The sequence below is a fragment of the Acartia tonsa genome, chromosome 10 (assembly GCF_053477335.1).
Source record: "Acartia tonsa isolate MP-2025a chromosome 10, ASM5347733v1, whole genome shotgun sequence".
In the NCBI taxonomy this organism is placed as follows: Eukaryota; Metazoa; Arthropoda; class Copepoda; order Calanoida; family Acartiidae; genus Acartia; species Acartia tonsa.
Window position 1 is genome coordinate 2,253,469 of NC_137269.1, and position 72,089 is coordinate 2,325,557.

At 32.0% G+C, this 72,089-nt stretch overlaps 2 protein-coding genes and 2 long non-coding RNA genes across 5 annotated transcripts in view; 2 read left to right on the forward strand and 2 right to left on the reverse strand.

Annotated features, from left to right (window-relative positions):
* Positions 1-22,638: 22,638 nt before the first annotated feature.
* Positions 22,639-53,932, reverse strand: LOC145330886 (uncharacterized). Its single transcript, XM_080175556.1, has 14 exons — positions 53,859-53,932; positions 50,750-50,809; positions 49,748-50,182; positions 49,057-49,117; positions 47,568-47,671; positions 45,662-45,749; positions 45,013-45,131; positions 44,093-44,153; positions 27,789-27,907; positions 26,241-26,345; positions 25,202-25,268; positions 24,725-24,828; positions 24,074-24,257; positions 22,639-22,904 (listed from the first exon to the last, which is right to left on the reverse strand). Exons 2-14 carry the CDS (start codon positions 50,758-50,760, stop codon positions 22,761-22,763), a joined length of 1,602 nt encoding a protein of 533 aa, XP_080031682.1. The 5' UTR covers positions 50,761-50,809; positions 53,859-53,932; the 3' UTR covers positions 22,639-22,760.
* On the forward strand, positions 33,838-36,085 carry LOC145330020 (uncharacterized). The gene is made up of 3 exons (XR_013883210.1): positions 33,838-33,968; positions 34,428-34,510; positions 35,888-36,085. It is a non-coding gene; the product is annotated as an uncharacterized LOC145330020 (long non-coding RNA).
* Positions 36,406-38,385, forward strand: LOC145330332 (uncharacterized). Its single transcript, XM_080174966.1, has 4 exons — positions 36,406-36,492; positions 36,830-36,966; positions 37,646-37,735; positions 38,267-38,385. Exons 2-4 carry the CDS (start codon positions 36,855-36,857, stop codon positions 38,383-38,385), a joined length of 321 nt encoding a protein of 106 aa, XP_080031092.1. The 5' UTR covers positions 36,406-36,492; positions 36,830-36,854.
* A 9,228-nt stretch (positions 53,933-63,160) lies between the features above and the next one.
* LOC145330887 (uncharacterized) overlaps positions 63,161-72,089 on the reverse strand; it is a 14,963-nt gene continuing 6,034 nt past the window's right edge. For both annotated transcript variants that reach the window (XR_013883567.1, XR_013883568.1), the window contains 5 exons: positions 67,718-68,003; positions 66,837-66,906; positions 66,220-66,272; positions 65,069-65,142; positions 63,161-64,321 (listed from right to left, as the gene is read on the reverse strand). This is a non-coding gene — a long non-coding RNA (uncharacterized LOC145330887). The remainder of the gene's footprint in view (positions 64,322-65,068; positions 65,143-66,219; positions 66,273-66,836; positions 66,907-67,717; positions 68,004-72,089) is intronic.

Here is a 72,089-nt window from a genome sequence, read left to right on the forward strand (position 1 = left end):
ATACTAGCGGACATGCAAAGAAATAGAATGCTGGTAAATAATTTCAATCCACATATTGATTTGATTAATTTATCATATTGATTTACAATTTTCTATACTTGTAAATTATTGACAAAATTGGCTTTTATAATTTGTAAAATTAAACCACGGGTTTTATATTAAACAAACATACTTGATCAAATTAAATGGTTTAATTAATTTTATCAACATTTTTAACAAGTATGACAACATCCATAAGTAACGAAGCATATAAAAAAATGGACAAATTTAAAGAGCAGTTAAGAGTCCATAAATCAAGAATAAATTTGCTGTTAAAAATCACGAAACCATTCATAAGTGTTTTTATATGCTTGAATGACATGGGAGAAAAACTCATTACCCCAATTTAGAAGATTGGGTGGGGAGGTTACCCCACACTCCCTCTAGACTTGAAAAAAGCACCTAATGGATAATTAAAACTAAATCAAAACAAAAAAATCTCCCACCGTTCCTTTACTGTTTTCTTCAATATATTTACAATAATTACAATCAAATGCCATGTTGAGGTCTAACTAACAAAATATTATCTGTAATATATAAATACATATATATATATAGGGTATACGTCATAGATTTATTGACAGTGGAAAATTTGTCGTCAATTTAGCGTGCTAATATGGATCCAATTTATTTGTAAGTTCGTTTATTAAGTATGAGGGTAGGGTTTGGGATTATGTTAGCCAGCTACAAGTATCCATTTATCAGGGAAACATGAAAATCTGGTGCAACATCCAAATAATAATTATTCGATTAATATTGTATTAAAAAATGAATAGATATTAGTCATAAGAATTATGAAATATATACTGTCGTGCACAGCAATGAATACCTAGGGGATGTAATACCTAGGAGGGGTAAAAATAAGGGGAAGGCAGTTTTTACACACCAATTTAAAAAAAATTTAATTAGAATTTTTGGTTCGTTAACAGTATTAAAAATTTTGCTTACAATTAAATGATCTATTGAAATCCCATAAAGTATTAATAGGTCTTATTTCCGTTAATTTCTTAACCAAATAAGGCCTTCTGTTTTACAGAAGAATTACATACGTTCTATTTAGTATTAGGCCATTTATTGTTGAATTAAGAATGGTTTTGTGCTACTTAACAGCCCCTAAATGATTGGGTATACTATAAAAAGGTTAGGTACGATATAAAAGCCTTTTTATATATATTTTGGCTATTTAACGTTGAGAAACACTGCTTGCAGATTCTATAAGCTATGGGCTAAGCCACAATTGAATCCTTATAATACAATAAAAGGATTTCTGTCTTTGCGTTTGTCTGTCTGTACCGAAGTATCTCGCTAACTGCTGAATTAATTTGGTTCAACTTTACAGTGTAGCTTCACATAGCTTCTAGGAGGGTTTACAACTATTTTTATTTTAGGTTACCACCACCCTTTACAGAGAAACTTCACATAGCCTCTAGGAAGGTTTACAACTATTTTGGAAAAGGTTACCACCACCCTCCCAAAAAATAACCCTCCCCCACAAGTTTTTTACAAAAATTAAATTTAAAGTAGGGTCGTTTGACTTTCCCCTATTCAAGGGCCACTAGAAGCCTCTAGGGGCGTTGCCGCTAGTATTATAAAACAGAATGATGAAATTTAAGGAAAACGCTGCATAAATCGAGGTTGCAACGTTTGGAAATTTGACAACAAACCTTGTATTGGATTCCTTTGACCTTTATTTCATTTTCTATTTGTCTGGATGTATCTACAGGGATATAAAGGGATAAGTCAATGGCCGAAAAATTGATGTTTATTTTCAATAATGATTCACAAAATTACTCCTTCTGTAGATTACAATTTGTGATTAAAACGTTTGGACACTCAACTTATTCTAAATTCATTTTAAGTCCCCTAAGTTGTTAAGCCAACGAGTAAGAAAACATTTTTTATAAAACTTTAGGTCTAGTGTAATAAACAGCCCAATGTCCCTTTACTCCCTGGGCTATCAATCATAGAAAAAATAAATTTAATTTTTATTTAAAAGTATAAAAAAATTTGAAAGGTAATTGGCAGTTTAACTCACATTGCATTTGAACCACAGATAAACATTTTAATTTTATTTTTAGATTAGGTTAGTTTAAGTAAAGGTGATAATTAGCAAATAGGAGATAATCATTTTCTTACTTTTTAAGAAAGATTAAGCAATAATTCTTTATCTTTATATTTTTTTTTATTTTTCCTCTCTCTCTCTCTCTCTCTCCCCCCCTCCCCTATCTCATAGTAAAAGGAACAAGGTAAAGATTCTGAGAAAAACTGCAAGTTGGCCGAACAAAGTTTTTTGTACCAAAACATTCTGCGGAATCCCCTAAATCATCGCTGGCACAAACAAAAACCCCTCTTTTTGTTAGAAATCATTTGTAAATTATTTATTACTGTACCCCTAACAACTAGGGGCTCTGCATTCAAAATAGGTTCAATGGGGGGTAGAAAAATAGCCAAAAAATTACCGATATCTATGAGAATCTTCCCTAAAAAGGAAAACTTCATAATTTCATAACCAAAAAATTTGGGGGGGGGGGGGGGGTAGTAATTTTAGGACTTTAAACTGAAAAACATTTTTTATCGAATAATTGGATTTATAAATTAAAAGATGATTAACCGCGGTTTGATTTTGAAAATATAATATCGTCTGTCTGTCAGTCTGTCTGAAGCAAAAGATTGTAATTTAATTAAAAACGAATGGGCCGATAAAGTTGACTTCTAATTTTCACACTCCCCTATCCCACATAAAAAAGAACAAGGATGACAACATCCACAAAAGCGAAGCTCTGAAACGGTAGGACAAACGAACATTAACACTAGTATAGTGTCAGAACTGAATAATCAGAATATAAATGTATAAAAGTCGAACGAAACAAAATTGTAAGTAAATCTGCTGAATAACTGCTTAAATACAGGATATTGTTTAAGGACATACTTAGATTTTTAGGACTTGATTATAGAGATGATTCGCTTATAACAATGTACTTTGTTTTCCTAGGATTTAGTATTCCAAAAATCAGATCAATCGGATAATTTTATCACATAAAAATTTGATGTTAAAAGAGTTAAAAAGCAACATGTTCAAAATGGACGTACTGACTTTCTGATAACAAATGTAGAGTTGCTTCGCTTTCTAACTCGTACCTAACTCCTATAGGAATCATCATGTAAAGTTTGAAATTGATAGGACAATTCTAACATGCCTAAATTAACGGAAAGAGCTATCCATTACGTATAGACGCACGGACGGACGTAGGGACGTACGGACCGACCCTAATTATAGAAAAGCTAAGCTTTTAAAAATGTGGGAATATTTTTTGAGTTTACCTACCCTCCCTAAAAATAGAAAAACGTGAACAAGACATATAGCAAGCGTTTCCAAACAGTAGAATAAATAAACAAACAGACGATGGTGATTAACAAAACTATCCCTGTTTACATCAAAACTGTTGGTTCAAAAGTGTGGTTACTACTTATTTGGAATTAACCAATCAAGTTAAAATAAAAGTACCCACAAATTTTTATAAAAAAAACTTTAGGTACGATTACAATTGACATTCAATCTACTAAATCTATCAGAGGTGGATTCTTAAAAAAAATTGCCTCACTAATCGCTTAGTGGGACAAAATTGTTTTCGTGAAAAATCCTCCAAAATCACATAAAAAATCTACAAAAAATTAAATAAAATCTTAAGTTAATAACCCTTCTATGATTTGTTTAATTTTTGTAGATTTTTAATGTGATTTTGGTGGATTTTTCACGAAAACAATTTTGCCCCACTAAGCGATTAGTGGGGAATTTTTTTTAAAGAATCCACCTCAGTTGTCGATCCCTGAAATTAAAATATGTCAACATGCAATAGTAGAATTAAGGCTAGAAAAATAACATAATTAAACAATTACTTTATAATTAAATTAATCCTTTTTTTTATATCACAGCAACTCTGTAACTAAGTAATATTTTACAGACCGTTAATAAATGTTAAATAATGCAGTGAGGCAGGAAACATTGGGCTGTTTATTACACTAGTCCCCAAAGTTTTATAATACCGTTTTCTTATTCACAGGCTTATAACTTTGGTGAATATTATTGAATTTTGATTGGTTGGCTATTTAAGTTGAGTGTCCAAACGTTTCAATTAATGATTGTAATCTACAGAAGGGGTAATTTGTTTATCATCGTTGGGGATGCACATTAATATAACGAACGTTGTCTATTCCCTTTAGTTCCATGTAAACAATGACATATGACTTAATAATAGGATTAATTAGGATAATTTAATAGTATTTAATTCAAAACGTTTAATATTACAATTACACTAATAAGGCGAAATCACAACATCATAGAACTCAAAATATGAGTCTTGGGAAAGAAGTATAGCCTAAAACCATTCCAAAAATCAAATTCTAACGGACAAGCAAACAAATCTTAAGAATAATAATAATGATAATTAGTTAAAAATGGACATTTTGACATTCGGGTAACGATTGTCGAGTTGCTAGGCTTTCTAAATTGTACCTTACTCTTACCGGAAACAATATACAAAGTTTAAAAATCATAAGATAATTATATCATGCCTATCCGTGACGTACGAACGGCATTACCCTAATTGTAGGAAAGCTTAGATTTAGAGATTTACAAATCGAAAACAGTGATTTTTTATAATGTTGTAGCGGCCGGAGTTTGTCAGCCGCTTCCCGAGTCCGGGTATTACGGCTGTGTGAACAGACGTGGACAAGTGTAGTTATAGAGAAGCTGTGCTTCTCTATATATCACCAAATAACAAACAGAATATAATTTGGGATGTTGATTTATTCAGAGCTCACAAGATACTAATTTATAATACAACAAATGGTCAATGCATAGATTGGAATATTTAATACTAAAACTAGAGGTTAAAGATATACATACAACAATCATAATGGGCAATCTTTATCCCCATCCCTGAAAGGGATGGGCAGAAGCAAGATAAATCAGATTAAACACAATAGGGTTGTCAAACTATAAATACTTTAATACAGGGGGGGTTCAAATGGCCCCACCTCCTACTTAGGGGAGATCTCTCGGACCGCCCGCAAGTTGGGAGCGAAGTTACTATACAATTAGGGGCTTCTGGGTGGCGAATACCACAATAATACCCTTTAAAACCTAGACTTCACTGTTGTAAACGTTTTAAAATAATAATATTTCGTCTAAATTGTGTTATTATTCTACTGTACAATAGTCTAAATTATTATTTTTTTATGGCTGCGCTATTTCCAACACATAATATAAATAGCCTTGTTTAAAAATCACAAGTTAACGTTTTTCTAATGTAAAAACATTGTTATTATAAAGACTCGATATTTTCGACTAAAGCTGAGATTATCAATAAAGGATTAAAGTCGTTCTCATAATGTTACTGGTTATCCTTATAAAAAGTAGCACAATGTTTGTGTGTCTATCTTTCTTTTTGTAACGAAGGATCTTGCTGACCACTGAACCGATATGGTTCTCCTTTACATTGTAGCTTCTAATAGGTTCTAGGAAGGTTTATAACTATTTTGGAGGAGGGTAATACCTTACTCCGGGAGAAATCGTCCCCCAAAAAAACCTGACAATTTTTCTATACTCATTATTTTTGATAATAAAATTTGAAAGGGGGAAGGGTCGACTTAGCCCTTTGTATTGTATTTATTGAAAAATCACTAGTTTTTACCACCCAATCATAATATAATAAAAAATACAACTTTTGGGAAAGAGGGAAATGGACTAGCAGACAACCAACCAAACAAAAATAGATATATCTGGCGTAATCGTTGTCACCCTCTGGATTAATAATATCCTGTAATTGAAAGAATTCGCCATATCATGTTTACAACAAATATTTCATGCAATCCCGAGCAGTTTTAGTCCTCTTGAAGTTCGTTCCTTAAAAAGGTTTAATTTTATTACTTATTGGTTGTCAATCCTTAATAACAAGAAATATAATGTAATATTACGTGAGTCCAACAACCCCCACCCCACTCCCTACCCCTTTTAATTTTAGTTTTAAAAAGAAAAAAGTAAATAAAGGGGGGTTTCTAGGGGTGATTTCTCTTGGGAAAATGTACTCTCCCCCAAATTAGTTATAACCTTCACCAGGACCTCTGGAAATGTAAAACTCACAACCGTGGCTCAACACATAGTGTATCTGATTGTCGTCGGGAAGATGATAGGTTTGGATCTTAGTCCAACAACGTGTCATAAATAAAAACGTTAAAAATGGTTCTTACTGCTGCTATGCCAGATGCACAACATTAATAGGTAGGTGGGATGCCTTGGCCCAAAACAGGCGCAACTCATTACTATGCACAGTTAGGACTTCTTAGACAAAGGTCGTACAATTAAAGGGTTAGTTGTCTGATGGGTGTTAATAGCCTAGGCTATTGAGCGTGTTAAACTGCAATTCCAAAATTTAGAGAAAGTTTAAAGGTGATGTGGAGAGGACTTGTAACTAATCCGTACCACGCCCCTAGAGTCAATAGTCAATGTACAATGTAAAGTTGAATCATGTCAGGTCTTCAGTTAGCAAAACCCTTTATAACAAAAAGACAGACAGACAAACATCCAATTACTTTTATCTAAGGATATAACAGATTTATGTTTGTAAATTACAATATAAAATATATATATTTTAAGTAATAGACCTATGATTTTCTTCAGTATTGAATAAATTCTTTTACTAAATCTTATATTTATTACTATAAGTTATTTCTTTTGAGTATCGAACTAACAATACCATAGCTTAAATTATTGAAAAATACCAGCTAAATTGCAGGGTAACAAGTTAAAATTTGCTAAAATTTGCTAATACTTTTAAAACATCCAACTCATATAACCAAGGTTAACCTTAAGTATTGAAAATTACCACCTACTTTAGTAAACATTTGAACCAGAAAAAAGTATTTTAAGTATTATCCTAAAGTATTTTTTTTGATTTTTTAAGTATCCAACCCATGTAACCATGACCAAAATACTATTTTTTTTTAAGTATCAGACCCATGTAAGCATAGTTAACCTTGATTTTTAAAATACTATTTTTTAAGTATCGGACTCATGTAACCATGGTTAACCTTGAGTATTGAAAATTATCAGCTGCATCGCATGCTCATTAGTCAACTATTTTTAAGGAATCAAATCAGAATACATAGTTTTTAAAGTATCCTTTTCATGATTTCATTTTTTAAGAATTGAACCCATGTAACCATGGTTAACTTTGAGTATTAAAAATTACCAGCTGCATCACATGTTGATTAGTCATTTCCTAGGAATGGAACCAGAATACAGAGTTTTTTATGTATCCTAATCTTGAACTAAACTACAGGGTTTTTTAAGTAGCGTCCTCTTGTAACTATTCATATTTTTAAGTATACAGCTCATGTAACCATGGTTAACCTTGAGTATTACAAATTACCAGCTGCATCGCAGGATCATTAGTCAACTATTTTTAGGAATCGATCCAGAATACAGAGTTTTTTAAGTTCCCTTGTAACTATTTTAATTTTTTAAGTACCAGACTCATGTAACCATGGTTAACCTTGAGTATTGAAAATTACCAGCTGCATCGCATGATCATTAGTCAACTATTTTTTATGCAGTCACTTTTTATTTATTTATGACATTATCAATATAGACCTCTCAGAACTTGGTTCCACATTTTATTGATAAAAAATATTTTTTTCCCGTATCGCTACTGTACCGATTAATATCCGGTGAATTAGAACCGGTTCTCAGCCATACTGAAAAATTATGTCTAGCTTCGTATTATATCCAGTTTTCTACGAATATTAGGATGTGCAATTGTAAGATTAAACCCAGTTTTTTCAGCCTGTGCCTTTGTAATTTTTTTTTTTTTTTACTGGTTTTAATCATATAATTGTACATTTTATATTCATGGAAAGCTGTTTATAATACGATAGGAGAAATAACTATTATTGAGAAAAAGGTCTTAAACTTTTCCACCTTTATTTTAATATAGCGTTCCCCTTTGCAACGTAGCCTCTCAAGGGTCCTAGGAAGGATTTTAACTATTTTGGGGGAGGGTACTACCACCCTGCCCAGAAAAAAAGCCCAACCACCCAAAAAAATAATTTTGAAATTGAAAATGTGGGGAGGGCCACTTTCCCCTCACCCCCACCTAATGGCCTCTGGTTTTTTTTCTAGCTAGTATATGTTACATCAATATGTGTTTTTGTCATTTAGACTAAAGAGGGTGCTTTTTCACCGTAATAGCTATATAACAAATAACTTATTTTTAAAAACTTAAGTTTGTTAAGTGGCTACGCTCCTAGTGGCCTCTAGGGGTATTTCTCCGTCACATTTTTTTTTATTTTAGTTCTAAATAGAAAATAAAAAAAATAGGGAGGGGGAGAGGAAGTACCCTCCCCCAATTTAGTTATTAACTTTCCCAGGACCTATGAGAAGCTACATTGCAAAGGTGAACAACATATGTTCAGCGGTTAGCGAGATCCTTTAGTACAGACAGACAGACAAATATACGTCATGTAACGTTTATATATCGGTTCAGCGGTTAGCGAGATCCTTTGGTACAGACAGACATACATAACCTCTAGGAAAAAATTTAACATTGCATGGTGTTTATCATTCTAAAAAAAAATTCTCTAATACTTTTTAAAAAGTGAAAGTAAGAAAATTATAACTTATTGCGTATTGAACAGGGCTGCAGGTATAAGTCAATTACCGATAAATTAATGTACATCCTCAATAATAAGCCTTCTGTAGATTACAATTAGTGGTTACAACGTTTGGACACTCAACTAAATAAACCAACCAATCAAAATTCAATAAAAGTCCCAAAAGTTGTTAAGCCAACGAATAAGAAAACGATATTATAAATGTCTCCTTTTCTCTGGTAATTTGTAAAGGTTATTGAAATGGAAAACAATATGTTGACTAAATATATGGCATATGCTGGTATTTGTAATAATCGATATATAATTACTTGGATGTTGCACCAGATTTTCATGTACTCTAATAACGTGATGCTCCAAGCTGGCTAAAACAGCGATATCCCCCATCCAATTCCTTTACACTTTACTGGATGAAAGAACTACCAATTAATGAGGTCCATATTAATTTTTGCCTGTCAATATATCCACGTATTCTATATCCATTTTTTTAATATCATACTATTATTTATGGAATTTAGGTCAATACTATTACATATTTCAGGAATAAGAAAGGTACAACATTGATTTTAATAAACAAAATTACCCCATCTGTTGTAAATTTAGATTAATAATAGAAAAGTTTGGACACTGCAAATTTATACAACAATATCATATAAAAGGGGTAGTTGCACGAAATGCATTTGAACTTAAATTTAGTGAACCACATATTTTTTCCTGTACTATAGTTTAAAATACATCTAAATATATGGAATATATTTGAAAGAATTTTATTTTTTACAATGTACTTTTTGAAATATGATGACTTAAAAATCATACTGTTGAGATATATGCAACTTATAACTGGCATATTTTCACAAAAATATCATAGTGACTGATTTAGCGATTGTCAAATGGTTTTCTATCTATTAATTGTAGTACAAAATTATGTATGTTTGATAGTATACTTATAAATTATGCTTGGAATAATTATTCTTAAACGCACTTCATGCAACTATCCCTTTAATTAAAGTACCCAAAGCGTTGAAGCCATTGAATAAAATAACGTGTTTGGGGTCTAGTATGATTTACAGTCCAATGTCCCCTCCCTTCCCTGAAAAGTATAACGCATACCAAATTGTATATAAAAAGTTTGGATATCAATTCTGCAATTTACATCAATTTATCATATCATTACTACAGCTAGGTGTCTAGGTGTGTATGTATGTAGTGATCGTTGCTCAACACCTAACGCAAACGCTCGTCGCCGGGGAGGTGATAGGTTCGAATCTCGGGCCGACACCGCGTCATAACTAAAGACGTTAAAAATAATTCAAACTGCTGTTATGTCAGGTGCGTTACATAAATAGTAAGAGTAAGGGGAATACCTTGGCCCATAAACAGGCGAAACTCACTACCATGCACAGTTAGGACTTCTCAGACAAAGGTCGTGCAATTAAAGAGTTGGTTGTCTAATGGATGTTACTCAACCTAATATCCTTGGGTGTTTGAGTATCGCATCCCATTACACGTGGATGATGCTCTGGATTCTCTAGATGATCACTTAAATCGAAGGAGAATCCCGCCCTCACGAGGTAATGAAAATGTATGTAGCGAAGATATGGTTCACATAGGTCTTGTGAAGTTTTTGGGACTGGGTGCCTAGAAAAACTACCCCTCTAAAGATTTTTTTTTAAAATTTTCGTTAACAAATAATAAAATCATAAGTGGAGGGTCGACCCTCCACCCCCTTCCCTGAATTTAGCCAAGTCCCCCTAAAGGCCCTTAGGGGCTAAGCCGCCAGTTAATAACATATAATTAAGAAATCATGGATAATCAGGTCTATAAGTAACCCAGCAAAACAGCTTAACAAAATGGACAAATAGAAAATCAAATAGAAAGATAAAGAGGAAGATTAATAGAAAAATAGATATACAGCAGGGCTCGGCAGCCAGCCACGCACCAGTCGCGACTTAGCCTCAAGTTTCAACCCGTTTGGATGCTCTGAAAGACTTATGGAAATAAGGGATTGCCATATTTGGGTCAGGTTTAGACTTCTAACTGATTATCAAAATTGTAAATTTATTGATATCATTAAGGCTTATAGGCTGATAGATATCTGATAGATAGAAAAATAGATACAAAGATATATAGATAGATAGATAGATAGATAGATAGATAGATAGATAGATAGATAGATAGATAGATAGATAGATAGATAGATAGATAGATAGATAGATAGATAGATAGATAGATAGATAGATAGATAGATAGATAGATAGATAGATAGATAGATAGATAGATAGATAGATAGATAGATAGATAGATAGATAGATAGATAGATAGATAGATAGATAGATAGATAGATAGATAGATAGATAGATAGATAGATAGATAGATAGATAGATAGATAGATAGATAGATAGATAGATAGATAGATAGATAGATAGATAGATAGATAGATAGATAGATAGATAGATAGATAGATAGATAGATAGATAGATAGATAGATAGATAGATAGATAGATAGATAGATAGATAGATAGATAGATAGATAGATAGATAGATAGATATATAGATAGATAGATAGATAGATAGATAGATAGATAGATAGATAGATAGATAGATAGATAGATAGATAGATATAAATGGAAAGATAAATATATTTGCATAAAAATTCATTTACTATTTAGGTCATTTCATTTCATCAATGCTAAACTACAAAACTGCAAACAAAACAAAAATGTGCAAATTAAAAATTTTGCTTAAAAAAAATGTAAACAAGGTTGATAACATCCATAAGCAGAAAAGAAAAAAATATAGAATAGATTGACAAATACATAGACAGTAAATTATCAAGCAAATGTATAAAATTCAAACTAACGTTTGTATATTAATATATAAAAACAAAAATCGCTAAGAATGATTCGAAGATATTCATAAATACGTAAAAAAAAAAAATTTTAAATAGCTAAAAAGCTGTTTTAAAGCAGTCATACTGCCATGGATGTTATTTACTTAAATAAGCTCCATATTACTATAATGTTTGCATGATAAATCATAGTTTTAGCTTTAATAGCAGCTAGATTAATACCATTTCCCCCAAATCGTTACGGACGGACAGATAAAGTGAATTAAAGAGTAGAAAATAATGGGATTTCTTATGTTTTTTTGTTTATTGCTAATCTAAGTGATTTTTTTAGTTTTTCTTTCAATATATCATTATTATATCGAATAATATCTCAATTTTAGAGAAGCTTCAAGTAGGTTTCACTTGGTTTAAGACTTTTCATTTTTGCATTTGAGTTTTTGAATGGTTTAAGGCTATTTTATTTTACTTTAAAATACAATACGTTGCTTTTTTGAAATAACACTGCAAGCTTGATTTCATGCACTTTCTTATATAATAGTAAAAATAGTTATAAGAATAAGAATTACAGTAAAATTTTAATCATAGATTAAGCAACTATGATGTTATATTACAGTTATATATAACTCTAGGAATAGCCTTATTTAAAAAATTGAATATTCTTATTTCCTTTATGGGGCTAGATGTTTTTACCCAACTGCCAATCTCTTCATAAATAGCAAACAAGTATATAAAAAAAAACATCTGTAATACCCAATAATAAAAATATTATTAGCGAATTTCAGCAATTTATACTGTTAAGAACTGAAAATATGAAAATAAGAGAGGTTAGTTTTTTGTTTGTTTGTTTATTACTTAAGGTCAGGTGATATTGTAATTGGTATTAGGTAGTCCCAATGGGTTTAGGGCATAACAGGTTTACCCCGCAGGGGACTGATATAGGGAACAAATATCCACCTCTCCTCTTTTTTTCTCTTTATTTCAAAAATAGGCGTGGGGAGGTTGGAGGTTAGATCTTCTAATGTACATGGCTTTTCTCTCAAAAGTAGCCTAAAACCTGATGCGGATGAAGTGTTTTAATTGTTAAAACAGTTCTTTTTTGGGAGAGCTTATGTTTCAATACCCCTAAATATTAATTAAAATAGCAACAATGTTATAACACCTATTTCCGTTGGTAAGTTTGGATTTTTAAGTAGATTTGATTCAAAGCTGCAACTTTCAGGGCATTTATGCCAAATTTATGCCAAGAAAAATTATTTAAATAAGCATATAAATATTCAAAAGTAGCGTAAATTATTTTCATTTTAAGTGGGAGGAAGGGAACATTGGACTACTCAATATACGAAAGATTTCTCATTTGTTGGGTTAACAACTTTGGGGACTTTTATTGAATTTTAATTCGTTGGTTTATCAGGTTGTTATCTACTAACTGTAATCTACATAAGGGGTAATATTTTGTATCATTATTGGGGATATGCATCAATTTATCGGCCATTGTCCTATCCCTTTAAGACCCTAAATTTCATCTGTTTTTTTCTAAGCAGAGTAAAAACTTAAAAATGGGATGAAATCAGAATGTTTGTTTATTTCTTTAATTAAAAAAATGAAATAAATTAATTTTTTTTGGGGTGGGGATAAGACAATTGCCCATACAAAAATGCCCCTCTTGTAGATTACAATTAGTGGTTGAAACGTTTGGACACTGAACTTTATAATCCAACCTATCAAAATTTAATAGAAGTCCCTAAAGTTGCTAAGCCAACGAATATGAAAACGATATTATAAAACTTTGAGGACAAGTGGAATGAACAGCCTAATGTCCTCTCTCTCCCTGCTTCAGCTTAAGATTTTGATAACTACTGAACCAATTGAGTTCATCGTTTTATTGGAGCTTTATACAGGATCCGGGATGGTTTAGGGCTATTTTTCTCTGCGTTCTCTAATATTCGAATATAGAGCTCCTAGATGCTGGGAGCGCAGCCACCAGTTATAAATAAATTTGTATTATTTTGCTGTATAAAATAGCCCAAGGTTGCCATTGGAGAATTTTATATTTTTCAAGAATTTTCTCAAATATTTGTGAATTGCAAAAATATTCGTTAAATCATGATTCAATATCTTTAAAAAAAATGATTTTTAAAAGCGAAGCTTTTCTATAATTAGGGTCGGTCCGTACGTCCGTCCGTCCGTCCGAGATAGTTAGCTTTTATTTGTTAATTTAGGCATGTTAGAATTGTCTTATCGATTTCAAATTTTGCATGGCGATTCTTGTAGTAGTTAAGTACGATTTAGAAAGCGTAGCAACTCTATAATCGTTACCAGAATGTCCGTACGTCCATTTTAAACATGTTCATTTTTTTACTTTTTTTAATAAAAATTTTTTATGTGATAAAATCATCCGATTGATCTGATTTTTTGATTACTGATTCTTATTACAATAAGGTACAATATTATAAGCGAAGCATCTCTATAATCAAGTATTAAAATGGCAGTATGTCCTTAAACAGAATTCTGTATTTAAGAAGTTTTGCAACAAATTTACTTATAATTTTGTCAAACCTTATATTTTCATATTTTGTATATTCAGTTCTGACACTCAACAAAAGGTAATGTCCGTCTGTCATATCGTTTCAGAGCTTCGCTTTTATAAATGTTGTCATCCTTGTTATTAAAACAACGAAGCTGCTCATTAATTCTGTAAATTTTATCCATTGTCGCATCGAAATATTCGCCGATAGTAATATGAAAAAATTATAAGAATAATTACGGTTCGAAACATGATTTCTCAGTTTAACTGGATTAGAACCGGTTCTGAGCTAGAAGAAATATCATTGGAATATTGTCTATAATTTGCAGTAAAAAACTTGTCCTCTCATGGCTTTCAAGATCGAGGAGAAATATTTTTAAAAAGAAAATTAGTGCTGCTATCTATATTAAAAATTTATTGTGTACCAAAAATCTTCGAAAGAATTTGTAAAATGCTCTAAATTAAACTTTGATTTTAAACTTAAGTTAAACGAAAATATATTAACTATAAATTTGTGGAAATGTTTGTTCTTGTTGATTTATAAAACAGAAAGTTTTAATTAAAATTATCGGACTTACGTTCATAAAGTACTTTCATAACAAAGTATTTTAATCAATATATTTTTAAACCTTCAATCTATTAATCTATCTATCGATATTGCTATTAAACAGTGTAGATGTAATCTATCTATTAATCTACCTATCTATATATATATATCTATCTAACTATCTATCTATTTTTCAATCTATCGATTTTTGATCCAATCTATCTAACTACTAATCTATTTATCAATCTATCTACCTATATATATATATTTATCTATCTATCTCTTTATCAATCGATCTACCTGTCTATCTATTTATCTATGTACCACTCTATCAATCTATTAATATTAAATTGACTACAATACTGTCTGAAAAGTTATATTCAATTATGACGTCACTATAATTCTAATAACTATTAGAATATGTATTACTCCTATATATTCTCAAAGCGAAGCTTGTATTCATTTACTAAATGTATTTATGTCCATACATTAATCTTAGATAGCCCCCATAAATAACATAAGACATTATTTACAAAAACTCGCATTGAATTCAGTACTAAGATTATTTTATGATATAACTAAAGCGTTTGACTTAATCTCCTGCTCTTATCCTATTATTAACATTTAGAAGCGAAATATTCTAAAATTTGGTCTAAATTAAAAGTTTGTTTATTTTAATCATGATGAAATAGTATTAATGGATTAATTATTAATTGGATCTTACACCAGATTATCATGTACTCTAATAATGTGAAACTTATAGCTGGCTAAACGTCCCCTCTCCTCCAATTTGATGAACGAATATGATATCCATGTTAGCAAGATACATTTTCTCACAATTTTCCCCTGATATAATATCTACGTATATTTTGCATTCATTTTAATATTCAATATTGGTTGGTTGGTTCAATCTTTTGTACCAATAATGTAAACCAACAGATACGGGATGTAAATCAATGTATCGTCTATTTTCTTATTCATTAGTTATTTATTATTGCATTACAATAATGGCTTATATAAAACTTTTGTTTAAAATCAATTAGTTGAAAAACTGTTCAAATCATATCAAAAGCTGCATTAAAGACAAAAACAATTTTTTTATATTAAAAAAAACATATAAAACGTTGCGTTTTTTTCTATATTGCTAATTAGATAGATATACAATAAAGATAATATTGGTATAATTATTGATATTTTAGTGTACATAAACAAAAAAAATATAATATACTTACTTTAAGTATATTAATTAAATAGTTACTAAAGGTAAAAAATGCAAAAAAAAAGGTCACTTAATCACTTTACAAAATAGTTTATAAATCATTTTGAAATAACTATTAGTTGGTAAACCAACAGGCTGAATATTAGTGTATATATGAAATATTGGATACTTTTTTGTCAGCTTTCGCTACCAACCTCTACTTAATAAAGGCAAATCAAAACTTATACCAACAACTTCATTCCTCTTGGGTGACAACACGTTCCAGATAATTTTAAAAAACAGCTAAATTATTGGTATGTTTAAAATTCATAAGACAACTACATCGATAAGTAGCGTAGCAAAAAGAATTTTTAGCCAAACAAATCATTAGAATATTTCTCAATTCTAATAAAAAAAATTTGACAGTAATTGTTAATAAAACCAATTTTTTTTTTATTTTTTTAAATACCGTTAACAAACAAGGAATTAACAGTAATTTATGTAGTGCATTTATAATGATTCATTTTATCACATGCTTTTTGCTATTTTAAGATTTAAAAAATGTGTCCTTTTTAAGGAAAGTCTAAGCCTCAATTCTCTTTAGTTGTGGAAAACAGTGGAGTGTTTTTAAAATACAACAAAAATTTACAGATTTTTCTTCATAGAATTGCTTTATATGCATGATATTATTTTAAGACATATTTTCTTCTGTAAATATGCTTCTGTTTTATGACATATCGTCATTTTGTTTCATTTTTAATAATTAACACAATTTAAAAAAAACGCAGATTTAATATTATATACATTTGCCTTATTCTTATTCTTTTTTTTGGAATATTTTAAATCGATGGGACGGTTCTAACATGCCTAAACTTACTTTAAGAACGGAAGAACCTTACATTTTCAAAATTTCATATGTACGTTTTTTATATTTTGTTTTATATGAACACTACAATAAGGACTTACAACACCTCTCCCCATACCCTTTACTTTTACCTTCACGTTTCCCTTCCCTTTTGCCCACCTTTCCCAAGGGAGAAACCACTCTATACTTATTGCAGTTTCATTAGTCAATTATTCTATATTCAGTCCAAAAAATAAACAGTCTTTTTAAACTGGTAATTTTAGTGTGATTTTAGCATAAATGAGACTAAAGAGCATTTTTTGGACTTGAAAGGGGTGTAAGAAAAAATAAGTTATTATTTCCGTTAACTTAATATGATAATTAAAATCATAATATTAAGACATTAAATTATTAATATTAGAATCGTGCTAATTCGTTCCAATTCCCCTTGATTAAAACCGGTTTGAGTCATGATATAGTGAAATGGAGAATTTTTTTTCACAAATGATAAAATAACAATCATGCATTAACACCTTTTTGTTTGCATGAGCCAATCGCATTTCGGGGCTAACAAAACTGGAAATGGGTAAAAATGGAAAATTGATAACCCTATTTATTCTGTGTTTATTCACCTTTTTCTGTATGTCTTGGAAACCGATTAATATCCGCCTAATTACAGCCGATTCTCAGTCATGATGAAAAATCATGTACAGCATTGTATTACAGACAATTTTCCAAGAATGTTAAAATAAAAAACAAAAAGTTTCAACCAGTTTTATTAGTCCAGGATTTCGGCCACTTAAGGCTAAAAAATGATTTTTCATTTTAATATCCGCGGAGGGCTATAATTAACTACTCTGCTATTGGCGATAAAATAAACTCTCGCTGTGTTGGTATTTCTGCGGTAGTTGCAACACACCCTATGAAACAAGGGGATTAAAAAAAGGGAAAAATTAAAAACCAGGTGTACTACTTTACAGGGGAGCGAACCCGGTATTAGTGTCGGACTGATTATGACGTAACAAAAAAAATTAGCCAATGAGATGCCACTATGAATTTAACCATTGGTCAATAATGTCCTCTCATTGGCTAATTTTTTTTGTTACGTCATAATCAGTCCGACACTAATACCGGGTTCCAGGGGAGCATGTATCTATCTATCCATATAAGGGGAGTATAAACTATTAGGATAGTTGTATTATCCTAGATTGTCAATTAGACACAATAATTCGTCAACATTAAAAAAGAATTCTCTAGCAGACGATATTTGTTTATACTTAGTTTATCAGGGAGGGGGGGGGGGGGACATTGGGCCGTTAATTAAACAAGTCCCCAACGTTTTATGCCATTATTTCTTATTCGTTGGCTCAAAAAGTTTGGGGACTTTTATTGAATTTTGATTGGTTGGTTAATGTTAAGTGGCCAAACTTTTAACCTCTAATTGTAATCTATAGATGAGGAATATCATCATTGGGGATGTACATGAATTCATCGTCCATTATCTTAATATGGTCAGATTGTTACTTTGTTTTGTTTGTGTTGGCCCAATTAAGGAATTGAGGATCTAACCTTTTATTTTTATTATTATCTATCTATCTATGTAAAGGAGGAAAGTATAAAAATTGTTAAATCAAAGCCTCGATGGTAATAAACTACCTGCCTTCATTTAAAAAATTGATATGTTAGAAAAAGAGGGCAATCCTTTCTTTTTATAAAGTTATGTTTTCGTATTTGCTTTTTTTTAGAAAATGTCAAACGGCTGAATAAATTTAAAAAACTATTCCTTGGTAGGCTTTAAGCTAGTTTTCGATGAAGCATGGCCTCGGGAAATATTAACTCCTATTTTTGTGTTTTGGAAAAGAAATAAAAAAACTGGAACATTTCTAAACTTGAAGAAAATTGATGAATGATAGGTTTAACTATTTAAGTTTTATTGAATATTTTATTTAATATTTCTTGGTACTTAGACTTCAACATGACATTTGATAACAACAATTAATGGGTCATGGAAAGAAAACGAAGTTGTGGGTTTTATCGCATTTTCACAGTAAGTTTTGAACGGTTATTTTAGGTTAGGTTAGGTAAGTGTTAATTTTTGCCTCTCAGGGTTAAAAACTTCCGCAGTGGCTAGAAATAGGAGAAAATCTACTGTGAACCCGAAACTTCGTTTTCTTTCCATGATTCCAATTGATAAATAACACCCGGATATTGTGGCAGGGGAATTGTCGTCTATTTAGATTGCTAATATAGTCATCAGCTATTGGACAATGAGATTCACCATGGTAAGGGGAGGGAGTGGTATGTCTTTTTATATGAGAATGCGTAAATGTGGTGTAATATCCAAATATCCATTATTTTACCATATTTTTAAATGGATTCAAGTGTTAAATAAATACGAAACGATTCATTATACTTTTTCCTGTATTATTAAACAATTTAGCTTCTATAGATAATATATTTATTTTGCTAATATTCTTAAAATAAATTGGGCTTTCTCTGTCTTGGAAAATGCAATACACGTTGGACAAAAAATACAGCTATTTATTAATACCATAAATACTATCTATCTATTTATAATACCATAAATACTATCTATCTATCAATTTAACTATCAAATTAATCAAATATCTCAAAAATATTAAGGATTTCCCAAAATTTTACACTTTAAATTGTCTACTTTCTTCGTCCCTAGCTTTAGGGCAATATTTCTATGGGGTGATGTCGCTTCCTTTCCTCTTATTAGCTTTAACAAGTTGTCCCTGAATCAATGAAAGCTTCCCTGTAAATTGGAAAACGTTTGGTTTGGTCGTTATAAGAGATGTAAGTAGACATACATTCAGCCATCCTATAACTTTAGTATGTTAGCTGGCTTTCTAAATTTCATAAAGAAGGCTTTGTAAAATTATATCTTATTTTGTTCAAAAATGAAAAAATATTGATTTTAATATAATTTGGATGAAATCAGGTTTCGTGAAAAAAAAATTTAATGCGTTTATGGGCCAAAGCGCCACCTCCCCCACCCTCCCAAAGTATTAAGTAAAGTACTAAACAAAGTAACAGTAGGAACCATTTCATATTTTCAGTTGAAGATTTTATTTTTACCCTACCTTTCAAATTATGTTCGGTTGTTTTTATATATTACAGTGTAAAAGTATATATATATTTTTTCTAAATTCTATGTTCTTTAGGGAGGGTGCTAATAGTTTTAACTTTTACATGGACCCATGAGAAGCTTTACCATAGAGAGAACCATATCAGTTCAGCAGAACACACACATCCTGTTACTTTTATATAAGAATTAACAGTGAAAATGCCCATAAGTAGCGCAACAATGACAAGTCATCGATACATGAAAATAAAAAGGTACAAAAACAAATTCTGAAATTTGAAAGACAAAATTTTAAAGTTTAAAATTAGACCACTTTCTTTAATTTCACAGAATGGAAGACCTACGAAATTACACTAGATATAGAGAAGCAGGGCTATACAAAAATAAAGAAAAAATATTATCTTTTTGTTATAAGATTATATTCTATTTATTTAAAGATACAATACTTAAATGACTATGATTAATCTTACAAATAAAAATTTGGCACTTGTAAATCAAAGTATATTTATATGAATAAAGGGTGTGCAAAAAAAAACAATCGCTCACAAATTAAGCCATCTTAATTACTTAAAATCTTGGAGATAGCCACCATAAATTTTTGATGGAGCATGAAAAGATCTTTCTAGCTTAATCCTCGCCGATTTTGCATTAAAAAAAACAGACCCAGCAAACATTGAGTCTTGATGTTTCCTATGTCTTTCTTTCTAATGCCAAATTGGCACGGATTATGTTAGAAACCTGGTTAAGGTGTCTATAGAAAGGTCTTTACATGCCCCATAAAAAAACTTTAAACATTATGGGGTCTATCTTAAGATTTAAAGTACTTAAATCGGTTTGTTCTTTAAAAAAGAAAAAGATAAAGTTGTCTTAATGTGTAATAAAATAATCACTTTCCTGGTAGGGCAAATTTCTCCACAAGGGCTAGGTTTCAAGTTGTAGTGCTCTGGAGAGGTGGGTAGATTTAAAATTGAATATTGTTTTCTTATTGTAATTGCTTGAGCATGATTTTGATTATTTTCTATAATTTTTAAACCAAAACTGTAAGGTTTATAATGAAAACAGAAAAGCAATTGTTTTTTTTCAAACCCTTTACTTAATTTAGAGGACAATTAGTTTAATTAGCGCAGTAATAACAATTTATGAATTAAAATATACTTAATAATTTGTTGTATAATAGGAGTAGAGAATAAGATGAAAACGTAATAATATCAATTATTAAAACTATAGTGTATACTATAGCCTGAAAAAGCATGCATCGTATTACAGACAATTTTCAACGAATATTAAAATAAAAATCATAAAATTATGCGGCCCCTCGCGGCTACAAAACTGGTTTAATCTTTCAATTTATAAATTTAATATCCATGGAAAGTTGTATACATATAATACGATGCGATAAATAACTATTATAAACTTTATATTTATAAAAATCACAATGTTATTATAAAAATACAAATTTTAAATACAATATTTATTTTTGTACAGAAGTTTCATCTTTGTGAATAGTTAGTAAAATTGAATATATAGATTTCTTTATATTTGTTAATATATTATCATAAACTAGTTCCTTCGCTCCTGGCCTCTGGGGCAGTTTAATGAAGGTAAAAATAGCCTAAAACCATTCACGTTTATAAAGCTTACCTGAACATATTTTGATCAGCAATTTCTGAGATCTTAAGCTTCATACAAAATACCAATATAATAAGATCAATTATTCTTTTAATCAAAAAAAACATTGAGAAAATTAAATAAAAAACTTATACTGCTAAAATGAATAATTTTACTATGAATATTTTGAAATGAAAAAAAGCTTAATCTTTAATCAGAATTTTTCTTTATTTGAAATTAAACTTTATTAATCAAGAGAAATTAAATCTCAATGTTTTAAATTATTAATTTTTAAAAGTGTTTAGGTACTGTTTATACATAATAATACAAAATAAGAATACTTTACATGTTAAGGTCTTTTACCGGTTTGGCTTTGGTTTATTTTGAATTTGAATTATACTTACATGGTTAGTAGAGCAACTTAAGTATAGATAACACAAATTGGCATTCGTTGGATATTTTTTTGGTATTTTTATTATATCTTGATTATCTTATTGGCTATTTTGGAGATTTTTGTAAAAGGGAAATCGCAATAGCACCATTATACCTAATCTTTGACAGAGAACCATTAAATTTAAGTTTATAATGACAAATAATCATTAAAGAACTATATGTGCTTAAATTTGCTTTTACTTAAGGGACGTGATTCATCCAATTAACTCCATTTAAAATTGCTTAAAGGTAATTTTTGTGGCGTAAAACTTGTTTTTGTTCTGTAACTAAAGGAAAGTAGGTTAAGAGAGGGGGTAGTTGATTGTGATTGCCCCAAGCAATTGGCCCCGCATGGTTAGATCCCCCCGCAGGGGCTAGAGAAAAGCTGTTGTGAAAAAAACGAAGAATAGAATAAGAAATAGAATAAGAAAAAAGCGTTGCCACGAAAGGGAATATACCCTAAAAATATGCAACTTTAATATACAAACAGAAGGAACTATAAAATATATTATATATTATTACAAAATAGAGAATTTCAAAAAATATCAAATGCTCTTTTAAAGTCTAAAATACATTAATTAAACTTTGCATTGATCAAATGGCACTTTAAAAACATCAGTATATATTGTAGCTGTGTTTAGTGCCCTAGCAAAATGTAGATAAATGTCACTGCTTTTGGCCTACCTATTCTATTGAAGCCAGGAAATACCCTATACCCCATTTCTTTTCTTGGGGGTTTCTTTCCCCCTTACTTTCTCTTTCTCTCTACTATGACGTCAATAGAATAGGTTAGCCAAAAACTGTAACATCCTTCCCATTTTCCTAGTGCACTATACAAAGCTATATATTTATAATGTAAGTCAACGAATAGGAAAATGAAAAATTATAGTATTTATTACTATTTTGTTGGTCCCAATGGGCCTTATACCAAATACTGATATAAATTAATCAAAAATATAGGAAAGCCCGATGAAAACTTTTTCAACGACTGTAAATTTCTTCGTATAAAAACACTCGGCATGTTTGGGCGATTTTTCACTGCCGGATTTTCTTTTCGGTGGAGTTTTTACAACTTTGGTAGTGTTGTCCTACAGAACAAAAATCCTTTAAAAACAATGAAAATATAACAAGGATGACAGCATCCATAAGTAGCGAAGCTCAGAAATTATGAATGTATATTATGAATGTATTTACAATATACCAGTGTCATCCTATATATTTGATGAAATAGGGAAATGACGAAAACTTCAAAATCACGCAACCTTTAAATCACGAAAAATTAAAAATATAGGAATCGATCTAGCACCACAATTTATAAACAAATCTTAATGAAACTTGATGGAAATATGTAGAATATGAGCATGTTCAATCCCTGAAAATTTCAGCCGCAAATCCAGAATAGGAATTGAGAAAACAATAGAAAACCTAAAAATCTAGGAATCGATCTAGCACCCCTATTAATATAAAAATCGTAATAAAATTTAAGGAAAATATGTAAAGTGTAAATTTAAGCAATCCCTGAAAATTTCAGCTCATTGTCTTAAAAAGGAGTTGAGAAAATCAGAAAAACATGAAAATGTAGGAATCGATCTAGCACCCCAAATTACAGACGGATGGACAAAACAATGTATAGATGTTATAAGATGTTATAAGAATCTTCACTAAAAATTTCAGCTGTCTATCTTTTATAGGAGCCAAGAAAATCACGTTTCCCCGACTTTGTCTCAGACGGACGGACAGACGGACGGACAGACGAACGGACATTTCGAATTATAGAGTAGCTTCGCTACTAAAAATGATGGTAGGCGGTTTCCTCAAAGTGCCAAGCCCCACACCTCATTTAGCTATATTGCATAAACGCAGGTATGTAACAGGACAAAGTTTTTCAAAAATTAGTGATGTGACGTCATAAAAATGAGGAAAATGAGAGGAGAGCCGAATTGGAAAAGAAAGAGATGGATAAACACTCATTTTTATGACGTTCCATTGCCTTCTCCTACTATAGATGAAGGGAAAAAGAAAAGTTCCTTCCCTTTTCTATTTTCAATTAATTGAGATTTTCAGAGATTTCAGTGTTGAACATGGCATTTAATTTCAGGTAAAACATTTTTAGGTATATATCTTTTTAAGGAAATTAGTCTTTACTTAAATTTAAGATATCTTAAAGCTATTTTTTTTATTTAAATTATATTGTAAATTTGTTTATAACTTTAATTAGTGATTCCTATGACAATAAGGTTTTTAAAGAATTTTTTGCCTGGGTAAAAAGATTATTTGGTTTAAACAAAGTCTTTGTATTTGTGGCTTTGGCTGGAGGTTGGAGGTTGTTATTCTTCACATGAGTAGAGGTGGGTCTATTCTTTACTTGATTCCCAGACGTATGTCTGTTCCTCACTTGGTTCCTCAGAGATTTCAACGTCAGTAATGGACTTCGGTCAGGTCTATAAATCAAATCAAAATATTTTTTTGTATCATAAAGCAATAGTAGGTAAGTTTGTCTGCCTTTTAACCCTTAGTTAACCTATCCTTATAAAAAATGTACATGACAAACTACTTTTTGGTCTCTTAAAACAAAGTGGCAAAAAAACTATAAGTAACAATTAGTAGAAAGCAAAGATCTTAGACACGTAAAGCAGAAATTTAAAGGGATAAGACAATGACCGATATTTTGATGTACATCCACAATGAGAATACACAAAATTTCCCCTTTTGTAAATTACAATTAGTGGTTAAAACGTTAACTTAATGAACCAAGGGGCTTTTATTATTTAAAACATGGGTATAATATATGTTTCCTATGCACTTTACCTATACACAGATAGACTAAAAACATTCAATTAACGAAAATTTAAGGAAGAAATCGGTAAATGTTGTTGATTTTTCTGTAGATTTTTTACTTGCAATTTACCTTTTATAATTTCTATGAGTGGAAAGGGTAGATCTGATGGAATGTAACTGGGGTGGTAGCCATGAGCCTTCACGCACTAGACAAAACAGCAGGCTTTCCTCCTCCTAGATAGATAGATAGATAGAAAGAAAGATAGATATATTGATTGATTTTATGATGAACAAAAACACTTGTTTGAGTACTTATAGCCCCCCCCCCCCAACCTCCTTGTTTATTTCTAAATGATGGGTAGGTGTTTTTTTAAGATTGTTCGTTCATTACTGTAGGTTAGGTTAGATTGGGTAATGGGTAGCACCGTAGGGTTAGAACATGCAGGGCTAAAGCCCTTCGAAAGTGTTTGGTATAGAGAAAAAACCCAACCACCCCCTTATTTCCAAAAATGTAAAAACAACAAGAGGGTTGTATTAATGCTCAAAATGCACTTAATGTGAAATCACGAAAATTGATATTGGAAATAAATTAAAAAAGATGACTAACCTGTTTATTAAGGAAACCTTTTCCCTGAACGTGTTCTTTAAATTCAGAAGCTGACAAACATAGAAACCTGAATATACGTGTATTTAACCCGCGGCACTAGCGTCAATGCAAGCGTGCCTGCTTCTTGCTGTCGGAGAGGTGTCGAATGTGAGTCTGGTTCATATTAGAGGCATAAAAAAAGGCACATACTGCTTCTATGTCTGGCACGTGACACCAATAGTGAAAGTAGGGGTGATATCTTGGCCCATAAACATTCGCAGCTCATTACTATGCATAATTAGGACTTCAAGACAAAAATTGTGCAATCAAACGGTTAGTTGTCTGTTCGATGCTCTGGATTCTATTAATGATCGCTTGAAATCGAACGAGAAGCCAGCCTCATCGAGGTAAGAAGTGTGTTTTATGGGATCTTAAGATAATGTAGGGTAGGAATAATTAATGCATCAATCAAAGAATGATAAACAATATTGCCCCTTATTTAGATTAAAATTATCGGTGGATAATTTTGGACACCTCTAGTTTGAATAACCCAAGAATATAGCTTGGTTCCTTTTTGTAGAAACTATTTTGGGGACTGGGAATTACTGGTGCCCCCTCCATTTTTCATAAAAAAAGAAAAATTATTTCTATTTCGGGGGATTTTATCTCGAGGAACTGGGGTCTGTTTAGCCTATTCCTCGTCAAATAGCCTAAAACTTTGCCTACAGCAATGTAAGACTTCACTAAAAATTTAGATAAAGCGGTAAAACATGCATACAATTACATACAGACAGATATCATATTAATCCAGTATATAGGATTGCAAGAATTTTAACAATATGAAGGTCGTCATACTTTAAACATAGATAAATATTCATTTTGGTTAATTACAGCAAATATTCGCCATAAAAAAAATCAAGTTGCCTATAAATAAATATTCCTTTAGTCAACATTTTCCTTGATTTTCTATATTTCTTGATTTATCTTTGCTTTTAGGAAACCTTTAAATTAGCCCTTAATGTTCAAAGCCATTTTAGAGGTCTTAAGAGGCAAAGCTTACCTTATATGATAGACTAAATCACCAAGTTTAGCTTTTCTATTTCTTCGTTTATGAACAGAAAACCAGCGTTTTAAGGCGTCAATCACTTCTAGTTCACTTCGAATTCTTTAAAATAAAAACTTTTTTAGTATATAAATATAGCCAAATAGAAAAAAAGATTGACAGCTACTTTAGGTGGGGGGAATTAATCCCCCCCCCCCCCCCACCACCCTTTAAATTTAAAAATATATTTTTTTTCATGTGGGAGATTTTTACTAGGGGTGTCTTTTCTTTGTAGGTTTCTGGTACCCTTCCTCAAAATAGCTACAAACCTTTCCAGAACCTAAAAGAAGCTACACGGCAAAGGAAAACGATATTGGTTTAGTGGTTAGCAAGATCCTTTGGTGCAGACAGTCACGTAAACATCCTACATATAATTGAGAGATACACAGATATATACGAAGATAGATAGACATATAGATAGATATATAGATAGATAGATGGATAGATAACCAACCTGAGAGTGTCACGTAACAGAACTATGTGAAGTACTTCAGTATAAACATGTTCAAAATCTTCATATTTATAGATAGATAGATAAATAGACATATAAATAGATAGATAGATAACCTACCTGAGAGTGACACGTGACAGAACCATGTGAAGTACTTTAGTATAAACATGTTCAAAATCTTCATATTTATAGGTAGATAGATAGGTAGACAGGTAAATAAATAGATAGATACCAACCTGAGAGTGTCACGTGACAGAACCATATGAAGTACTTCAGTATAGACATGTTCAAAATCTTCATATTTATAGATAGATAGATAAATAGACATATAAATAGATAGATAGATAACCAACCTGAGAGTGTCACGTGACAGAACCATTTGAAGTACCTCTGTATAGACATGTTCAAAATCTTCAGATTTATAGATAGATAGATAAATAGACATATAAATAGATAGATAGATAACCAACCTGAGAGTGTCACGTGACAGAACCATTTGAAGTACTTCAGTATAGACATGTTCAAAATCTTCAGATTTATAGATAGATAGATAAATAGACATATAAATAGATAGATAGATAACCAACCTGAGAGTGTCACGTGACAGAACCATATGAAGTACTTCAGTATAAACATGTTCAAAATCTTCAGAAATGTAGATAGATAGATAAATAGACAGATAAATAGATAGATAGATAACCAACCTGAGAGTGTCACGTGACAGAACCATATGAAGTACTTCAGTATAAACATGTTTAAAATCTTTATATTTATAGATAGGTAGATAGATAGACATATAAATAGATAGATAGATAACCAACCTGAGAGTGTCACGTGACAGAACCATGTGAAGTACTTCAGTATAAACATGTTCAAAATCTTCGTATTTATAGATAGATAGATAAATAGACATATAAATAGATAGATAGATAACCAACCTGAGAGTGTCACGTGACAGAACCATATGAAGTATATCTGTATAGACATGTTCAAAATCTTTATATTTATAGATAGATAGATAAATAGATAAATAAATAGATAGATAGATAACCAACCTGAGAGTGTCACGTGACAGAACCATATGAAGTATATCTGTATAGACATGTTCAAAATCTTCAGAGGCTAAAATTTCGGAGGCAGATTCGTCTATTACTTCCAGGCACCGGGTTATACACTAAAAAAAAGGATGAGATTATCCATAAAAACGAAGCTCTGAAACAGTAAGACAAACGAACATTAACACTTCTAGAATGTCATAACTGAATAATCTTAATGTAAGTTGAAACAAAATTGTAAGTAAACTTGTTGCAAAACTGCTACAAAATTATAGAGTTGCTATGCTTTCTAAATTGTACATAACTACTTAAGGATTATCATGATGCATTATTTTAAATCGATAGGACAATCCTAACATGTCTAAATTAACGAAAAAAGCTAACCGTTATGGACGTACGGATCGACCCTACTTATAGAAAAGCTCCACTTTTAAGCGAAGTAGCGAAGCACAAAAATAATTGATGTGAATACGAAAATAGAGCTTTAAAGATCAAATAATAATTTGTTAAGATCAGGAATAGAAATATATTGGAGAAAATAACCACGAAACCTTTTTCGTGTATTTTTAGAATTTTTAATACTTGTAATTTGTAGCATGACTGGGACAAAGTAAATTATAAACTGGATGTTCATTAGTATATTAGAAACATTACAAAAAAATAGCCATCTATCTAGAATACCAACCAAGAAAATCACACAACCCCCCTAGCGTTACTGACTGACTGACTGACAGACAGACAGACATATTGAGTTTCACATTAGCTTCGTTACTCACAGGAAAAATTCTGTAATAAAATAGTGCAACAATAATTATCAATTCATATTTTTGATGAAAAAAGTAAAGTAAATTGAAATACAATGAAGTTTTTACCCTGACTAAAAACAGAATATTTCTATCTATCCATAACCTTCAAACTCAAGGATCTTAAGGGAAAAGACAATTGACGGACATCCACAGTGATGAAAAACAAAATTCCCCCTTTTGTAGATTGAAATTATTAGTTGAAAATGTTAGATCCTGACAGTTTGAACCAACCAATCAAATTTTAATAAAAGTACCTAAAGTAGAATATATATATTTTTTAAAAACAATTTCCCTTTCGTCCTTAGTTTTATAGAAGCTAAAAATCTCAGTAACCGCTCAACTGAAAAAAAAGTTATATTTTCGGGGAAAAGAACTTCTTACAATGTCATTTTAAAGTTTTTTTAAAGGAGAAAAAAACTCTTTTTACTAATCAAACGGATTCCCTTCTAAACCCCATTATCTATAATACAAAGTAGAACGATTTCTGTCTGTCTGTCTGTAAAGAATGATCTCGCTAAAAACATAACTAAAACCATCTATCGGCGAAAAAATAATTTCGGTAATTAGCTGATTTTGAAATAGATTGAAAAGAAACAATTTTATGTGTCCCTAGAGGGCTCCAGGGGCGTAGCCGCTAGAAAAAATATTAAAAAATGATAATCTTAAGAAACATAAATTACAATAAATTAATTGACAAAACTTATTAAATTCAAAATGGTTAATTTAACAATTATCATATGCTTAATTAAATTCTAATATTTTTTACCAATTAAAACAGTGTTCCAACCCTCCTACTACTTTGTAGCCCTAAAATATTTCTAAAGTAAAACGATGGCTATATGTCTGTCCGAATGTCTGCCATAGCAAGGTTTTAGGCTATTTTCTTGGGAATTCAAATGGTGGGAGGGTCCAGGCACCCCATTTTCAAAAAACATATATTTCTTACACATTGTAGAAATAGTTCAAATAATTAATAACCAATTTACGTCTTCACATCTTCTTTTGAAAAAAAGTGTTTTTGTAATGTGAAATAAAAAGCGTTTAATTCTTATAGAAAAGTAACAGGATGTCTATATTTCTCTGTGTCTGTCTGTGTGTATGTCTTTATGTCTGTCTGTTTGTCTGTCTGTGTGTCTTTCTGTTTGTTTGTGTGTATGTCTTCATTTCTGTCTGTTTGTCTGTCTGTGTGTCTGTCTGTTTGTCTGTCTGTATGCCGGTGTGTATGTCTGTATGTCTGTATGTGCGTCTGTCTGTGTGTCTGTCTGTGTGTCTATCTGTGGGTCTGTCTGTGGGTCTGTCTGTGTTTCTGTCTGTGTGTCTGTCTATGTGTCTGTCTGTGTGTCTGTATGTGTGTCTGTATGTGTGTCTATCTGTGGGTCTGTCTGTGTTTCTGTCTGTGTGTCTGTCTATGTGTCTGTCTGTGTGTCTGTATGTGTGTCTGTATGTGTGTCTATCTGTGTGTCTGTAAGTGTGTCTGTCTGTTTGTCTGTGTGTATGTCTTTATGTCTGTCTGTTTGTTTGTCTGTGTGTCTGTCTATGTATCTGTCTGTGTGTCTGTCTGTGTGTCTGTCTGTTGGTCCGTATGTATGTCTGTCTGCGTGTCTGTCTCTGTGTCTGTCTGTCTGCATTAAGAGATCATAGGTCCGGAGAGGGTTTATCAATTAAGATATCATGAAAGCGAAATTGATAATTGATAAATGTTTAATTATTGAACATCAATTCTTTGTAGTTTTATTTGAACCTATTTGGCTTAATTTTCAAAAGTAAACTTTTTTATAAACATAAATTGTCAGTTTGTCAATATCGAAAAGCTTTTTTTTAATTTAAGCATACAAAATAGAGAGATCAACCAAACAATAGTTTAAAAGTTTTTTTTTTATGAAAAGTCTAAAATTATAAAAAATCTATCATAAAATGGAGAAATTAATCGGTTCAGTGGTTAGTGAAATATTATTGAACAAACAAAAAAGCTTTTTTACTGCAAGTAAAATACATCTAAAAACTATGCTTTTCTTGTTTATTGATTGATTTCAAAATCTAATATAAAAAAGAATATAATCTCATTAAATTCAAAGTCACTTAAAAAAATCCTTGATTTAAACCCTGACTTTATGTAAAATATATTTCTAGGTCCCTGAAGTTTAGAACCGGTTTATATCCGGTAGAAAATTTTATTTATGCAATATTTCATTCAATTTTGATGCATGTAGTCATCCTTGTTTTAACAGGTATTGTTGGTTAACATATTTAATTGGTATATAAATTATCCATAACAAAATAAGATAATTGTTAGTCAGTCAGTGCTAGATCTCTACAATGTTATGTGGTAAGCAATTCCTAGTGATGGAGGGATCTAAAGGGATAAGACAATGGCCGATAAATTTTTGTACATCCCCAATGATGATACACAAAATTATTCCGTCTGTAGATTACAATTCGTGGTTAAAACGTTTGGACACTCAACTTAATGAACTAACCTATCAACATTAATTTAATAAAAGTCCCCAAAGTTGTTAAGCACCCGAATAAGACAAATTGGTTATTAATCTTTGAGTACCAGTGTAATAAACAGCCAAATGTCCCCTCCCTCCCTGTCACAATGGACTGTAAAATATTTTCTCGTATTCATTCGAATCCGGTGGATAGGAACCGGTTCTTATCCATACGAAAAAAACTATGTCTAGCATCGTATTATATCCAGCTTTCTACGAATGTAAAAATGTACAATCAAAAGATTAAAACTAGTTTTTTAGCCCCGAGGAATGCCGTTTATAATACGATGAAAGAAATAACTATTGTTACCCTAAGTTTTGTATACACGCTCTCGTATGCGCTGGCTTGAAACTGTCGGTACTTTTATCAAAAGCTTCATTGTTTGGTTCAATTAAGCAGTGTAAAAACTTTATGGAAATAATTTTATCTATAAAATGGATAATTTTTCATCACCTTTTTAAAGGTTGTTCATAAAAACCAATCGCTCACACTTTAAACTTGGAGATAGACCCCATAATGTACTTTAAAAACTTGTGGATGGCTAAATTAGGAGATGTCCATGTTGGCATCCAAAATTAACGACCATTTTCCCCCTGTTATAACATCCACATTTATCATATATCCATTGTCTAGGCGCCCTGATAGAAAAGGCGAGGAACACGTCAACCCTCTTCACCTTAAACGTGCTGCTGATATTCTTCACCCTGTACTCCATGGCCATCCCCCTGCCGGTTACCAAGCATCTTTATTCTCACGTTGCTAATAGCTTAGGTAAGACTAGTGACGTCCAAGCTTTTTATTTCGAGGGAGTAAAATGAGGGGTTTCAAAGGTTTTACTCCGCTCTTGGGGTCTATGACGCGTACCTAACATTGCGAAGGTCTGTATTCGAAGAGGTAGGGAAGGCATAAAAATTGTTCTAAAAACCCCAAGACTTAAATTGTCCTTAAAACCTCAAGACTTAAATTGTCCTAAAAACCCCAAGACTTAAATTGTCCTAAAAACCCCAAGACTTAAATTGTCCTAAAAACCCCAAGACTTAAATTGTCCTAAAAACCCCAAGACTTAAATTGTCCTAAAAACCCCAAGACTTAAATTGTCCTAAAAACCCCAAGACTTAAATTGTCCTAAAAACCCCAAGACTTAAATTGTCCTAAAAACCCCAAGACTTAAATTGTCCTAAAAACCCCAAGACTTAAATTGTCCTAAAAACCTCAAGACTTAAATTGTCCTAAAAACCCCAAGACTTAAATTGTCCTAAAAACCCCAAGACTTAAATTGTCCTAAAAACCACAAGACTTAAATTGTCCTAAAAACCCCAAGACTTAAATTGTCCTAAAAACCACAAGACTTAAATTGTCCTAAAAACCCCAAGACTTAAATTGTCCTAAAAACCACAAGACTTAAATTGTCCTAAAAACCTCAAGACTTAAATGAAAAAATTCAAATAGCCATTAACAATCCCTCGACCTATGTGAAGTAGAACTAATTCGAAATCTTAAGCTATAGACAATAATTTCTATAATAGGGTTATATAAATTTGATTGTAAGATCCATAAGTATCGAACATTAATATCTTATTTAACAAGAGTTTAATCTTAAACCAACAGACGGAATAAATGATTTATTAAGTAGATGCTTATTCTTAATTAAAATAAAGGAACTGTGTGTGTCTGTTTGTACCGTGGGATCTCGATAACCGCTGAGCCGATATTGCTTTTCTTTACAATGTAGCTTCTCATAGGCCCTAGGAAGGTTTATAACTATTTCGGGGATGGTTGCCACCATCGTCCCAGGAGAAATCGCTACAAAAAGTTGGTTATAAAAAGAGAACTTATTAATTAATTTAAAACATCTATCTTTAAAAGCTGTTTAAAAAATCAAATTATATTACAGCGACAAATTAAAAAATTAGATATTCAAAAATGTATTGACCAATCCAAATATTATTTAGGATTTTTGTTTGGTAACATTCCCCACTTTCTGTTCCAAAGCTATCAACTTAGTGAACCCTCATCAAGGAAATTTACATACAACTTAACAGGCAGTTTCCCTCAAAGTAGCTTGTCGAGCATTGAACACCCCCCCCCCTCCCCCCCAATTAATTAAATAATTATATTCGCAATTAATTAATCATGATCACTATAGGTATAGACCTATGATTTTTAGCCCCCCCCCCCCATAGAATTGGCGCCTCCCGCAAGGCTTTGCTCGCTAGGCACTTCTAGGGAAAGCTCCACTTAATATATAAAATTAGGAGAAAAAATTCTTAACATGCTCTTCCTGTTATTTCAACCATGTAGTTTTGGTTTGGTGTTAAATAGAAAGATTTTTAAAATTTTTTGCGATTTTTAATTTTTATTATTTGATTGTTTTTTTTTTATAAAATATACAGAAAAGGTTACATTTTTAGTCATTAAATAAGCGAGGAGTAGGTTGCGCTAAAAATCTGTGAAGGTTGTGAGTTTTAAGTTAAAAACAGTAGTAGAACGATAAAAAGTTTATGTTAACTTGAAAAATTTTTTTTGTCTATAGTTCTTTTCAATAAGAAATACACATATTTAGTGAATGTTTCCGTTCTACTACTATTTTTAAGCCTTAAAACTCACACCTTTACGGATTTTTAGCGCAACCTACTCCTCACTTTGTAAGTAAAATCTTCTAAAATATATTGAAAAAATCATCTAACAATGTATGTTATTAATATCTTTCTGATTTTTGTTAAAGCATAAAACTTAATTTAAGAATAAATAAAAATATAAAAATGTTGTTTCATTTTAAAGGGAAAAGTTAAATGTATGTACTTAAAAAATAGAATGACCATCATAAACCATTTGCTGGCCCTGATCTCAATGCAGCTTTACACTGGAGGTATTTTATCAGGTATACTTTGTTTTATCTAGTGGCTAAAAGATTATTTTAAAAAAAACAAAGGTGGATTCTTAAAAAATCAAGCATAACTGAATCGGCTATGGGAGCCAGATAAACAAATTTTATTTTGTATGAATTTAAACATAAGTACTCTAAATTCATAGAATGTTTATAAACATTTTATTTTAAAGATTTTATCTATTTTTTGTAGATTTCTTATCTAATTTTGGAGGATTTTTTACAAAACAAAAATTGGGTGATCTGGCTACAAGAGCGGATCAGTGAACCTAAAGAATCCATCTCAGTTAACTAAGGAAGATTTGCACATATAAGACAATGCAGAAAAAAATACTATTGATCTAAAAAATCATTATAAAAACAAGAATTTTTCTTAAGAAATAGACATAAAACATTGACTATTTAGCTGTTTTTGTGATCTCAAATAACAATTCTATTCTTTTTTTTGTTTAGTCGTATGGCCCACCCTGTTCCTTGTTTACCCGGATTTTCCTCGGATATTTAAGCCACTTCACATCTGTATTGGATTTACCCAGGTAATAGAAATATAATTATAGAGTATTTTTATATTATGGGGGACAATAACCTATTTAACGACCACAAAATAGATAATATTGGCTCCATAACTCAAGGATATAGAGTTGGGACTATGGATCTAAAATTCATTCTTTTGGTTTTCTTGAACTTGGGGTAGTAGAAATTAAGCAACTTTTCCTATTTTGTCTTTTTATTTCAGTATTAGCGTAGAATGCCGCTAAATAGTTACTCTTTTAGCAGAAAAGGCTTACAAATTTATAAAAACAATTCATTGACACCCTTACAGATCGGGTTTTTTCAATCTCATTTTTTTTGTAGGTAAGATGGAGAGCTGTAACTTCATGACTTTTTAACTTTAGTAATTATACGTCGGCAAGAGTTGATTTTATTAGGATATCTGGTCTGTGTTGGTCGTGGTGTCTGGTCAAAGTCGGTTGGGTAGCAAAAAAAATTAGAAAAAATTCTAAATAAATCTTAATTTCTACATTATGACCTTCTGACAATGACCTTCTGAGAAAAGTGGTGTCATGACCATTTGACCGCTCCCTGACCGACTTTATGACCGATTTTTGTCCGGCTTTTACTACAGACATATATCATGAATATCGTGGCTTCTATTACAGCTAGAGACCTATAAATTTTTTTGGAAAATCCTTGAGCAATAATAAACAGATAAAAATATTAATTTGCGCCGCCAACCGCCGTTTTACCGCCGTAACCGCCGAAAATTGCGGTTTCCGTTATTTGCCTATTTTCGGCGATGATCAGAAAAAGTAATTTTTTGTTATGAAAAATAAAAGTTCGTCCTAAAATTTGGTCATCCTAGCTGCAAAATTAGCCGCTCTACAGCTGTTTTAAAATTTAGCGGCTGGCCGCTAAAAAGCGGCTAAGGAGCGGTCTGACCGCTATGACTAGAAAAAGTAATTTTCTCTAAAAATACACATAAACCACCAAAAAAAAATTTTACGTCTTTATCTGTACCAGGAGCCGAGATAGAGGTGGGGGGGCTCTTGGAGCCCCCCACCTGATCTATTAAGGTGGGAATAGGGGCCCGATCTGTAAGGGTTAGTTATATTCTCAACCAACCTATAATATAAAGTAGTAAGCTCTTTTTTGTCTGTAGCAAAGGATCTCACCAACCACTTTACTTAGATGGTTCTCCTTTACAGTTAAGCTTCTTTTAGGTCCAGTGAAGTATTAAAACTATTTTGGGGAGTGTATCTTCACCCTCCCAATAAAAGATGACTCCATCCAAAGATTCGATATTTCTTCTTTTTAAACTCAAATTTTAAAGGCATGATTGACTTTTCTCGCTCCCACATTAGGTGCCCCTAGAGGCTTCTAGGGGGCATACCTGCAAGAATGTTAAAATTTAGGCTGATCTTTTGCTGTTCTGTTGTCTGTTGCTGACAATGTTAGCTCTGATGGCTGTCAGGCTGATGCTCAGATGGAAACCTATGATTTTTCTCAGCTATGATCAAGAAGAAATCAGGCAAAATTTATTTTTAAGGATAGGTTGTTTCAATCATACAAAAATCTTTTAATATATGGCACTTTTCTAACCCATTATAGCATTTGTCTATTGTGTTTGTAATAATTTCAATATGTTTTATTTAAATAATTTAAGTAACATCTATTGGTTTTTGTAGGCTTTAATACATTTTCCCGTATCGCTCAGAAACCGATTAATATCTGCTGGTTAAGAACCAGTTCTTAGCCATACAAAAAATTATATCTAGCATCATATTATATCCAGTTTTCTAAAAATATAAAATTGCAAATCATACATTTCATACATTATTTTTATATAAATGTGCACATTTATTCTATGATTATGCGCATATATGCTTCCTAAATATACTATTTTAAATTGATTTAATTATCATATAATTAGAAAGTATCTGGTGCCCAGCATATTTCTAGCAGCTGTAGCTATCTCAGTGGTCACTAATTTGTCTTGTCAATCACTCTGCAATGGCAGGTAATTTCATTTTTTTCATTTTGAGTAAAGTAGATGGTTTTAAGTTATTTCTCAGCTCTTTGCTCCCTGACCAGTTGTACCTAGATAGAATTCTTTGATGGTATGGGCAAAACCCTAATATAAAACATAGTAATGTTATTTGTCTGTTTGTTAAAATCTTTAAGACCATAGAAAATATTGATTTCTACCTTTCAGGGGAGCTTTAAATAGGTCCTTTTTGGTTTTAGGCTATATTTATACCTTCTTCCCCCCTTATATAGAGCCACAAGTATTTTAACATAAAATTTAGGAAAGTTGAATAGATATTCTTCTTGTATAAATTGATATTTCTAAATAGGATTTACTACTTTGGAGCCACTTATATGCTGTATGATGAGTTTGTTGAATTTGAAACCCTTGGATTTGACTTTAACTGTACAGCACCAGCTGTTATCAATGTTATTCTTTTCCTGACATTGATACTTTACATTGCAGGTATATATTATTATGAAACTGTTTGAAAACACTTATTTAAAGACCAAATTATTAACTTGTTCAAAAAGGGAAAGAGTAAGGTATTTCTATGTTTACTTATAGAATAACTGATACATCATCATAGGGCTTTCATCACAATGTTGTAAATATCTTTATTTGCTTAAATAAAATAATAGTTTAGGGTTAATTTTAAGAATAATATAAAAATTTTACCCTTGATATTGCTCTTAGGTTTTCAAATGATTTTTAAAATGGCAATTATTAAGAGGGATATAATCTGGAGTATTCAAATGCCAAAGCAGTAGAATCATAATAAAATTTTTGTGTTAACCTTTATGTAATATTGTTAAAGTGCAAGATAATACGTTACATGCCATATTATGATGGCTTTCTGACACTATTAATTTTGATATTTTCTGTATCACTTTGAACCCAATTAATATCTTGTGGATTAGAACCAATTGTCAGCCATACTGAAAAAATATGTCTAGCATCATAATATATTCAGTTTTCTACAAATATAAAAATTTACAATCATAAGATTAGAACCAGTTTTTTGAGCCATGTCTTCAGCATCTTAAGGCTAAAATTACTCGTTTAAATCTTACAATTGTACATCTTATATCTGCAGAAAGCTATTTATAATACAGTGTGAGAAATAACCATTATTATATTTGAGGAAACCTACTGACTGACAAGAGCTGGATGAACGTGACATGTGGATCAAGCAACAGGATATCACCCCACTACTTATCTAAACCTGCAAAAGGTGATGTTAAATATACTTCAATTTGGGCTAGGACTAACTTTACCTAACTAAATAAACCTCAACTAATTAAATTTAATCTTTCCTAGCTATTGAACAGTGGCAGCAGCGGGTCAGTTCCAACTAAGCATCAAATTGAAACCTATTATAACAACACACTATTTTAATTATCTGTTGTATTAAGTATTATAAATACCATAAAGAAAAATAAATTTGCTAAAATTTTAAATGTTACAGTTTTCTTTGAAATAATTCTTTTTTTGTGTTCAGTTTTAAAAATACCTCTATTTTGTATGTTCCCTTTAAAATATGAATATTAATTTCAGAAAAATATAAAGGAACAATAGTCCGTAAAATTGTGAACAATCTTCCAGTCAACTGTGCTTATTAAGTCTAACTGTTCTTAATGTTGAGCAAACGCATAGTATGATTAAAAGCATACTTATAAACAGTTTGACCTAACAAGTGCATTTGACTAGAAGCTTGCTTACTACTTGCGGATTATTGCATAGGCTACTATTCCCTTTATTTTAGGTTCCTCCCTCCAAGAGAATTCTAAAATGGTGTTGTTTGGATTTGTGACCTGCTTTCTATTCTCTTTGAAAACCCTCAGCTATCTCATGCTTAGTGACAAGGTATATAGAGCTGGATAGTTAGATAGGTATCTATATAGCTAGATAATTGGATAGCCAATTTTATAACAGAAATTTAAAGATAGATAGATAAAGTAAAAAGATACAAATATAATCAAATTGATTCTAGCTCGATAAATTGATAGCTAGTTAGATAATGGTAATCTAAATTTCTAAGAATAGAAATAATAAATTATGTATACTTATAAGATATATGAATGTCTAAAGAAATCATAGATTAGGTGGATAAATGAATATATCATGTCTTTTAGTTTTTAAACCAACTGATGGTTTCTTAAATCTAAAACATGAAACACTGTAAATATAAAAATAAAACAAATGAAACAAGGATGAAAACATCAATATGTAACGAAGCTCAAAAATTATGAATGGATATCGGGAAAAACTACTTCAAAGCAGTGTCATACAATAAACATCAATATTGATAAAATATGGAAATCAGGAAACCTTAAAAATAACGCAACCTTAAAAATCACGAAAATTTACAAATCTAGGAATCGATCTAACACCGCAATTAATAGACAAATCTTAATGAAACTTGATAAAAATATAAAGAATATGAGCATATTCAATCCCTGATAATTTTAACCGCAAATCTTGAATAGGAATCGAGAAAACCATAGAAAACGTGAAAATCTAGGAATCGATATAGCACCCCAATTAATAAAAAAAAATCGTATTTAAACTTAAGGAAAATATGTAGAATGTAAATTTAAGCAATCCCTGAAAATTTCAGCCCATTATCTTAAAAAGGAGTTGAGAAAATCACAAAAAACATGAAAATCTAGGAATCTAATTAACACCCCAAATAACAGACAGATGGACAAAAAGTGTATAGATTAGATGGGCATATGATATAAGAATCTTCACTAAAAATGTCAGCTGTCTATCTTTTATAGGAGCCGAAAAAATCACTTTACCCCACTTTGTCTCAGACGGACAGACGGACGGACATTTCGAATTATAGAATAGCTTCGCTACTTAAAACTTGTTGATCACCTTATGTTATGCAATATAACTTTTAAAATTATTAATAGGAATTGAGAAAAAATTATGGAAACCTATTGGCTCAAATGTTTACAATCAATTCAAGGTAACAGAATACATCCTTTTATTAAAGTAACAGGATCTCTGTCTGTCTATCTATTTGTTTTTACCAAAGGATTTCGCTAACCGCTGAACAGAGTAGCTTCTCATAGGTCCAATTATAACTATTTTTGGGAGGGTAGCAACACCCTCCCAAGAGAAATCGCCCCAAACCCAAAACTTGTTTTCTTTTTAAATCGAAAATAAAAAGTTAGGTTATCGAAATCAACTCCCCAATCCTAAAGTTCCCCTAGAGGCCTCTAGGGGTCGTAGCCGGTAGTCCTTTTATTAAAGTAAGAGTATAGCTTGGTGTCTGTCTTCTTAAAGATTCCTCGATTAATTAGGTTTTCAAAAATACATTGAAAGAAGATTGTTTTTTTTTTTGGAATTATGAACCCCTAACAACCCCCAGAAAAAGATTTTCTTTCATCTTTCGTAATTATGATAAACACAACTACCCTATTTATTGAAGAATAAAATTGTTGATTAACAAGGTAGACAACATCCATAAAAGCGAAGCACTGAAACGATAGGACAAACGGACATTAACACTTGTATAGTGTCAGAACTGAATAAGCATAATATATATGTATAAGAGTCAAAGCAAAATTGTAAGTTAATTTGTTGAAAAACTGCTTGATTCAGGATAATGTTTATGGACATACTTACATTTTTAGGACTTGATTATAGAGTTGCTTCGCTTATTACATTATGCTTTGTTGTCCCAGGAATCAATATACCAAAAATCAGATCAATCGGATGATTAGATCACAAAAAATTAGTTGTTAAAAAAGTTAAAAAATCAACATGTTTAAAATGAACGTACGGACATTTTGGTGATGATTATAGAGTTGCTACGCTTTCTAAATCGTACCTAACTATTAAAGGAATCACCATGCAAAATTTGAAATCGATAGGACAATTCTAACATGCCTAAATTAACGAAAAAAGCTATCCGTTACGGACGTACGGACGTACGGACGGACCGACCCTAATTATAGAAAAGCTTCGCTTTTAAAAAGTTTAGACACTACTTGTATGGAACAAACCAATTAAAAACCAATAAAAAAAACCAAAGTTTTGAACCATGAATGAGAGATCATGCTTATGAAACTTTGGGTACCAGTGTAATTAAAAGTCCAGTGTCCCCTCTCTCCCTGTTGACAAAGCTGAGCACAAATAATGTTAATTCTAAAAATCATAAAAATTTTTATTTGTCTCATCTTTCTTTATCTTATTATATAATCTATAATACAAAGTAGAATGATGTCTGTCCGTCTGTATGTCCGTCCGTCTGTCCGTCAGTCCCTTAAGATCTCGGTAACCACTGAACCGATCGGATTATACTCTTTAGGGAATATACCTACTGGTCCTGTGGTGGTTTTAGGCTATTTTTGGGGGTTGGGACACCCCCAACCCCCCCCCCAATTTATTCGCGAAAATTTGGGATCCATTCGCATTTTTTTCGGCTGGGTAGGTAATAGAAGATTTAAGTATACCTCTTGCGGCAAAGCACCTAAAGGCTAGGGGCGAAGCCGCTAGTATTATATAAAGATTTAGGGCTATTTTGTTCCCCGGTTTAAGTCTTAGGGTGGTTGCAAGCAATTTTTTTAGCCCCTTTCTGCATCTAGATGATACGGGAGTAGTAAGATTTATTTGTCTGTAGCTTAAGAACTGATTGAAGTTCTTCATTTTAAGAAAGCTTCTTTTTGGCCCCTACAAAGTTTTAGGCTAAGTAATTCATAATCTAATTTTGGGTGTAAGCTATTATACTACTTTGCTTACTCATTCTAATACATATAACTCCTTGATGCCAAGAGCGCAGCTGCTAGTTTTAGAAAAACTATTTGTTTCAATTCCCCTTCCACCAAAGTAAATTTCGCATATCTATTTAGGTTTATGTACAATGTTCTGCCCTGGTATTGGATGTTGCACCATAAAAAGTTCCGCAGCTATGCTCAGGCAAGTGTTCTTGTTGTAATTAGCGTAGAAAATTACACATAGACCGACGAACCAAGTAAGTTATAAAGTAGATGCTCATTGGTCAGCAAAATCTTCTCACAAATTGATTAGCTTTGACATTTACAGTTTAAAAACAGATAATAGTTATTTTAAATTGTCTGTAATACGATGCTATAGATGATCTTTAAAAATGGCTGAAAACAGGTTCTAGTCCAGAGGATATTAATCAGTTTTGAAGCCATACTGGAAATTTATTTAGAGAAAGATAAAGATTTGGCTGTTGGATGTATTTTCCAGAGAATTTTGGCCAACATGGGTCCAGGTAATCAATATATAATCTCGTGGATGTTGCACCAGATTTTCATGTACTTTGATAATTGATAAAGAATGCTCGAAGCTGGCTAAAAATACCATATCCCCTTCCCTCCCAATGGATGAACTGATCAATAAATGAGGTCAATATAAGCAACCTAAATTGACGACAAAATTTCCCCTGACAGAATATCCACATATTTTATATCCGATGTCCAGGTAGAGAATGTAACAAGGATGTGAACGTCCAATAGTGATAGGAATTTGATATAAGTTGTTTGTCTTATCTGTAAATTGCTACTGCACCCCTAGAATTAATGGGGTCTATTTTCAAAAAAAAAAGGTTTGGATAGAGGAGCCCCAACCATCCCAAGAATTGAATTTAAACCAAGAAGAGAACAGCCATAAAAGCCTTTCTTTTTTTCTTACTTTTATTGCAAGGTTTCGAACCTTTAGTCTACAGATACACAAATTTAACATTGAATGAGCTTTTAGCTGGCTACATTAAAAAATTTGTTAGGGCTCAGCAGCCGCTCATCATGGTGAAATTTTGTTAAAAAGTAGGATTGCTATTGCCATATTTGAGTCAGGTTTAGACTTCTAGCTGATTTTTAATATTTTAAAAGGTTCATTTTGCTTAGGCTTACACGCGGCTGTCGCGCGGCTGCCGATCCCCTGAAAATCCAAACACATCCATTTGTGAACATTTAAATTAAAAGCAAGTACTACAGACCGATACACAACCAGATAGACATGACACTTGTAGAGTAGAACCGCTACTAAAAATATTTTTTTTATTCAGGATTATGCTAACCGTCTGTACTACAGAAATGTTGATTGGACTGCTTATTAAGATGGATGACTATACAGTAGCTACGCTCTTAATTATTTGATGTGTCGTATTCTATTTCATTATATATTGTATATATATATATTTTTTTGTTCAAGTCTCTACGATACATATCTATGTTGTGTTGAAGTCTCTATGGAACCTATCTATGTTGCGTTGGAGTCTCTGCGCTACAATTTTTTTTCTTTCTGATTTCTCTTGAGAGGGTGGTGGTACCCTCCCCCAAAAATAGTTATAAACCTTCCCGGGACTTATGATAAGCTACCCTGTTAAGGAGAACCCAATCGGTTCAGCGGTTAGCGAGATCCTTCGCTACAAACAAACAAACAAACAGGCAGACATCGTTCTACTTTGTATTATAGTTATTTGTGTGTATTGTATTATGTATTAGTAATGGGCTGTAGAATAGCCTTAAATCATTCAATGACCTTTGTGAGGGTTACCCAAAAAAAAGAAAAACTCAATCGGTTCTGGGGTTAGCGAGATATTAATGGAAAATAAATTATGATCTCGCCATCAACTTAATCGATTGAGCTCTCCATTTGTAGAAAGGTCTTTGGATAGGTCTAAGTTATTTTATTTATAAATCTAAGTATTTAGATAATTTTTAACCCCACAACCCCTCACCTTAATTCAAAGACCCTATGCTAGGAGCATAAGTATTATAACAAAGATTACAAAATCCATAAGAAGCAAAGCACAATAAATCATAAACGGACAAAATCAGTTATAGAGCACAATATTCATAAAGTCAAGGAAAATCACGAAACCTTTAAAAAATAAGGTTTATGTCCTTTGAAGCATGGGCGAAAGACAGACGGACAAAAGAATGTATAGATTTGAGACGCATATTTCATAGAAATCTTAACTAAAACAAGGATGACAACATCCATAAAAGCGAAGCACTGAAACGGTAGGACAAACGGACGTTAACACTTGTATAGTTTCAGAACTGAATAATCATAATATAAATGTATAAGAGTCAAAGCAAAATTGTGAGTAAATTTGTTAAAAAACTGCTTGATACAGGATAATGTTTATGGACATACTTACATTTTTAGGACTTGATGATAAAGTTGCTTCGCTTATTACATTATACTTTGTTGTCCCAGAAATCAATATACCAAAAATCAGATCAATCGGATAATTAGATTACATAAAAATTTGATGTTAAAAAAGTAAAAAAATCAACATGTTTAAAATGGACGTACGGACATTTTGGTAATGATTATAGAGTTGCTACGCTTTCTAAATCGTACCTAACTGCTAAAGGAATCACCATGCAAAATTTGAAATTCTAACATGCCTAAATTAACTAAAAAAGCTATCCGTTACGGACGGACGGACGGACCGACCCTAATTATAGAAAAGCTTCGCTTTTAAAAACAGCTGCTTATCTTTAATGGCAGCCGAGAAAATCACATTTCCCCTATAACGTTACTGACTGACAGACAAATTAAATTATAGAGTAGCTTCGATACTACAAGCAAGACTGACCTGATTATAAAGATTATCAAAATTTTCATGATCAGTATTTGAAAATTCACCAGCTGAATACCTATAATGATAACAGGATAATTTAGGGTCCAATTCTGTACAATTTGATTTACTAGCGGCTACGCCCCTAGAGGCCTCTACGGGCACTTAAGGAGGGGGAATACGATAACCCATTTTTTTATTTGGATTTAAACAGAAAAGAAAAAAAATTGTAATATGATGTTATACATGATTTTTCAGTATGGCTGAGACCCGGTTTTAATCCAACGGATATTAATCGGTTTCAAAGCCATACTGGAAAACAAATTGTAAATTTTTGTCAACTTTAAGAAGCAGTATTTTAGTGCTTTTTTACATTTGTGTAAATTGTCATATTCAGCTATTTGCTGACTATACCAGCCAAAATTATCCCTTTTCATAAAGAACCTTAAAAAGCTATTCTTAAATGGCCCCACAATTTTTCAATCTTTTACTTGGTAGTCATATATGTTGTCATCCTTGTTTTGTGAGTGTTTATAAAGTTGTAATATGATGAAATAGTTATTGAAATAAATGTATATTTTCTAATTGGTCTACTAAATTATCCTTGTATAAAAGTAACAGGATGTCTTTGTCTGTACTGAAAGATATCGCAATTCGCTGAACCGATATCATTCTCCTTTAAAATGTAGCTTCTAATGTGTCTTTGGAAGGTTTATAACTATTCCTGGGGAGGGTAACATCACCCTCCAAAGAAAATTCACCACCCAAAAAAAAAAATAGTTTTCCTTTTCTTTTTAAAACTAATGGGAAAACCATTCCCCCCTCCCCTACATAAAGTGTCTCTAGAGGCCTCTAGGAGCGTAGCGGCTAGAATATTTATGAATAACTAACCAAGAACAGTTAAGTCTACAAGAAGCGCAGCTTGAAGCAAAATTTACCTATTTTTGTGTTGAGATGTTGGGTGTCTGAACTTTGAACTATTATCCGTATTTTCATATGGATGAAAAAGAATAATCGTGTACAAAACATTTATGGCCTCCTCGGGTTTTATATTATCCTAAAAAAAACAAGAATTACAACAACCATAAGTAGCAAAGCACAACATAATCATGGAATGGACAAACGGACAAAGTAATCAGATGCTTAATTCTTAAAGATAATAGAAAGAGAGAACATGCAAAAAAAATCCAATAAATCATGAAATTTTAAAAAAAGAAAATTTATGTCTTTTGAAGCTTGACCGACAAACAGACGGATAAAACAATGTACAGATTAGATGCGTAAAGGAATCTTGACAAAAATTTCAACTTCAATAGCAGCCGAGAAAATTATATTTCTCCTCATAGCGTTACGTACTGACTGACTGACTGATGGACGGACAGAAAAAGTGAATTTTAGAGTAGATTGACTTCTATAAATTTTACAGTCTATAAAATGGGGCGTGGGGATATACACAAATCTTTACAACACTGAAAAGCTGCTCTCAAAATAAAATAAAAATATGGAAGAAAGTTACCTTCTCTTGTCCTCTCTAGTTACTAGGAGAAGTTACTAGATTCTAGGGGCGATTCACTAGTATATAATAACCTGAATATATTGAAGAACTTGCGGCTGTATGGCAGGTGTTCCGTATTTTTCACTCAGGTACAATATTGACAGAGCAGTAGTCACAGATCTAGATAGAGATGAGTATATGATATGACAGGTGTTCCATATTTTATACTGAGGTACAATATTGACAGAGCAGTAGTCACAGATCTAGATAGAGAGGAGTATATGTTATGGCAGGTGTTCCATATTTTATACTTTGGTACAATATTGACAGAGCAGTAGTCACAGATCTAGATAGAGAGGAGTATATGTTATGGCAGGTGTTCCATATTTTATACTTTGGTACAATATTGACAGAGCAGTAGTCACAGATCTAGATAGAAAGGAGTATATGTTATGGCAGGTGTTCCATATTTTATACTCTGGTACAATATTGACAGAGCAGTAGTCACAGATCTAGATAGAGAGGAGTATATGTTATGGCTGATGTTCCGTATTTTTCACTCAGGTACAATATTGACAGAGCAGTAGTCACAGATCTAGATAGAAAGTATTATATGTTATGGCAGGTGTTCCATATTTTTCACTCAGGTACAATATTGACAGAGCAGTAGTCACAGATCTAGATAGAGAGAAGTATATGTTATGGCAGGTGTTCCGTATTTTATACTCTGATACAATATTGACAGAGCAGTAGTCACAGTTCTAGATAGAGAGGAGTATATGTTATGGCAGGTGTTCCATATTTTATACTCTGGTAAAGTATTGACAGAGCAGTAGTCACAGATCTAGATAGAGAGGAGTATATGTTATGGCAGGTGTTCCATATTTTATACTCTGGTACAATATTGACAGAGCAGTAGTCACAGATCTAGATAGATAGAAATATATGTTATAGATAGGAATATATGTTATGGCAGGTATTCCATATCTTATTCTCTGGTACAATATTGACAGAACATTAGTCATAGATCTAGATAGATTAGATCATATGTTATGGCAGGTGTTCCATATTTTATACTAAGGTACAATATTGACAGAGCAGTAGTCACAGATCTAGACAGAGAGAAGTATATGTTATGGCAGGTGTTCCATATTTTATACTCTGGTACAATATTGACAGAGCAGTAGTCACAGATCTATATAGAGAGGAGTATATGTTATGGCAGGTGTTCCATATTTTATACTCTGGTACAATATTGACAGAGCAGTTGTCACAGATCTAGATAGAGAGGAGTATATGTTATGGCAGGTGTTCCATATTTTATACTCTGGTACAATATTGACAGAGCAGTAGTCACAGATCTAGATAGAGAGGAGTATATGTTATGGCAGGTGTTCCATATTTTATACTCTGGTACAATATTGACAGAGCAGTAGTCACAGATCTAGATAGAGAGGAGTATATGTTATGGCAGGTGTTCCATATTTTATACTCTGGTACAATATTGACAGAGCAGTAGTCACAGATATAGATAGATAAGAGTATATGTAATGGCAGGTGTTCCATATTTTATACTGAGGTACAATATTGACAGAGCAGTAGTCACAGATCTAGATAGATAGGAATATATGTTATGGCAGGTGTTCCATATTTTATACTCTGGTACAATATTGACAGAGCAGTAGTCACAGATCTAGATAGATAAGAGTATATGTTATGGCAGGTGTTCCATATTTTATACTCTGGTATAATATTGACAGAGCAGTTTATGCAGATCTAAAGATAGAATAGGCATATGTTATTTCTCCAGGAAAATGGACTAAAACCCAAGCCCAAGTTTTTTCATAAGAGATTCAATGTTTTTTTTGCAAAGTTGTTTAGTAAAATATCTTTTGCAAAAAGAATGAATTTTTAAGTTAAAATGATTAAAAATTGAAGGAAAAAAACTTTTTTTTACAATAAAATAGATAGATAGATATTTAGAATGATGTATTACACCTGATATTGAGATGATGTCCATGTACCCAGGAGAGAAAGGGTTCGAATCCTCTGCCATCACAGTCCTCAACTCTTATCACCTCTCCAGTAGTATGATAATCTTCCTAAAATTCATACATTAAAAATGAAAGGGGTAAAGGGTAATTACAGACAGACAATAAAGATAGACAGACATACAAACAATAAAGATAGACAGACAAACAATAAAGATAGACAGACAAACAATAAAGATAGACAGACAAACAATAAAGATAAACAGACATACAAACAATATAGACAGACATGCAAACAATAAAGATAGACAGACATACAAAAAAAGATAGACAGACATACAATAAAGATAGACAGACATGCAAACAATAAAGATAGACATACACACAATAAAGATAGACAGACATACAAAAAAAGATAGACAGACATACAATAAAGATAGACAGACATGCAAACAATAAAGATAGACATACAAACAATAAAGATAGACAAACATACAAACAATAAAGATAGAGAGACATGCAAACAATAAAGATAGACAGACATACAAACAATAAATAAAGATAAACAGACAAACAAAAAATAGAGATAGACAGACAAACAATAAATATTTACATACAAACATACAATAAAGATAGATATACAACAAACATTAATTATAGACAGACAAAACAACAATAAAGATAGACAGACATGCAAACAATAAAGATAGACATACAAACAATAAAATAGACAGACATACAAACAATAAAGATAGACATACAAACAATACAAATAGACATACATACAATAAAGATAGACAGACAAAAAATTAAAGATAGACAGACAGACAAACAATAAAGATAGACAAACAAAAAATAAAGATATACAGACATACAAACAATAAAGATATAAAACATACAAACAATAAAGATAGACATACAAACACTAAAGATAGACAGACATGCAAACAATAAAGATAGACAGACATACAATAAAGATAGACAGACATACAAAGAATAAAGATAGACATACAGATAAACACTAAAGATAGACAGACATGCAAACAATAAAGATAGACAGACAAACAAAAAAGATAGACAGACATAGAAACAATAGGGATAGACAGACAGACAAACAATAAAGTTAGACAGACATACAAACAATAAAGATAGACAGACATACAAACAATAAAGATAGACAGACATACAAACAATAAAGATAGACATGCAAACAATAAATATAGAGAGACATACATACAATAAAGATAGACATACAAACAATAAAGATAGACATACAAACAATAAAGATAGACATACAAACAATAAAGATATACAGACATACAAACAATAAAGCTAGACAGACATACAAACAAAGAAAAACAAAAACAGGGCAAAAAGCATTATGAGATGATTAGCAAATTTTTTGAATATACTCAAACAAATTGACGTTGTAAAGTGCGTTTCAACTGACAGGCCCTAGTTATAGAGTAGCTGCGCCAAAAAACTATAATACCAACCTTCAACATAATTTGGAAAGTAGGTGAAGCAGCACATAGCATTGACCGACAAGCTGTAAACCTATTATAGTTATTATAGAATCGAGTTTAAGACAGCTTTCCGCGGATATTAAAATGAAAAAATAAACATTTGTCAGCCCCAAGGCCTAACAAAACTGGTATTATTATTTTTATTCTTGGGAAATTATGTGTAATACTATGTTATACATGATTTTTCAGTATGGCTAAGAACCAGTTTCGGATATAAATCGGTTTCGAAGCCATACTTAAAAAATAAACAATCAGAAGAGCAGATTTGATTAATTTTAGAAAGCATAGAATAAAAAATGAATTTATTGATTTTATGTCAGATGCATGACAATCATACATTCATATTTAAGTCTTCTTTGAGATTGTGCATTTTATCTATAGAACAAATTACTTATAATACTGAGATTAAGGGGACGTTGACAGTAAACTATTATGATACCCAATTTTTTTTTGTAAAGCTCTCTCTCATTTGCTGGCCAACTAAATTCTGTTTTTTTTTAGTGAAGCTTTGTTAGTTTAAAATAGCAGTGTCCATTTTTCAACCCATAAATAATGTTTTTCTACAAGAGGATAAATTATGTTTATCAACATTGGGGTTATAAATCCATTTATCGTCCAGTGTCCTATCTCTAAAGATCCTTATAAAATATTGTATATGTACCTGTCGCACCCAAGAACCTCGAAAACGACGACATCCTCATAACCAACAATTACTTCTTCTTCAAAACCAAAGCCGACATTTTCATGATCGCAGGCGCCATTTTCCTGGGCACCAAAGACAACATTTGAACATCTGGGTTGAGTTGAATAATTTTCTGGGTTGTGATTGGTTGAAACAATTGGTTGTGCAACATCATTGGTAAAATACTGTGGTTGTCGATAATTTGGTGATTGATAGTCATTGGTAAATACTTCATCATTGGTAAAATTGTGATTGGAATAGCTTACTCTTGCATTGATAACATTTGGTGTTGTGTCACTGGTAGCATTTTCAAGAGAATCATTTTCTGTGTCATGATCAGCTGCTGTTAGGAGGGGGGCTGAGGGTAATATACAGGTAATTTTCTCATCTGTTGAGGATAGAAACTGTCCAAAACTAGGAAATATAAAAAAAAACATATTAGCTGAAGTTTTATTCTAGTATTAGAGATTCTCTTTGCATAAGGTAAGTTCGTACTTAACTAATAGATTTTGTCATCCTTGTAATAATAATGGATGTAGGATATACGTGGATTTATTGACTGGGGAAAATTTGTCGTCAACATAGCTTGCTAATATGGACCTCATTTATTTGTCAGAAGGAGGGGGGATGATGGAGTGAAAGGGGTGATACACCCTGTCGTTATTCTATCCTGCTGCACATAGACGTCCATGGGGGGGGGGGGGTAATGGGGCGATTACCCCCCCCCCCCCAAAATAAAAAAATCTCTGATAAAAAATTTTTTTGCGCGCTTCGCTTCCCCCCCCCCAAGCAAATTTTACCCCCGGGGTAAAAATTTTGGGGGGGGTAAAAAAAATTTGCCCCCAAAAACGAATTACCCCCCCCTTAAAAAAAATTTACCCCCCCCCAAAAAAAAACAAAGCTTGGACGTCTATACTGCTGCAAGTATCATTTTATTACAGTACATTAAAATCTGGTGCAACATCCAAGTAATAATATTACCTTATAGCCATATTTTTCTTCTGTTAAATTTCAGAGAAGAAAAATTTTCAACATAACTCACTAAAAAAAGATAAATTTCATAAAAAAACAAGGATGACAACATCCATAAAAGCGAAGCTCTGAAACGATATGACAGACGAACATTAACTTTTGTTGAGTGTCAGAACTGAATATAAAAAATATGAAAATATAAGGTTTGACAAAATTATACGTAAATTTGTTGCAAAACTTCTTAAATACAGAATTCTTACATTTTTAATACTTGATCATAGAGATGCTTTGCTCATAATATTGTACCTTATTGTAATAGGAATCAGTAATCAAAAAATCAGACCAATCGGATGTTTTTATCACATAAAAAATTGTTATTAAAACAGTAAAAAAATCAACATGTTTAAAATGGACGTACGGACATTATGGTAATGATTATAGAGTTGCTACGCTTTCTAAATCGTACCTAACTACTACAGGAATCACCATGCAAAGTTTGAAATCGATAGGACAATTCTAACATGCCTAAATTAACGAATAAAAGCTAACTATCTCGGACGGACGGACTGACCCTAATTATAGAAAAGCTTCGCTTTTAAAAAGTAAAAAAATCAACATGTTTAAAATGGACGTACGGACATTCTGGTAACGATTATAGAGTTGCTACGCTTTCTAAATCGTACCTAACTACTACAGGAATCACCATGCAAAGTTTGAAATCGATAGGACAATTCTAACATGCCTAAATTAACGAATAAAAGCTAACTATCTCGGACGGACGGACGGACGGACGGACCGACCCTAATTATAGAAAAGCTTCGCTTTTTAAAAACAGAAAAATAATTGTCATCAATTGCATCGTATTAAAGATAGAATTCCGCGGATAGTAAAATTGAAAATTAGAATGAAAATTATAGTTTTGTTTGCCCACATGGGCCGTAGGTAAAAAGCCAGATGGAGAGACCAATAGACACACGGTCTGAAGGAAAGACAGACGGACAGACATACACACGGTCCTTAGGACACATTGGCGAACGAACAGACCTTGTGCTTTTTTGATTTTTTTGATTTTTTTGGGGGGGTGTTACCCCTACCCCCCCCCTAGATATACCACACTTTTCTGGGATCTTGCTGAGTCAAGTATCAACTGTTGGGAATATCAAAGGATGACTCCATGCAAAATTTGAGCCGGATCCGGCCAAAACCGGCCGTGAATTTTATGAAAAACCGGTTTTTTCCGGTTTTTAGGGGGTATCTGTAAATCGATTCAGCTGGAGCAAAACCGGTTAGAGGTACAAAAAATTTTACTTCACATGAAATTTAGCCAATGCAATTGCCTACAAAATTGTACTTCATCATCAACTTGATTGGAAAACTCTTTCCCCCCCTTAATGTCCATTAAAACCTCGGAAACGGCAAAAATCGCCAAAAATCACGCCTTCGGCGGCTAATAACGGCTAAACAGTCAGCCGGAGGCGAATGAAACATAAATAAAGAAATGTCTGCCTCAAAAAGTTGTTCAACATCAAAGAGATCTTGAAGTCTCTAAAACGACTCCTTCCCCTCCTTTAAGGGGAAAAACTGAAAAAACGTGATTTTCAAAAGTATGCCCACTTCGTGGGTGTGGGGGGCACTGAACCCGTCACCCCAGGGTCACCAAATATAAAGTCTAGGCGGCCCACAATACTGAATTTTCACCAAGTGAAAGTCTTGTGTCATTATCTTTTATGAGAAAAAAGTTATTAATCAATTAAAATTTCAAATTGTGATTTTTTGATGGATTTCTTTGATGAAATGACAGGCTGGTCAATTTTTAGGCCATTTTTTGCGGTTTTTGGGCCGTCACGCCCAAACGGTTTGAGATAATCTCACGGGACCTTTTGCCCGACCTAAGCCTGGTTATTTGTAAGGTCTAAGAAAAAAAAATCCCGGATTGGATGAAGCAGGACGTCGCTGCGTGCCATCAAAAATCGCTGGTCGGCTCATTTTGCCCCCTCAAACCCTCACCTCGTGCCATTTTTCTGTGTAAAGATTATAATTATAATCTTTTGCGTAAGTCTGTTTTTTTTCCTAGACCTCACAAATAACCAGACTTAGGTTGGGCAAAAGGTCCCGTGAGATTATCTCAAACCGTTTGGGCGTGACGGCCCAAAAACCGCAAAAAATGGCCTAAAAATTGACCGGCCTGTCATTTCATCAAAGAAATCCATCAAAAAATCACAATTTGAAATTTTAATTAATTAATAACTTTTTTCTCATAAGAGATAATGACACAAGACTTTCACTTGGGGAAAATTCAGCATTGTGGGCCGCCTAGACTTTATGTTTGGTGACCCTGGGGTGACGGGTTCAGTGCCCCCACACCCACGAAGTGGGCATACTTTTGAAAATCACGTTTTTTCAGTTTTTCCCCTTAAAGGAGGGGAAGGAGTCGTTTTAGAGACTTCAAGCATCTCTTTGATGTTGAACAACTTTTTGAGGCAGACATTTCTTTATTTATGTTTCATTCGCCTCCGGCTGACCGTTTAGCCGTTATTTGCCGCCGAAGGCGTGATTTTTGGCGATTTTTGCCGTTTCCGAGGTTTTAATGGACATTTAGGAGGGGAAAGAGTTGTCCAATCAAGTTGATGATGAAGTACATTTTTGTAGGCAATTGCATTGGCTAAATTTCATGTGAAGTAAAATTTTTTGTACCTCTAACCGGTTTTGCTCCAGCTGAATCGATTTACAGATACCCCCTAAAAACCGGAAAAAACCGGTTTTTCATAAAATTCACGGCCGGTTTTGGACGGATCCGGCTCAAATTTTGCATGGAGTCATCCTTTGATATTCCCAACAGTTGATACTTGACTCAGCAAGATCCCAGAAAAGTGTGGTATATCTACCCCCCCCCCCCCCATTTTTAATTTTAGTTAAATTTTTTTTGGTGGGGGGTAATTTTTTTCTAGGGGTCGATTAATCTTTGGGGGTGGTAGTACCCTCCCCCAAAATTGTTATAAACCTTCCCGGGATCTTTAAAAAGCTATCCTGTTAAGGAGAACCCGATAGGTTCAGCGAGATCTATCGTTACAAACAGACAGACAGCCATCGTTCTACTCTGTATTTTAGATAGAATTACCTTTGGAGTTAATGTTTTTCTCTAAACCACAATTTTCTACATTTTTGAGTTCTAATCTGAAATCTATATTAAAATTAACAAGGATAATGACCGTTAAAACTGTAAACAGTCAAACAGACGGAGGGACAAAGTAAGTTGTAAAGTAGATTTTTATTTGCCAGAAAAATGCTTTCTTATCTCAGCCAAGTTTAATTCATTTGCATAGCTTTATGCAAGGTATCAAAAAAGATAGACGGCCAAAGTGAATTTTATAGTAAATTACCATTAAAAGAATTTATTTGATAAATTAAATTTCTACCAGTGCTGCAGTGGCTACACCCGAGACATCTAGGGGTTATGTATTTGAAAAGCATGCAAAGGCTAGGAAAATCACTTAAAACCATCCTAAGACTTCAATCTTTAAATAATATAGTCTAAAATCATCACAGGACCTATGTAAAGCTTACTTAAAATAAAGAACTCAGTCGTTATTAGTAATTATTGAGGTCTTAATATTCAGACAAAAACTATTTGTGTTGTAAAAATAGCGGCTGCGCCCCTTTCATCTAGGGACTCTTCAAATGAGTAAAAATAATAGCAGAAAATAGCCTTAAACCATCCCATATATAATAAATACATAGTATTTCAGATGGACTAAAAGTTAGATCTATTTTGTAGATGCTTTAAAAGTTGTTTAGGGGAATTGTCACTAGAAATATTTTGAAAAGAAATTCTTTTCTAAAGTATAATTAAACTGAAGAAATCTTGTTAACCACAAAACATTCTTATCAAACTTTTCAATAGTCTTGTAATAAGTAAAACAGGGAGGGAGGGGACAATGGGCTGTTTATTACACTAGTCCCAAAAGTTTTATAATAACGTTTTCTTATTTGTTGATTATGAACTTTGGGAACTTTTATTGAATTATGATTGGTTCCATAAGTTGAGTGTCCAAACGCTTCAATTATTAACTGTAATCAACAGAAAGGGTAATTTTGTGTATCATAATTGAGGATGTACTTACATAAACTTATCGGTCATTTTCTTATCCCTTTAGATCCCTGAAGTAAAACATAAAATATCAAAAACATATATTCAAAATTAAAACATTGACAAAATTTGCGTATATTATTACAATAATTCAGAAGTGTGCATAAAGTTTTGCACCCGAAAATTTTGACACCTCCCATGTTCCAGTAACTGCTAAGTCCAAAAAGGTGAATTTATAAATTTACGCGCGAAGGTTTATGTCTTTATAAGCATGACAGACAGACAGACAGACAGACAGACAGACAGACAGACAGACAGACAGACAGACAGACAGACAGACAGACAGACAGACAGACAGACAGACAGACAGACAGACAGACAGACAGACAGACAGACAGACAGACAGACAGACAGACAGACAGACAGACAGACAGACAGACAGACAGACAGACAGACAGACAGACAGACAGAAAGACAGACAAACAGACAGACAGACAGACAGACAGATAGACAGACAGACAGACAGACAGACAGACAGACAGACATACAGACAGACAAACGGATTCAACAATGTTTAGTCTTGAGCTTCACAAATTTTAAATAACAGTTAAGAAAATCACATTTCCCCATACCGTTACGTACTGACTGACGGACAGACAAACAAAGTGAATTATTGAGTAGATTCGCTAGTAAAAAAAACTAAAGAAACCACAAAATTTGTTATCATACTCAGAAGAAGTTATTGTCAATCAAATCCACGGAGGAAGGAAGGGGTCATTAGAATTGAAATTATTCTCATGCCCCCTTTAAAGTTCTATCAACACGTTCTTTCATTCGTTTTCTTAATTTTCATATAAATAGTAATTGGTAAGTACACACTTTTCCACCAATAATTTCAAAAAAGGGATACTTTTGTTTATTGTAACTGGGGAGAAGTTTTTTTTTTTAGTTAATTGTCTTATCCCTTAAGATCCCTGGTAAAATGTTATTATTTGTTATCGTTGAAGTTTCCGTTTACGAACATTTTCTTTGACATTATATTCTTTGGAAAATTATTATTTTATGCGGGAAAAGGAGATAATGTTTTTAAAATCGAAGCTTATCAATAAGTAGGGCCTATGCAACCTTGAGTACGGTTAGCTTTTTTTATTTCGGCATGTCAGATTTCAATTTTAAACTCTGTATAATAAGTTCTGTAACAAGTAGGTACGATTTAGAAAGCGAAGCAACTCTACAATCGTTACCAGAATGTCCGTACGTCAATTTAAACCTTTTTTGTTTATTCTCATAAGAATGGGTATAAATACGTGGATATTATGACAGGGCATATTTTGTCGACAATTTAGGTTGCTACTACAGTTCTCATTTATGGTTCAAAGGAGGATGGGGTAAAAGGGGTTGATGGGGAATATATATTAGCCAGCTGGATGGAGCATTTTATTAGAGTAGGCGAAATAATGGTGCAATATCCACAAAGTTATCGTATATTAATATATTCTCGAAACAGAATATAGTTTCCAATAAAAAAATGACGTCATATAATACAAATGACCAGTGATAGGCTAGTATGCAATTTACCATTGGTCAATTAAATGTATACTGGCCTATCATTGGTCATTTGTATTGTATGACGTCATTTTTTATTGGACACTATACGCTGTTTCCATATCCTATTATATAAAGTAATAAGCTTTTTTTGTTTGTAGCGAAGGATCTCGCTAACCACTGAGCTGATATGGTTCTCCTTTAGAGGGATGCTTCGTATAGGCGCTGAGATGGTTTTGGGCTATTTCATTCTTATTAATAACTCTTGGTATGGTTTTAGGCTATTGCTCTGCCCTTCCATATCCTTTCGAATATAGACCCCCTAGATGCTAGGGGCGCAGCCGCTATAAGTATGTTTTTAAGTAATGGCCGGAAGAATATTATCTACAACTATCTTATCAACTTTCATAATTATGCATTACTTACAAATCCAAATAATAAAGTAATAGGATCTTTGTATGTATGTCTGTCTCTTGTACCAAAGGATCTCGCTAGCTACTGAACCGATATGGTTCTCCTTTACAGGGAAGCTTCTCATAGAAATAAATATCTCCTAGGCATGTTAGAATTGTTCTATCAACTTGAAACCATACATGATAATTCCTATAACAGTACGATTTAGGATGTGCAGTCACTCTACAATCGTTACTAAAAAGTCCGTACGTCCATTTGAAATATGTTGATTGTTAACTTTTAACTTGTTTAACATGATAATTTTTACTTTTTATTAAATTCTAAAGAGAACAAGGATGACAACCTCCATAAAAGTGAAGCACTGAAACGGTAGGACAAACGGACATTAACACTTATATAGTGTCAGAACTAAATAATCAGAATAGGAGCAAAATTGTAAGTAAATTTGTTGAAAAACTGCTTAATACAGGATAATGTTTATGGACATACTTACATTTTTAGGACTTGATTATAGAGTTGCTTTGCTTATAACATTATACTTTGTTGTCCCAGGAATCAATATACCAAAAATTAGATCAATCGGATGATTAAATCACATAAAAATTTGTTGTTAAAAAGTAAAAAAAATCAACATGTTTAAAATGGACGTACGGAAATTCTTGTTATGATTATAGAGTTGCTACGCTTTCTAAATCGTACCTAACTATTATAATGAATGAATCCATATGCAAAGTTTGAAATCGATAGGACAATTCTAACATGCCTAAATTAACGAATAAAGCTATCCTTTTGTTACGGACGGACGTACGGACGGACGAACGGACCAACCCTAATTATAGAAAAGCTACGCTTTAAAAAAGTAAAAAAATCCTTTTATACACTTTTTTATGCCTTTAAATTAATATTCTGCTTATAATGTTTCGACATTCTACAATTGTTCACGTTTGTTGGTTCGCTTTTATGGATGTTGCCATCCCTGTTTGTCAATTTGGCTCTAATAAATGCGATATAATCTGACATGATATAAAAATATCGCAAGTCTAATAACATTGTAACTACATTCTTATATTGATATAATAACGACACCATTTTCAACAGAGTATAACCTGACCTGAGGCTGGGTTACTTTTCGGGTTCAAATCCTCTCCGCGCAATCATGAATAAAGTAACGCAGTGTAACGCGTTTTATCGCACAAAAATTTAAATAAGGTAAGACCCAACAGACAATAATAAACCCTTTGATAGCACGACCTTTGACTGGAAGTCCTAACAGTGTATGGTAATTTGAGCCAAGGCACTTTTCCCAGTTTAACTTTTAATGTCTCACACCTGACATAACAGTAGTTTAAAAATGTTGTACATCTTTATATATAGGACGCAGTGTTTAGCCGAGATACGAAACTATCATCTCTTCGACAACGAGCGGATGATACTTAAAATGATAATCTAATAAATTTTGGGTATAGTCCCTTTCATGGCAACGCCCCTTAAGGGGCGATTCGTCGTAATTTCACAGTAGCTTTTCTCCTATTTCTAGCCCCTGCGGGGGGCTCTAACCAAGCAAGGCCAATTACCTAACCCTACGCGGCAATCAGCTAACCCAATATAACCCAACCTAACCTAAAATAACCTATCAAAAGCCATTTCCAAAATACGACGAATCGCCCCTTCGGCGGTGTTGCCACGAAAGGGACTATTCCCGAATTTTGAAGTTACACTTTGAAAGGTTCACTTTTAACTATGAGAATAACATTAACTCATTACAAAGTTTCACGGAGACGCAGGTATAAGACAATGGACGATAAACTGGTATATATCTTCAATGATGAAAAACAAAATTACGCTTCCTTTAGATTAAAAGTGACACCACAGAGTTTAAGCCAACCAATCAAAATTTAATAAAAAATATTCAATGAATGTTAATGTAATCACGTGATAATAAAACTTTGTGTACCATTAAAATTCACAGTCCAGTGTCACCTCCCTCCACTCCCTGTTCGTTCACTCCTAATTATAGACGGAAGAAAAGAAGAAACTAACTAATCTTTCAAATCTTATCATTTTGCCTCAAAAGCTATACAGCAAGTTCTATAGACATGCATTCTTATAAATATAACAGCTCTTTGGCAAAGTTTAGAAATTGTAAGTTTATTGTGATTCTACGCATTTAAGGGCTGTGAAATTGGCGGTAAAATGTACTCCGTCCGTCGGTCTATCGTCCGACGGTGTTTATTCATAAAAGCAGAAATTAAAATGTTAACTAAATAATAGCAAAGCAATTTATTTAAAATTTGAGAAGATTTAAAGCGAGTTCGTCAGTGTGTCCTTTTTTTACTGCTAGGTCTGATCGTAAATATTTGAATGTTAAAATCGTACAAACAATTTAAAACTTTGAAAGGGCATTATTGTAACATTTATTGACAATCTTGTAAGTATAGCATTTTATATAATATCATTGATTTTATTTAAACGATTTTTAACGCAGCATTTCAATAAAAAAGCAAGTACGTCCATTACTGAAACCTTTTTTAAACTAGCGGATAAGCCCCTAGCCTTTAGGGGCTCTGTGTTTCTAGAGGCAGCGTACTACTGGAAAAATAGCTTAAAATCATCCAGATGGGCCCGAGGAGTAAACCTAAAACCATCACAGGAACTACGTAAAGTTTATTTTAGAAAGATAACTCAATCGGATCAGTAGTTATTGAGATCTCAAGTTTCAGACAAAAAAAAACCTTACATAATAATTTAATAGGATAAAATTTTGTTTCAGCTATAAACGATTTCACTTAATAGCTACTATATTTTCCTAATTTTCAAATTTGTTTTTTTTATAGTGTCGTGCTTGTTTTTAAGCGATTATTATTTTTGTGTTGCATTGTCTTTTAACCTAACTCGTGCCATGAAGGGGCGCTATGAAATAAAATCATATAATTTCAGAAGTTTTAATATGTTTGCTTAAAGGCGACCTAAAAGAAAAATTATTTATGTACACAACCTAAGAAAAGATATTTTTGCATTGTTTAAAGTCAAGTTTAAAAGTCATATAGAAAAAATAGATTAATTAGAATAGATAAAAAAGAGCTTATTAAATTTTAGGCAATACAGGATGTAAAAACATTTAAATTCTTTTAAATACGCAGCTTGAAGGAGTGATAAAAAGACGTACATACCTGCGGATGTAATTTAGTTATAGGATAGCCGCGCTTTTTTTAAACTTAATTTTGTATACATTTATGATTTATCAAAATTTCAAAATCAAAAAAAATATGAAATATTTTAAAATTTATATTATTACTTAACTGTGATTATTGTAAGGCAAATTTGAAGAAATAGTTTAAAAGAAGTTAAGAACAAAAGGGGGAGTTATTTTAAGGTATCTGCAAATTGAGAGAGAGGGAGAGAGAGAGTGTAATGGTAAGAGAGAGGAGATGGGGTGGTGGCAAAGAGAGAGAAAGAGAGAGAGAGGGGGAGAGGGGAAAAAGAGAGATGGAGAGAGAGAGAGAGAGAGAGAGAGAGAGAGAGAGAGAGAGAGAGAGAGAGAGAGAGAGAGAGAGAAGAGAGAGAGAGAGAGATAACAGGTGAAAACAAGACTAGGAGAAATTCTTGGTAGGAGGTTAAAATCGTCCGAGAGACAGAGAAAGCAAGAGAGAGAGAAAGAGAGAGAGAGAGAGAGAGAGAGAGACAGAGAGAGAGAGAGAAAGAGAGAGAGACAGAGACAGAGAGACAGAGAGTGAGAGAAAGTAAGGAGGGAGATAAAATTCAAGATGATGCAAGATTAAGAAAGTCATCAAGGTGGTGGTCATTTTTATTCACAATTTTATTACATTAAAATGTTTTGAATTAATAAATCATTTAAGTTTTTAAAACAAGGACGAAAATAATTATGCAAGACTGCGGCGAATCTATAAAGTTTAGGATAATCATAATTGTAATATAAACAAGAATGACAACATTCATAAGTTGCAAAGCAAATAAATACAAAACCATTCAGAAGCATAGTTAACAATAATGTAATTGCTTGTTGGTTAGAATTATCGTCACGATTAAATGCAGGCTTTTATCAGCCGATTAAATCTCATTTTTTCTATAAAAAATGTTCTTTATGTTTTCAAACTGGTTAAAGCGTACTACTTATGGATAAAGTCATTCTTGTTATGAAATTATAAATTTAAAGCACTTAAAAAGTAAAAGGGAATTCTAGTTTCTAGTTTTAATTCTTAGTAGGTGGTAAAGAGACAGAGAGAGACAGCGAGAAAAAGAGAGAGAGAGAGAGAGAGAGAAACAGATAGAGAGAGAGAGATAGATAGAGAGAGAGAGAGAGAGAGAGAGAGAGTGTGTGAGAGAGAGAGAGAGAGAGAGAGAAACAGATAGAGAGAGAGAGATAGATAGAGAGAGAGGGGGGGGAGGAGAGAGATTAAATAATTAACACTTAATTTGTTACTAGGTTACTAAAGAATTGCTAATTTGTTGACTTTATAGAACCATCCTATACATTTTAAACTTTATGTTCTTGAATCCTTGGTGATATGGCATAAACTAATAAATTAATGAATAATCAATTTGAATGTAGAGTCCCACAACGATAAGATATAATCTAGAGAAAGTAACAAACTAATATATCAAAAAATAATATTATTTTTAATTGAAGATTGGTGATTCCCAGAACAATTGGTCACAATTTTATAAGCAACTTTATAAGTACGACATGAAACTAAATCCGTAATAGTTATTTCTCGCATCTTATTATAAACGGCTTTCCGCGGATATGGAATGTACAATTATGATTTTATGATTGTACATTTTTATATTCGTAGAAAGCTGGATATAATACGATGCTAGACATAGTTTTTTCGTATGGATGAGAACCGGTTCCTATCCACCGGATTCGAATGTATACGAGAAACTTTTTTATCATGCATTTTTAGCAGTTTTTACACATTGGGAACATTATAGTTTACTCTAAAAATGTTAATGTTCGTTTGTCAAACTGTTTTTTTTTCGTATCAAGAATCTAAGTATTTTTGTGGTGTTTTTTTTATAAATGATTGTCTTTTTGATACGTTTGTTATAAAAATAGAAATTTTAGAAATTCCTTCTTTTAAGCACTAAATAAAGTTGGCCTACCTAACCTAAAATGCTTTAACATTCAGGGATCATAAGGGATAAGACAATCTTTTTAAAAAGTAACAGGATGTCTGTCTTTACCTTAATATCTGGCTTACCGCTGAACCGAAACTCTTTTACAGTGTAGCCTATCATTGGTCTTGGGAAGGTTTGTAACTATTTTGGGGGAGGGTAAAACATTTTTATATTCAAAACTGGAATTGAAAGGATGAAGGAAGTCGACTCCCCCAACCCCACTTCAAGGGTCCCTAGAGGCCTCTAATGGCACTTGTAGTATAAATGTACATCCCAAATTATTAATACAACCTCTTTTTATATAACAAAACTATTGGTATAAAAGCTTAAACACTACTAGTATGTACTACGATTTCAAGATTTGATAAAATGCTCCTAAAGTTTTTAAGCAAACGAATTAGAGCATGGATCGTCTTTTTCCCTTGAACCGATTCTATGAATAACTTGTAGAGTAGCTTTACTAGGGAAAAATCCAACCCATACTTTAAATTATGTATTTTTTCTAATGAAAATAAAAGACTATAAAAATATTATCAAAATTAGACAAATCTAAAACAATTTAATATAATTTTTAAGTAAAAAAGCATGTATAAAGACCTATTTATTAAAATGGGGAAATAAGATTTATAAAATGAAGACCCTAAAATGTAATGTTAGAGACAATAACCCTTTTTAATAGAATGGTCATAGTACAGCTAAAAAATTATTAGCAAATATTGTCAGTACAAATTAACATTAGTAAAACAACACAAGAATCATAAAATTAGAGGTTTCGTGATAAAAAAACTAAATTAAAAGAATGAAAAATTGTAAAAATTAAAGAGGATCTTGTAAAATCATTACTAGAAAACTAATTTGAAACCAATAGTTTAATGTATTCTTGATGTAAAATAAAATAAAATGTGATCTTACTAATTTATGAAATGAATATTGTAATTTAGTTGAGATATACACACACCATTAAATGCAAAATCTTAAAAATTAGGTCGCCAATTCCTGATAAAACATAAAAATCAACATAAAAATCAAAATCATCCTTTTTGTCTCTCTTTTCTCCTTAGGCTTTAGGCCTATAAAAGTAAACCTGGAAGAGAGAAACAGTCAGTCGTTATACGGAATTACTATATCACACTGACTCTTTTTAAAAAATTCTAAAATTTAAGGGAAGACTCCCTTCTCTTGCTTTGGAATTTTCTGGAGGGTCCTGGCGGCTCAAACTTAGGATTTTTCATTTAAAACATACCTAAAAAATAAAAAGTTTTGTTAGATAAAATTCATAATATCTTGTTAAATAAATTATAGAATATCATTTTGATGTTGGTCAATTGAGATAAATTTAAGGGTAAGGCCTTCTTAGGGCCTAAAAGCTTAGGCATCCGGACGGATAGTTGTCTCCAAGTTTTGTTCTGAAGGGAACTCCTATAAGCGCGGTACGACCATAAGTCGCAAGTCACTACGGGGCTAAATAGGAATAACACAGGGAGATACGGTGGTGGCTCGGCTACCAACGGTTGATTATAGCTTGCTATCTGACGGCCGATACTAACAACCGGATCCTCCCCAAGCTTCTGAAGTCCAGGAAAATTGGAGATCGTTATCTATTCGGACAATTTAACATTTTCGGATTAGAACTCTGAATAAGTTCACGTCTTAAAGGTAGTTTTACTTTGCTAATACTCTGGAAGATCGGTTCGGAGCTAGCCTAGTGATTTTCTTACCTGACAAAGGTACCTAACAAAGAACTTCACGCCTCATGGGGATACAGGCAGCAGAACGGAATATTGTAGTCATGTTCGCATGACTCTAGTAATCACAGTAGATACTTTCAGTCCAAAAGTGTTGGCAAAGTTAGTTACCTAGGAATAAAAAATTCTTAGACTAAATAACAGTATAAAGTTATCAGTAATGTCTTAGTACCATTTTCGGAATAGGGCTTATAAACAAAAGACTATCTCTTAAGTGTATTTGGGTTTAGGATCGGTGTAAAATAATACCACCATTCTAAGGTTAGATATACTTGTCAAACAGGGATTAATGCGTCGCTGATCTGGAAAGGAGACATTGGTGAGAGATTGTAGTCCTGTGAAGTAGTGATAAAGGATTACATTTGTCCCTGGAACCCGGAGGTGACCCATAAAATTGGTTCCGTTACCTACGGATTAACCCAGGTAAGATTTAACTTTTTTTCTTTTAGGTGGGATATTGGCTCAAGGCCACTAAATAAGTCTTACCAGTAAAACATCCATAAAAACACAGCTCTTCATTGACAAACAATCATTCAACATGTCATCATCATTATTGCCATTTATCTCTTCTATCCAAAGCATAGGCCACGCACAATGGTGCTCCACTTATCTTTGATTTAGGCCTCATTCCATGTGTAGTACAGCAATAACCTAAAATGGATGATATTATTATTGATCAATTAGAAGATGAAATATTAAATCCTCCACCTTATAATCCAGAATATGAACCTGGATTAAATAATGCAGTAAATCATTATTTAAGACTGGAGGAAATACCTAGTGTTCATGTTAGGCCGGAAATTCACTCAACAACAGCAATGCTTGTCTTAGGCAATAGGCGACAAAATCGCATATTACATAGGCCTCAAATACATGTACAAGACATTCCACCCATACATGAACATGAGCCAAATATTCAAGTAATACAACAAGAAAATAATGGAAATAAACCCCAAAATAAAAAAGTAGTTAAACCAACTTCAGATTTTTCGGGTTATGAGTCAGAATCTAGCTATTATAGTGAGGATTTTGACAGACAAAAAAGTAAAAAACATTCTAAAAAAAGGCCTGACAGAATGTATGATCCACTTAACCCACATGGCAATGAGGACCAGAGACGCCATGAACAACATCATGATAGACATGAAAATCGTTATAAACACGATAAAGACAAAACTAAGTCAAATAAAGAAAGACAAAATAAAAGAGATGATAGTGACAGAGAAGACAGGCATAAAGACAGACAGAATTTCTCTATGCCAAGGAGAATGAATAGACACGACGACAGTAGTGGTCCTAGTTCTAGTATAAGTTCTTCAGACACAGAGTCAGATAGAAGAACTCCAAGGACAAATAGAGATAATAGACATAGAGAGACATCTCAAGACAATAACTTACTTGGAAATATGTTCTCCCAGTCACAAATACACGTCCTCCAGAAGCTGTTACAGGCAAACACATCTACCACTGACCTAAATACAGCAAAAATAATTAATCTAATACCAAATAATTTAGTGTGGGGCAGTTGTCAACACGAACGTATTCACAGACAAGTCAAAATATTGGGTAAAATCCCACCCCAATATGAAGAAAAAACTAACCCTTACACTTTTTTTAGCACTTTTAAATATTTGGAGGAATATGAGATCCCTTTTACTCATAGTTCCTACAACAATATTCTTATTCACTACTTTAATACAGAATCAAGGAATAAACTAGATATGCTAGAAATAGATCCTAATGCCCTTAGTGCTCAGGATTTTGTAAAATCGATCCTAACTGCCATAGGTGCAGAATTACTCAACCCACATGAATATGAGAAACAATTCTACACTTATAGATTCACTGCTGAAGATGAAGACAGACCAAATAAAATAATAATATATTTGGCAGCCATGTTGCAAAAAACAGGCAATAGTCATGAAAATCAAATGGCCAAACTTAGGGAAAAAATATGTACCTATTTGGTACCACCATTATTACAATCTGCATTTTTGACATCCACAAATGTTCCTAACTTCTCTAAAGAGACAATCTTAAGCTGGTTTAGTAATAATAGAAGCTTCTATAACTCAGCAATTGAGAGAAAAAGAAAATTAGACAGACAAAAAGATGCAAATGTAAACCAAGTAGAAAAGGAAAAAACTTGTGAGCATTGCCAAAAGCCTCACTATTCTAGATACTGTTTAAAACATCCAGATGAAGCAGTTAAAAAAGCAAATATGGAATGGTGGTATAAAAAGAATAAAGAAAAAGCTAACAGTATAGTTTGTTTATTGTGTAATTCTGACACCCATGGTAGTGGGGAGCGTTTCACTTTCCCTAATGTCACTCTCTCCAAAGAACAATGCCCACGCTGCTTAAATTATGGTGTATCAAGACTATACCATCCATTGTCGGCGTGCAAACTCCCGCCAACAATGGAAAAAAACTAGTAGGGCAGCCGAGTATTTCTCAAGAAATCAAAAACATACAATTACAGGCAAAAATACCACAAGTTACGGATTCTTGGGACATACCCGGCACCCCTATTCTAGAGAAAACCTCACCATTAAATCAAACTGGTCCCAAAATCAACATCTCTTTGTCCATTCAGATAAACCTGAAAAATTCGGATATTGATTATCATAATGAAAATATAAAAATTAAGAATGTTGAAGTACTAGAATGTTCGACTACCCAAAATAATGTCAATAATAATACCCAAAATAGTGTAAATAGTAATAATACTAATAAGCTAATAGAAAATATATTAATGGAAAGTCAAACATCTAATACTTCAACATCAAACTGTTCGTCTATAAACAATGATTTTAAAATAATAGAAAACTCTATTGTTAATAATCCAATAGATAAAATTAATCCGCCAATAATTACCAATATAAAAGAAAATGTGTCTAACACAAAATTGGATAATATTAGTAAATCCCCTAATTACGCGTCAAATCAAAAAATAAGTCAAAATATTGAAAAATTATCTACCAATAAAATTTCCGTTAATTCGACTAGGAAAATTTTTGAAAATTTCGAATATAATAGAAATAAACCTATAGAGGAACATTTAAATCAAACAATAGGCAAAGTCGATTTAGAAAATAGTTTGGGGCAAAAAGAGGAAATAGACGAACAGATAAACATCAGTAAAATAAAAAGCAAAGAAAATTACCCTGAGGATTTAGATGAGCAGAAAATTGACTACTGCAAAACTGTACAGTCCTCTTACAACACTGACATATCTGAAAACAATAGAATTAAAGAAAAATCAGATTTTAAAAGTGCATTGTGCATGAAAAATGGGGCCAGAAACACAAAGGCTTTATCATGGCTCCAATATCTTGAAGACTTTCCTTCTCAAAATAAATTCATGACAATCATGTTAGTTCTATTAACAAGTATGGTAATTGGTAGTACTCTTGCGCTATTTGGCTTATTATTTTTTATCATTGCTTACATTAATATGTCAAATGGGAGACTATTACTCATTGCACTTACTGAACGCGGAACTAACAGGATTGACATGAATAAGCTTGAAACAAAGCCGGAGTTTAAGCCAATTAAATCGATTTACTCTAAAGTAAGCAACAGTCTAATAAAAACCCTAAATAAAATAATTAATGTCTTAAATTATATTAGGGTTTATCTAACTAAAAAGATAAGGTATAAAATAGTCATTATCCAAACGTTTTAAGAATCTCCAGATCCCATTCTTAAAACTATACAATGAAGTGCAGAATTTCATTTATAACAGACGAGAAAAAATAATAAAAAGAGTTAAACAAGAATAGACATGATTATAACTATAAAGTAGGGCAATTATGTGTGCTTAATAAAATGAACAAATTCAGCAGAAAATTAAAAAATAATTACAGACGACAATTCTAGTTTTAGAGCAGATATGCTCTCTAGTATTTATCAAGTACAGACATATCTAGTTATGTAGCAAGCTGCAACATACAATCAAAATTATAAAATAACTCCCCACAAAACTGCAGAAAACATATAACCTAGAGATAAATTTTTCTTGCTTAAAAAACAATAAATTCCTACCTGCCTATACCTCCATTAGTATCCTCAAGCCCTTCACTCTTTTTGGACATATGTGGCTGGCTAAGCTCGAGCACCACTCCCCATCTCCAAGTCAAAACAGGTTCCTTAACTTCGGAGATACATTTCTTTCAGTCAGCAGGGTAAAAGATACAAATCTGCAGACAAAAACCGGTAAAATCTGCGGAGGTCCCAAGGGAGGAATTTCACAAATAACCAATTTCAGTTCTACTGTTTCTTCAACAAAAACTCGACCCTCCAACCACAGGATATTGAACAGGCATGATACCTAAAAATAAAATACAAGAATTAGTAACAAATAAATAAATAAGCTATTAAATTTTTTTTTGTAATAATCAGAAAACACCACACAATAATAAATTAGAATGACACCGTACTTTTGAAATAATAATTGGCAAAAACTTACTAACAGAAATGTGTCATCCAAAATTACAAGACCTTATTAAATAAGCATGAACTTAATCCCAAAAGAAATAAAAATTTCCATAAGAAAAGTCTAACTAAATCCAATTTCCATAAATTATGTGTTTATGTAGCAAAATAGTCCAACAAATTTATCATCTATTGTCTTATCCCTTTAGATCCTTGTATAATTAAATCCAATTTTCATTAATTATGAGTTAATGTGTCTTAAATTTCCAACAAAATATCGTCCATTGTCTTATCCCTTAAGATCCCTGAAAATAAGCCTAATTTTAGCTAATAATTTTTATGAAAATGAATTTATAAATTCTGAGGTTTATGACCTAGTTCTGAACACATGTGTTGATTTTTAGACATGTGTGTTAAAAATCGCTCCAAAACATACATTTAATTCAACTTTTTACAAACTTTTAAATACATTAAATTGATTATCTTGAATTTTCAACTACAAATTATACAACATTATAAGACTGAACTGATTAGGCTCTCTATCTGGTATAAGTTTGATTTAAGTTTCACTTTAGACTTAAAAAATTTTATCTTTTTTTTTTAGGCTTTACTATGATTTTAGGTTTCAGTTCTTTTACTGTATGTCCCCAGCAGGAATTTTGTAGTTTAGGCGAGCGCTAATTAACCCCTAAAAAGTTATCTCTATCCTATCTCTAAATTGATAATCTTGCAATTTTTAAATATTTTCTGCCTATACTTTTTCCTAAAAAATACAAAATAAATAATCTCCAAGTATCCTCGAACTTCATATAGTAATCTAGGAAAAAATATTATTCGTCGCATCGTATTATAGACAGTTTCCCGCTGACATTAAAATGAAAAATTGCTAAATTAATTTTTAATTAAGTATTGGTTGAAAATTATGTACATTTCGATGCTATATACTAGCTTTAATATGGCTGAGAACCGGTTAAAATCCATCGGGAAATAATTGGATTCAAAGCAATTTTTACATATCCTGCTATCCCTGAACCTATAAAATGTTAATTTTTTTTGTAGCATGTAACTGAAAATGACTAAATAAAGGCCTTTTAATTATGTATGGCAGGATAAAGGATTTCTATAGCATTAAAATAAAGGACTTCTCATCGGATTATCAAACCTTAATATCTCAAGAATAATCCCAAAGATAGGGAAAAAAGAATTCTTATTTCACTAAAAAACGAAATTTTCTACTTAATTACCCAAAATATGAAATTTTTTCTAGATGCAAAGGATTTGCAATTAATTGCTTTTTTTTATACAAATTACAAAAAGTATAAGAATGAACAACATTATTATTTAATTTCCAGTACCACAAACTCAAAAAACAGGAATGTCCAAGTAAGTTAAATTGGCCCATTTCTCTCCCATATATATAGTTAAAATTGTTAAATAATAAAGGCGAAATATTTCAATTAAAACTGTCTGACAAAGACTCAAATTTAAATCTCCTATGTGGATTTCTATTGTTAAACAAAAAGTAAACTGTTTGACAGTTATTTCTTTTCCTTAACTGTAAACCGATTTTAAAAACATAACCCTAGCTTTGATAAAAAGGACATTGGCATGCTACACTATCTCTGATTTTCATCTTTTATAGACAGAGGGGTAGTTTTGTCAATATATACGAAATTAAAATATGACATTTAAGATTTAAAACCCAATAAAAGTTAAAACAAATAAAATCTACAAAAGTTTTTCTATTTTTAATTCCTTTTTGCAAAGATATTTAAGACCAATTTGAATACAAGTTTTTATATTTTTGCAACTGATTTCTTGCTGATTTTTTTTCACAAAACCAAATGTCGTAGCCTTGTCAATACCTAAGCGGATAAATATGCCCAAGTTTGAGTTCCAGATTCATCATCTACTAGCTCCTAACAAAGTAGCTGATTCTGATAAAAACAATCAGCCAACCATTGCTCTTGAGCTTGAAAATCAGTAGATCTACAGTCAAATACGTCAAGAAACCAGCCTTGCATCATACAACACAAGTCATCAGACGTTTATCAGATGTGTATCCACAGTATCCTAGCAAGATTCCACCTGACTTGGACTGGAATATTCACCAACAGCCATAATACCAGAAATACCTAATAAGAAGCTACGGATCTCATAACCTGTTACAGCATTAACCTAAAGAAACTCACTGGTCTTAAACAGTAAACACCTTACTGTTGCTAACTCTACAACACCATCAAAATACATAATTTTAATGTAAATCATTACATTTTTGAGCTAAGGATTTTGACAACGGGGGTCACGCGCGCCCGGTAGAAAAATATCACAAGCAAAAGTATCAAACTCCTTGTTTACATTGTATTCAGATTTGTAAAAAATATCTTAATTTTATACTTTTTCCTAATTTTTCACACATTGATATCAGTAATCTTATAGCAAATCTTGTCCAAATTTTTACAATAGTTGGGTAGTGTTAGAGATAAAAATCATAGCTGTAGTCGATGTTAAAATAAGAGATAGCATTGTGGCAAGCTAAAATGATTAACTATTAACAACCTTTCGTTCTTCTATAAGCTAATTAAAATATTGTTCATACTTTTTACAGCACTAAGCATCTATGGCATTGTAAAAGGTTTTAAGAACCTAAATATGAGTTTAAGCTTTTCCCTAAGAATATTCTTATAGGGGCGCAGCCAAAAGTTGTATCATTGTGTAAAGAATAGGACCTTTATGCTTTGAAACATGTACTTCTTAGGATGTGTAGATAAAATGGCGAGTTTTTTTTTGTATATTTTTGGCCTAAACAAAGAATATTTCTAAATGCAGTTTATTTTTTGAAATTAGTTGTTTATGGAAAGTAAATTGAATTTTTATAGTAAAATTTGAAAAACTTTATATGATAAAAACTTTTCTGAGGGTTCTAATATTATTAAACTGATAGATAGTAAATTAAGGAAATGCTTTGCTCCGAAATAATATAATTAAAATTTTTGTGTAAATGCATAAATATAGTGTTGAAAAAAGTTGACACATGTCAAGATAGAAAACAGACCTCATCAAAATTATTTTAGTTTTTAATTTAAATAATGCGTATTTTGAAAGTACAACTTGCAATATTTAAACACACACACGCAAGCCTAAGATAAATTAATAACAATTTCTAAGATTTAGGACAACTTAATCTTAAATTACTTTCTAACATTTCTTGAAAGCAGTTTTTAAATCGATTTGCCTTAAAAATAAATTTTTTTTCTTATTCTCTTTAAAATAGGAAGATAAAAACGCCGAATAATTTTTCTGTCAATTTTTGGCAAAATAATAGACAATTATTGGAAAAATTCGTTTTCGTGCGCATAAAAACAATCAAAATTTTTGCGTAATAGAATAGGTTTTAAGCTATTATTGTAATTTTTTCATTTCTTTACATATCCTCAGTGTTTATGGTACGATTTCCAGATTTTTTTTTAGTTGCAAAATAAAATTTCCTGTTGTTTAAAGAAAACAGACATGACGTTCAGACTTCCTTTTTGCAGGTTTTTGGCTATTTCTATATTTTTTACATTTTCCCCCATATCTTTGGTATTTTTGGACCAGTCTTAAAACTCTTTAAGATATCATGATCAAAATAATTCTTCCCATAGTTATGAGCATCCTTTATGTAAGTTACTTTGACCGACAACATTATATAAATAAAAACAATTTTTAGTGTTTATTTTACCCAATAAATCAATTAATAAATACACTACAAATCTACTTGTAAATATTACCATCAATGACCTTTTTGTGTTTCGCTATTTATAGATGTTGTCATCCTTGTTTTGCTACATTTAAAATATTTACTTCACTTATAAATCTTCTTTCTTGTAAATTTATACATAAAAAGTTACAATTGCTAAGCCATAAAATTTTAAACTTTTAAAATGAACAAAAAAAAAATATAAGGTCATTTAAAAACAAATGGGAAACTACACATATATGT

Excerpts from the sequence above, each read along its gene's own strand:
- LOC145330332 (XM_080174966.1), top strand. The coding sequence starts at position 36,855 with ATGCTGTATGATGAGTTTGTTGAATTTGAAACCCTTGGATTTGACTTT. Across the intron at positions 36,967-37,645 it reads ATTGATACTTTACATTGCAG|GAAACCTACTGACTGACAAG; the intron begins GTATATATTATT and ends ATTATATTTGAG. Across the intron at positions 37,736-38,266 it reads CTTATCTAAACCTGCAAAAG|GTTCCTCCCTCCAAGAGAAT; the intron begins GTGATGTTAAAT and ends CCTTTATTTTAG.
- LOC145330886 (XM_080175556.1), bottom strand. Across the intron at positions 45,750-47,567 it reads GGACATCATCTCAATATCAG|ATCTGTGACTACTGCTCTGT; the intron begins GTGTAATACATC and ends ATCTCTATCTAG. Across the intron at positions 22,905-24,073 it reads CAAATAATCTTTTTACCCAG|GACAACACTACCAAAGTTGT; the intron begins GCAAAAAATTCT and ends TTTGTTCTGTAG.